The following is a 64,433-nucleotide window of genomic DNA, read 5'->3' on the forward strand; positions in this document are numbered from 1 at the left end:
GAGAAAGTAGTCCCCCAAAAAGTAGTTCCTTAGAATGTGTTTAAAACTCAATATTATTTACATAAAATACAGAATTATTAAAGATACATAATATTTATACTGTGAATAATAAAAACACAAAGAAAATCATCATTAGAATGCTTGAATACTTGATAAAATGATGAAAATATTCAGCCCTTATTTAGCTAAACAAGAGTGATCTCCCTTCCCTAGTTGTCAAGGGAACCTGTTTGACTTAATCATGATTATCTCCCTTGATCATAATTAGATATCTACTGGTATTGATTAAAAATAAATGAACAATGATGTAACTTTAAATTACAAAATATTACATAATATTTACATAATGCAGCATAATCAAATGAATAGATTCCTAACTTTACCACAAACCCAACAGTGTTACATATTCAACTCAAAATTGACATATGGATATGTCAAAGGAATGCGCAGGTCAAGTTGGAATTTGGTCATGGTTCAATGATTTTTGGCAGAGTAATGACCCTTTCACTTTGAAATTAATATGAAATTTACAGTTTCTGTTTATTATCAACCCAACAGTGTTACATATTCAACTCAAAATTGACATATGGATATGTCAAAGGAATGCGCAGGTCAAGTTGGAATTTGGTCATGGTTCGATGATTTTTTTGGCAGAGTTATGTCCCTTTCACTTTGAAAATAATATAGATACATCTTAGGAATAAGCAGTTTAAGTTTGAATTTGGTCGTGGTTCAATGATTTTAGACAAACTTATCTTTCCTGAATGTTGGAAAAATTTTGAACTTTCAGTTTCAGCACTCATACTTTTGTGGAAATGTATATAGCCATTATGTTGGCTACAAATATGCAATATGCTATTTTTAAAAGGTTAAGACTGAATTATAATTTCAGTGCCTTGAACATTGTATAAAAATGGTTTGTGTTAACATTGAAAAGTTTTAAGGGCTTTGAACTTAGAATGAAAAAAATAATTTGTGCAAACAAATTTGGAACTAAATATTATAACATTTGAAATTTTGGCTGCATGCGGGGGCATCCGTGGCATGATGACACATTTCTAGTAATTTTTGAGTTATTGCCCTTTGTTCTTTTTCATACTTAATTTTTCAATTCAATTTTTTTCTCAAAAAGTATTTGAGGTATCAACTTGAAACTTCATAGGTGGATAGATTTTACTGAGGAGGGATGCAGCACACAAGTATGATAACCTACCCTGCATTATTTTTCAGTAATTGCCCTTTGTTATTTTCAGCCATCAGTATTCACATAGGTTTCAAATCTGTAATCACTATAGCCATCAGTTTTCATTACCAAAAGACCTCTTAAAATGGAATTATTCCGCTCTACTACATATACATTCTTCCAATGAGCAAACACATTCGGCGGGGGATGGCCATGTTGACATGGCTCTTGTTCTAAATATATGTCAAAACTTTAAGCATATCTTTTCTTTAGGATGCATGCTCACCAACCCCCTTAGAAGTTAGCCTACACATAAATTTAGACCAAGCTTCATCCCTGGTTGTGATTTTGACCATACTGTTTCTTTTTCATTGGTACAAATTTAATTGAATCCATAAAAGTATTTTCTGTGACTTGTAAATGCATGATTTATTGGAAAAAAAATCACAAAATTACATTTTTGTGAACTGATAAAGTTTTATATTCTTGAAATGTTAGAATTTTTGAGTGGGAAATTTTGTGTTTCCTATTGTATTATTATGATCTTCCAGAAATATATTTTACCTTTTATTTCATTTTGTACAAAGTAAATAATTTTGTTTTATATTTTTCAGTCGGAAGTGATTAAACTAAGTGAACAATATATCCGAGCATTAGCACGTGACAATGAAGGTGTTGTGGACGGTCCTTATGCAGGGAGATTTACAGCTTACGGTAGGTTTCCATGGAAATAATTTATACAATGCCCTTGTTTCAAACATCTTAAGAAAAACAAATCTGAGGAGGTGCCTTTTACACAGTTAAAAAGTTGGCATTTTTACTGTTTGGAAAATGACATATTATTTCATTTTGCGGTGACACGTTCATAAGATTTTTTTTTTCATATTATATATTGCGGAAATTTTCAATTAAATTGCGGTTTTAAGATTATTTCAAACGGTCATAACTTTTTTATTTTTCAAGGTATTTTAAAAAGTGAAACAGTTATGAGAACCTCTAATGACTGTTGTATAAAATAACATTTTAAAATTGGAGAAAAAAAATTAGCTGGGTTGCTACATTTAGTAGCACTCTGAGTCGTTTTTGTAGCATGTGGGGTAGGAGGAGGGAAGGGGAGAGTTAGTGTACAGGTTTCACTGTACTTTTTGTGCATCTCAAAAAATCAAATGGATAAACTGAATTAATATAATTTTAACAGGAGGTACTGACTTTTTTATATGATTTTTTTTTAAAGAATCTGACTTGCTAAATATTTTTCAGGGATGACATTGACTTTTGTTGTTTTCGTTGTTTTCCTGTTTAATATGGAATTTTAATAGTTTCAAGTGTAACCTCAAGCTTTTACCAGTATTATAAATACTTATGTAAGGAAATTGCATTGCCATACACTTGCGTACACTTAAGAAAAATGTAGGCTACATGTTTGTTTGATCTGATAGTGTATATTTAATTATTCATGTCTTTCGGAGAAGTTAACCTTTTAAATTATTTAAAAGAATTGTATCACCAATTAGGGAAGATTGATCCATTTTCATAAAAAATTCATGTCTCTGAATTGATTGATAGATGGAAGGAACTCTTAACCTGCATGGATTTGGTCTGCTTTTATTTTGGAACAGACCATTCAAAGTTAAAGGGGTTTCAATATCTAAATATAGAAAAGTTGTACACAAATATTTGTCAAGACTGACATCAAATGGAACACAAATTTTGGGGAAAATATTTCCAGTCCTGTCATGTCAAAAATTTGCAGTGGAATCCCTTTAAAATACAAAAATTGAGCTACCTGAACAAATATAAGGCCCAGTTAGACTGAACATAAGTCTAGACTAGCCTGACCGGTGACAAAGGGGAATAACTTTTGGTTCCAGCAGTTTGGTATACCGTATGTTCTGGATTTTTTAAATCGTGGTTGAGGGGTTAGAGTCAATGACTTCTAATCCAATTACCTCTTTGGCGTGGGTTTGATCCCCGGAGATGCTTTGGTAGTTTAGCATGGAGGAAGGTAGTACTGGTGTAACTCTCCAGGAACGATGGTTAGGAAACTACCCGCCTATATGACTGAAATACTGTTGGGAAAAGGCGTAAAATGAAACAAACAAACAAACAAACTTTCAAATCTAAATGAGTATGCGCCTTTAATTACTTTTACCTTTCATTTCCTTGATTAGCTATTGATTCTCTGAAATATTCTGCTACATTTGTACTGTACAATACAATAAAAATACATCTATCAGATGATTATATATTCTGATAAACCACTAGTGAAATTTATGAAAGATAATTTTCACTGTAGCCAGACTTATAATATCTAAATGCGGATGAAAAGAATATTCATAACTAAATGGAATAATAATGCAATAATAAATGCCATCATACGTAAATTTTGCTTCTTTAGGAAAAGACAGCCGATGTCATCGTACATCATATTAAGAATGTAACAAAATTAGAGAAATTTAACAGAACTATATTTCAAAATTGGTGATGTGACTTCATTATGTGATAACGTCATATGCAGAAAATCAGTGAAAAATTTGTACTTAAAATAACATATAAAGCATGAAATAAAAAGAAAATTTATTTGTTTTACATAATAAGATTGAAATATATTTCATTCCTGAACACCAGCTATTCTAGTTTCCATATTATAAAATATTGCATCTGGTGTTCACTCATTGAAATATATGTCAGTCTTGCATGCAAAACAAACAAATTTCCTCTATGTAGTTCTCTTTAAAAACAAAAAACAAAAACAGCTTGAAGGACAGACTGGCGAGATATAACAAAAATGTGTTAAAATCGGTGTTAAACCAGACAAAACAATATGTGTGTCAAAGATTTTTTTATTAATTTATTTATTTATTCTTTTAAAAGACTAAACAGAAAAAAGTTATTGGGAATGGCTTTGGAAGAATGAAATCAATTCCAGTTTGAATGTTTTTTTCAGATCTCAAGAAGACAATGGCAGTTTTATTGGAAAACATTTTACAAAGGTTGGACAAAGTAGAACATGAATTAAACATTACTGCCAATATTAGCTCCATTCTAGCGAAGCCAGGTGAAACCGATAAACAACACTCATTACTAGCTGAAGGTATGACAACACTAAATTTATACTATAGTTGGTGATATGACACTAAATCTGAACAAATAGTTGTCAGAAATTTTTTTCAGATTATTTTGGTTGTAGTCATGGTCAGTTAGGATAAATATTAGATTTGTCTACAGTTTTTAGTTTGCCAAAGCACAAAATAAAGGTGTAATTTTGATCACACTCTGTTATAAACATTTTTATTGAACAAAACTCCTAAGTCCGCCTAAACCTCATAGCCAGTAGTGATGAAATTATACCACAATTTGGTTTATACAGAATTGATTTTAGTTTGATTGTGCAGGAAGCTATTAGCTCATAAACGCATTTTCGAACCCGTTCCTGGAACCAACCAGTACTGAGCAATTAGTGTAAAGTTTCTTGCTCAAGGAAACAACAACTTGGCCCTGTTTATACCAATGACATAACTATAGGACTCTTTTACTTTAGGCATATTAAAGTCTATTACAAGCAATAATTGGCGTGATTCATTCATTTTACAATGTCATTATTTGTCATGAAACTGTCAATATTTTACAAAATTCAATGATTTATTTACAGCCATTGACAGATTTTTGACAGCTGTTTAATTGTTTGTTAAGTGTTGTATTGAATTGTATTTTAGGATTGATGTATTATAGTTTCAAAGTTTGAAATTTTTGAAAACTTGATTTTTTAGATTTACTACAGGGAGAACCTGAAAAGTGTAGATTATCTGACAAAGAAAAACAGCTTTATCCAAAATGTCAAGGAAAAATAGAGGTAGATCCCTCTTCTCTTTTTACTTGATTTATTTTCACCCTTACCACCACCAATATCTAAAAATGGACTTATCCATCTTTCAGTCGGGACTGAACCATTCATCATCTGTCTTTTTATTGGATTGTTTGTCATAAAACCTTAACTTTGGCCATCACACTGAAGTCCTACAGTCTGCAGTCTCAACACTTCATTAAGTGCATGTACCTTGGTAAACTCTACTAAGTTCCATGTAACCAGTTTATATCTTAAACATATAGTGTTTCATAGTGAAAATTTACTCAACAGTCAACATAGAAACCAAAGCAATTAAATCCAATTATTCAGTACAAAAACTAAGTAAAATTAATTAACCCAATTGTAAAGTATAGAAACAAAGTGGAATTTAAAGCAACTTTGAACAAAGAAAACACAACAACTAAACCTTCTTATAATTAATAATTAAAGAAATGGTGAATGATTTTATTTTATTTTTTTTAATTTTAGTGGATGAAACAGATGTGGAAGTCAGATCCGTGCTATGCTTCATACGGCGTGGACGGCTCAGCGTGCTCGTTTATAATGTACCTTAGTGAGGTGAGTGGTTTAAAACTTTTCCAAATTCTTTATTTTTGACAAATTTATCATTATTTGGTTGTAGTTATTGTGCATAGAACTTAACTCATTTTTTGCTTTTTTATGTTCAATAGAGTTAACATATTTTGGAATATGCAGCTAAAATCTTACTGTCACAACTTCATGGTGTTGCTTTAATGTATGTTAAATACCAGTATGTAGGTGTATGAAATATAAATGTGGACATGTTGAATGGTAGTGTCCCTTGAAGTTATAAATTGTGAAACTCACAGATTAGGTAGGAAAACCCCATTTTTGAACAGTTTTTGATTTACATACATTGAAATTGATAAAAATATAACTTCTCATTGTTCATAACATTTATTTCTATTTATATATCATCACATATGTTTATAGATCATGCCTTTTTATTTAAAGATCTTTTTTTTATTTATAGATTTTAACATTTATATATTATGAAATCTATGTATTATGACATCTATTTATAGATTATGACATTTATTTATAGATTGAAGGCTGGTGCCCTAGGTCAGCATGGCATGGTTCCAGTCTTGTACCAACACATGATATATTTGACATGAGATCTGTAAGTATAGATTTAGGTTATGTGACCAGGATAAGAGTTTATCCTTTATTATACCCTCGCCAAACATTTTGCGGGGTAGGGGCTATATAAGAATCACTCTGTCTCGTCCCGTCCCATCTGAGGAACCGGTATTAATTGAAATTTGGCACTTCAAAACAATATCACATTGCAACTGTATAATTATGTTTCATAACTGATACTAAGTTTAACATAATTACATGTATGCACATTTTTAACCAAAAATGTACCAAAGTGGCATAATTGTTGATTAATGAATTGTCTTTATACTTGGATACAACAACACTTTGGAATGTTCTATGAGTTGATCAGACTGACATCATAAATTATTGAATTTTGCCTTTGTTGTGCTGTAACTGGCTAGAAAAATTTGTTATTTATGATTGAATTGTCTTCATATTTAGACACAACATTCTTTAGGACCTTTATGGAGATCAAGATCAAACTAACTTTGACCTTTAAATGACCTTGACCTTGAAGGGGTAACTATTGAAATTTCACTGTCTTTACTATGATTGGTGGAAAAACTTTGTTATAAGTATACAAAAATTATAAATACTTGGACCAACTTGACCATACCAATGCAATGAAATTTCACTGTTTTTACTATAACTTTGTTATTAGTATACAGAAATTATTAATACTTGGACCATCTTGACCATACCAATGCAAAATTACAATGCATCTGTTAGTGTATGTGACATATTTGTGTGTTTTTTTCTAACTTTGAAAATATCCCAAAACTGTATCAAAGTGGCTTTATAGCTTAGTTAATTATGAATGCAATGAAAAACCCTTTTAAAAGAGTCATTGTTATGTAAATATTACTCAGCAATATTAAACAATTCAATAGGGTTTATTAAAAACCTTTAAATCTAATAAAGATAAATGAATTATGATAATTTTTTTGTTACAACAGGCTAATATAACAACGGACCTGGATGGGTTGATGCAGCTATTGAAGGACCCTAATGAGCGGCAAGGCTACGCATGGATACGTATGAGGATCAAACGCATCTGGCCCAGGTGGGAGGAGGCAATAAAAAATTTAGCTCGTAAACAAGATTTATCAAAAAGAAAACCAAAAAAGGTTTGTTGTTTTTTTTCTCTCAATGTTTTTTAGATATATATAGGTTGATTGACCTTTTTTGTCATCAAATATAAACCATAAATACTAATTGTTTATGCTTATTTGAAATATTTGTAAATTTGAAAACTGTACTTAATATAGAGTAGTACAGTTGATCAAGAAATGGTGATATATCAAGGTTAAAATATGTCTGTGTAAGTGTTATTAAATTTTGTTCACAACAGTTACTGTCAAACAGAAATTTTAAAAGGCATGTATTAATTAATAACATGACAAGATGCTGGGAGTGGGGTGGGGGTGTATATACAAAAACGAAAAGAGTCGTGATGCAAAACAAATAATAGCATGCAAGACAAATAATAGCACATTAAGTGACATTGTGGCCAAATGGTTAATGGGTCAGATTAGTAACCTAAAGATATCTAGCCGTGTGGGTTCAAACCCTGTCAATGGCAAGCTGTTGTTCACGTGACACATATTGCTCAGTACTCCGGTTGGTTCCAGAAATGGATTTGAGAGTGTCTATAAGAGTTAAGCTTCATAAACAGTTGAACAAAAAATGAAATCTATATAACCTAAGGTTATTGCAACATGTTTTTGTAGCAAATGAGTTAGTTCTTACAGTTGCATACATGCGTGCTCTTCTATAGTTTTTGCATATAGGTTATCATAATTTTAGGACATATTTTATCATTTAGGTCCATTTTTTCAGATTTTGGTTCATTTAGGATTACTCTCAAAGCAGTCTGGATGGAAATTTGCTGAAATGCAGTTCAAAGGTAATCAGCATTGTATTTTTGTTTTTATAACTTATACCGGAAAATGGTAAAAAAAATTGAAAATTAAAAGGTAAACAGAAACAATAATGGATGCTTGCTTCCATATTGATAAATGATATGCGATAAAACAAAGTAAATTATACATAACTCTCATTTCTCCTTGGATTAAAAAAAAATTTCACATGAATACCTGGCCTATTACGTAAAATTCCTATTTTGAGTCAAAACGATGCATTTTTCTCAATTTGTTTGTTAACAACACCATTCTTAAAGTATGGGGGGAAAAAACTGGCAATATAATGTAGTAAAAAATGTTTATAAGAAGTTTTATAAGGATGAAACGTTGTTACAAACTTGTAGTTTTATAGTATTTCATGAATAATATTCTTAAATGAGCAGTTTCATTGTACTCATAGTCGGGTATTCACGGCTGATTAATGTGTTATCAAGACATGTATAAAATGAATCAATTATCGTCGGTATACAGCAACAGGTGCATAATATATTGACCAATGAAATCGCATTAACAAAATTTATATTCTTCATATACATTTTTGATATTGAACATTTCTTAGCTGAATTTAATTGGTTGCTGCAATTTTGTCTGAAATACCAAACATTGTATAGAACGAACGGTTTGATTGGTTATAATCGCCATATGAAATCATGAGGCAACCAATAAAAATAGTTGTCTTTGACACACCTCTTATCCGCTTGATAATGGCCGTGGGTATTTAAAGTTGCATGGCACTATGATCTTTGTTGTTTACTTACAGGTGGACCGTTAGGTGAACTAGTGCAGTGGTCAGATTTAATTACAGCCCTGTATGTACTTGGCCATCAACTGACCATTACAAGTGAAACTGACCAGCTTAGCAGGTATTTTAGCATTTTCTTTTGTTATGTATATAGGTGGCTAAGACTTTGAAAAGCAACTTCCCTGATGATTTCGGAAAAGAAATTTTGTCCTAACCTGTTGTTCTATGATTAAAAAAAAAAAAAAACAACGGATGAAGTGTGATCCTTGGAAGCATTTATGACTACAAAATTACTCGAAAATTGCAAACTGAGTGAAGATATGTTGAGTTTTAAGTGCACATATATATGATAAGATAATTATTAAGATTTTTTGACAGGTTATAATTATGACCTCTGTTTTAACAGTTTCAGGTTTATATTACCTGATCTTATATAGCAAATAACCTTTTAGACACGGCCAAACATATATAACCTGTCAACAATATTTTATATATATAACAGTTTGATAAACCTGTCCAAAATTGAAAAAGCATAAAATATAAATTTACAGAAATTATGTACATGTTTACAATCATGTACAAATAATAAAATTGTAAGAATTTTCTAATCTGTAAAATCAGTGCTACAAATATATAATTGTAATGTGTTAAAGTAAAATTGTAGGTCCTGATGGAATTATATTTTTGTACATTTTTTTTTATTTCATTTCTTTTGCCTATTACCATTTATTTACAGTTTTTTTTGTTTGTTGTTTTTCTTTTCGAGGAAGAATGTCAAATGTTCCCCTTGTATTAAATGTTCTTACCTGTTCGTTTGTCAGAGTATTTTTATTATAATTGAGCCGTGCCATGACATAACCAACATGGTGGGTTTGCGACCAGCATGAATCCAGACCAGCCAATTACAAGAAGAGAAACTGAAAGCGAACAGCATGGATCCTGATCAGACTGCGCGGATGCGCAGGCTGGTCTGGATCCATGCTGGTGGCAAACACACTAAGTTGGTTTTGTCGTGACGTGGCTCAATTACCATAGAAGCCAATGTCAGCTTATCCTAATTAATATAGGAAAAATAAAAACCAAAACAGTAACCGTCATTCATGACATTAGACTATGAGTAATAAATAAAGTGGTTATTTAGCAAGTCAAGATTATTGTAATCTGGTACGCTTTTTGGTGCTTGACAATAATTGTGGACACATTATTTGGTCTTGAGATCTTAAAAGATCAAGAGCGACAAAGAGCTATTCATGAGCTTAAAAATATCTTTGTCTGTAAGAGCATTAAAAGCTCAGTCTGTCTAAGAGCTTAAAATGCTCAGTCTGTCTAAACACTTTAAAAAGCTCAGTCTGTCTTAGAGGTTAAAAAGCTCAGTCTGTCTTAGAGGTTGAAACACTCAGTCTGTCTTAGAGCATAAAAAGCTCAGTCTGCCTTAGAGGTTAAAATGCTCAGTCTGTCTAAATTTTTAAAAAAGCTCAGTCTGTCTTAGAGGTTAAAAAGCTCAGTCTGTCTTAGAGGTTAAAACCCTCTGTCTGTCTAAACTTTTAAAAAAGCTCAGTCTGTCTTAGAGGTTGAAAACACTCAGTCTGTCTCTTAGAGCATAAAAAGCTCAGTCTGCCTTAGAGGTTAAAATGCTCAGTCTGTCTAAACACTTAAAAAGCTCAGTCTGTCTTAGAGGTTAAAAAGCTCAGTCTGTCTTAGAGGTTAAAACCCTCTGTCTGTCTAAACACTTAAAATGCTCAGTCTGTCTTAGAGGTTGAAACACTCAGTCTGTCTTAGAGCATAAAAAGCTCAGTTTGTCTGAGAGGTTGAAACACTCAGTCTGTCTTAGAGCATAAAAAGCTCAGTCTGTCTTAACACTTTAAAAAGCTTAGTCTGTCTTAGAGGTTAAAAAGCTCAGTCTGTCTTAGAGGTTGAAACACTCAGTCTGTCTTAGAGCATAAAAAACTCAGTTTGTCTGAGAGGTTAAAAAGCTCAGTCTGTCTTAGAGGTTAAAATGCTCAGTCTGTCTAAACACTTTAAAAAGCTTAGTCTGTCTTAGAGGTTAAAAAGCTCAGTCTGTCTTAGAGGTTGAAACACTCAGTCTGTCTTAGAGCATAAAAAGCTCAGTTTGTCTGAGAGGTTAAAAAGCTCAGTCTGTCTTAGAGGTTGAAACACTCAGTCTGTCTTAGAGGTTGAAACACTCAGTCTGTCTTAGAGCATAAAAAGCTCAGTCTGTCTTAGAGGTTAAAATGCTCAGTCTGTCTTAACACTTTAAAAAGCTTAGTCTGTCTTAGAGGTTAAAAAGCTCAGTCTGTCTTAGAGGTTAAAATGCTCAGTCTGTCTAAACACTTTAAAAAGCTTAGTCTGTCTTAGAGGTTAAAAAGCTCAGTCTGTCTTAGAGGTTGAAACACGCAGTCTGTATTAGAGCATAAAAAGCTCAGTTTGTCTGAGAGGTTAAAAAGCTCAGTCTGTCTTAGAGCATAAAAAGCTCAGTCTGTCTTAGAGGTTAAAACACTCTTAGAGGTTAAAAAGCTCCGTCTGTCTTAGAGGTTAAAACACTCTTAGAGGTTAAAACCCTCAGTCTGTCTTAGAGGTTAAAAAGCTCAGTCTGTCTTAGAGTATAAAAAGCTCAGTCTGTCTTAGAGGTTAAAAAGCTCAGTCTGTCTTAGAGGTTAAAAAGCTCTGTCTGTCTTAGAGCATAAAAAGCTCAGTCTGTCTTAGCGGTTAAAAGCTCAGTCTGTCTTAGAGTATAAAAAGCTCAGTCTATCTTAGAGGTTGAAACACTCAGTCTGTCTTAGAGGTTAAAAAGCTCTGTCTGTCTTAGAGCATAAAAAGCTCAGTCTGTCTTAGCGGTTAAAAGCTCAGTCTGTCTTAGAGTATAAAAAGCTCAGTCTATCTTAGAGGTTGAAACACTCAGTCTGTCTTAGAGGTTAAAAAGCTCAGACTTACTAAGAGCATAAAAGCTAAGTTTTTATCTAAGAGCTTAAAAACCTCAGTCTAAGAGCATAAAAAGCTCTGTCTATATAAGGGCTTAAAAAGCTCAGTTTGTGTAAGAGCATAGAAAGCTCAGTCTATCGAAGAAGCTGTAAAAGATCAGTCTGTCTTAGAGCTTAAAAAGCTTAATCTTTATTGGAGCATAAAAGCTCAAAAAGCTCAGTCTGTCTAAGAGCATAAAAAGCTCAGTCTAAAAGATTGGAGAAGCTCATTAGAAAGAACATAGTCCACTTTTGAGCTTTATAAAGCTTAAATCTACTGAAGTGATTAAATCAGCCAAGTTTGAATGACCTCATTCTGCCTGTAAGATAATAAAAAGGAGATCAAAGGACCTTAGTCCCATACTGTAAAATTGAAAGAGCTAACTTCACCTAAAACATCAAAGGAACTTTGTCCTTTTTGAGAGATTTAAAAGATCAGATTGTTAAGAACATGAAAATAAGCTTATAAGAGGTTTGCCTTACTATTCTGATTAAAGACATACAAAATGTGATATAAATGTTTTCTTTTGGAAAAAAAATTACTCATGATAATTTAGTATACGCTTATTTTTTACAGAATAATTTCAAGGTGATGTAAGAATGTGGTCTTGCAAGGGACCTTTTTTTTTGCTATATTTCACGATATTGTAGGGTTTTCATGGCAATGCTGTCGTAACAAGTTTGTTTTGTTTTTTAGATTAATTGAAATTTCAAAGATTACCTCAAACCCCACTAAATTTGTAAAATGAACTTGCCCTGTTTTGGAATATGGATCTTCTAATTTTGAGGTTGAGGGAGATCAGTATAAAAAAAGGCACTGAATAATCAGAAATTCTCACAAGGGATTTGTTTTGCTAATTTTTGCAAATTTAAGATTTTTTTGCTGATACAGATATTTCCAAAGTACTATATAGAGTTGAAAGTATACCCAGTTAAACTAGGAATGTCCCTGTTTTATAGCCTGTGAAACTTTGTCTGTGTAGATGCTACATTATATATGTATTTTAAACCGTGGCGATGTTCAGAATACTATTCAGTATTGTGTACTCAGTTTACCCGATACGCACTGTTTTTCATATCGGCCAGTAACCCGTACGGTCATTTGCACGTTTTGCGAATTGCAAATATTGGAATGTGCAGTGCAAAGAGCCAGATAAGATCATTCTAGGGGGCTATTTACTTAAGTTTCAAAGTTAGAAATAACAACATGCAATTCAAATGTACATTGGGAAATTATCAAAAGAAGTGAAAAGAAACATGATGAGGAAGCAGCCTAACGGATTAACTACTTATCAGATTTTAATAGGAGTTAACCTGTTCCTGCACTAAAGTGACAAATTAATGTGTAAAAAAACTGGGTACATTTTAACCCTAAGCCTGCTGGCGCGAACAGATTCTATCCATGCAACCAGTGCAGACCAAGATCAGCCCGCACTGTTTGCAATTCATTCAGAACATATTTTGAAAAGAAAAAAAATATCCATAAAATTGATAAATGGTTTAGTCAAGATTGAAAAATGGACAAGTCCATCTCTTATATTTAGTGGGGTTAGTTTAAAGTAACAAGTTACGGCAGTTTTGCTTTTGGAAACCCTGGATATGATCCTCTTATTAATGTGTGTGAAATCTTGTTACATGTATACTATACTGTTACAACTGCTTTTGTTGATATGTTTTTTGGAATGCCAAAAGATATGTCCCACCCTTTTCAAATCTTTAAGTTTTAAATTTTCCGTGATTTTTTCCTATCATATGTAAATATTTATCACGTTCTACTTCAGTCAGGTTTATCTGACCTTTATCCTGCTGGACTTGAGTGATGTATTGTCTCAGTTCTGAATTTTAAAAAAAGTATCGTTCAAAGTTTGAAGGGATTCCACTACGGAATTTAATTTACGGCCTTTAACATGACGCACCAGGAAAAATTATTTTGAGATAAGTGTTCAATTTGAATGTAGGTCTAGACCAATAACCCAAGTGCAAAATTTCAAATCAATCACTCAGTCGGTTTTTACAGAATAATTATTTTGTGAAAAAATTACCAAAAATTGAAAAGCGTTTACTCAAATCGGGCTAAGAATTACACAAAAATACATCAGAGTATATTTCTTAATTACATTATCTTTGGCATATCTCTTTGATTAAAGTAAGATCAAATTGTAAGAAGTTCAAATTTTTTTTTTTTTTTTAGGCTTTTGAACATTTGTGGAGTTAGAATTAAAGAATTCATTTAGGTTTAAATTTGGAACAGGCCATTCAAAGTTTAAGGGATTTCAATATTATAATACAAAAATTGAGCTGCCAACAGTATAGAGCCTGGTTACACTGCATTGATGGTCAGGCTGGTCTGGTTTTATGCTGGGTGGCAAAGACTAAACAATATTGTGTCCAGCAGGATAAAGGTTTCTTTAAAAAACTTAAATTTTTGTTATGTTGTTGTGTTTAATATTTTGTGTTATTTTGTTGTCTTTTTGGTTCTATTTTTCATTTTTAATGTCCACAATTTTGTTTCAAGTTTTGAAGAAAGTTAAAATAATATTGTAGCTGATGATTGTTTTAGTTTTTAAAACATTCATTTTGGCACTAAATTTTACACTGTACTGGATTAATAATAACTGCCTATGAAAAATCATTTTTAAGACCACCTTTCTACTAAAACCATTTTCCCCGCTGGCCTGGTCTCTAGAGACGGGTTAGAACTGATTGAACATGTGTGTGTCTGACTTTGTCCAAACTATCGGTGTGATGCTAAATGTTGCAATGTTGTCAAGGTAACGATCTAACTCACGTACCATGTATTTATTACTCCATGTATGAATTTTTACTTCCTAAATAGACTATTAACATATTATGTATTACTTTCGCAGTGTATGAATTTTTACTTCCAAAATAGACTATTAACAGCATGTGAATTTTTAATTCAGTTCGGACTCCCTATCCCTGATCAGATACAGTTTTTAAGTATAGGCAAAAGTTTATTATTACGTATTTACAAAATTTAATTGTCCAGGCGCAGGACAGCCGCACAGCCGATTTAAATTTTTAAATACATACATTTGTACTAATAAATTTTAACCAGCTTAATGTTTTAAATTTTAGTAAACAGTCGATATACTAGATTGATTAACAGTTAGCAGATTTACCAAAGTAAATGTGTTACTATTCATTTGAAATACATGTACAGCAATCCTATTGGACAAAAAATAATTTCAAACACTAAGGGTTCTTTATATATGGTCCTCTGAAAAATATTTTGGGCAATTTGATTTAGTGGCTGAGTTCAATATTTGAACAGAATTTATTTTAGTTTGATTGTGAAGCAAGATGTAATACATACAGTTACCATACGAGGAATATGTCTGCATAGTATTTTCAGATGTGGGTGGGTGATTTGAAAACTGACGAAGCATAGCGATCAAGGTTTTTAAATGGCCACCAGTGTATGAAAATACTATACACACCTATTTACAAATGTATAGTGCGGTAACTATTTTACCTACATGCTAGTTTGTTTTTAGCTCACCTGTCACAAAGTGACAGGGTGAGCTTTTGTGATCGCTTTTCGTCCGGCGTCCGTCCGTCCGTCCGTCCGTCGTCCGTCCGTAAACTTTTGCTTTAAATGACATCTCCTCATAAACCACTGAGCCAATTTCATCCAAACTTCACAGGAATGTTCCTTTGGTGATCACCTTTAAAAATTGTTCAAAGAATTTAATTCCATGCAGAACTCTGGTTGCCATGGCAACCGAAAGAAAAATCTTTAAATATCTTCTTTTAAACAACCCTAAGAGCTAGAGCTAAGATATTTGGCATGAAACATCTTCTAGAGAGTGTCTACCTAGTTTGTTCAAATAAAAGCCCTGGGGTCAAAATTGGCCCCGCCCCGGGGGGTCATTGATTTTCCCTATATGCATATAGTAAAAACTTGAAAAATCTTCTTTTAAAGAACCCAAAGAGCTAGAGCTAAGATATTTGGCATGAAACATCTTCTAGTGAGTGTCTACCAAGTTTGTTCAAATAAAAGCCCTGGGGTCAAAATTGGCCCCGCCCCGGGGGGTCATTGATTTTCCCTATATGCTTATAGTAAAAACTTAAAAAATCTTCTTTTAAAGAACCGTAAGAGCTAGAGCTTAGATATTTAGCATGAAACATCTTCTAGTGAATGTCTACCAAGTTTGTTCAAATAAAAGCCCTGGGGTCAAAATTGGCCCCGCCCCAGGGGGTCATTGATTTTCCCTATATGCATATAGTAAAAACTTAAAAAATCTTCTTTTAAAGAACCCAAAGAGCTAGAGCTAAGATATTAAGCATGAAACATGTTCTAGTGAGTGTCCACCAAGTTTGTTCAAATAAAAGCCCTGTGGTCAAAATTGGCCCCACCCCGGGGGGTCATTGATTTTCCCTATATGCATATAGTAAAAACTTAAAAAATCTTCTGTTAAAGAACCATAAGAGCTAGAGCTTAGATATTTGGCATGAAACATCTTCTAGTGAATGTCTACCAAGTTTGTTCAAATAAAAGCCCTGGGGTCAAAATTGACCCCGCCCCAGGGGGTCATAGATTTTCCCTATATGCATATAGTAAAAACTTAAAAAGTCTTCTTTTAAAGAACCTAAAGAGCTAGAGCTAAGATATTTAGCATGAAACATCTTCTAATGAGTGTCTACCAAGTTTGTTCAAATAAAAGCCCTTGGGTCAAAATTGGCACCGCCCCAGGGGGTCATTGATTTTCCCTATATGCATATAGTAAAAACTTAAAAAATCTTCTTTTAAAGAACTCAAAGAGCTAGAGTTTAGATATTAAGCATGAAACATCTTTAAGTAAATATCTACAAAGTTTGTTCAAATAAAAGCCCGGGGGTCAAAACTGGCCCTGCCCCAGGGGTGTCATTGTTTTTAACTATATGTGTATAGTAAAAACTTTAAAAATCTTCTTTTAAAAAACCCAATGAGCTAGAACTTAGATGTTTAGCATGAAACATCTTCTTATGGGTGTCTACCAAGTCTGTTCAAATAAACAAATAAAAGCCCTTGGGTAAAAATTGGCCCGGGGGTGGGGGGGCCTATATACAGGTGAGCGACCTCAGGGCCATCATGGCCCTCTTGTTCTTTTCAAACATCAGTTCACAGGAAGCCTAAATATGAATTATACAGTTTATTATTTTTGATGTGGAAAATATTCCCACGTTGACCTTATTATTGTAATTGATGATAAGAAAGTATGTCTTAATTATAGGTATTAATTACAAAAAAGGATGTCTTAATTATAGGTATTGATTACAAGAAAGTATGTCTGAATTATAGGTATTGATGATAAGAAAGTCTGTCCTAATTATAGGTATTGATGATAAGACAGTCAGTCCTAATTATAGGTATTGATGATAAGAAAGTATGTCCTAATTATAGGTATTGATGATAAGAAAGTATGTCCTAATTATAGGTATTGATGATAAGAAAGTATGTCCTAATTATAGGTATTGATGATAAGAAAGTATGTCCTAATTATAGGTATTGATGATAAGAAAGTCAGTCCTAATTATAGGTATTGATGATAAGACAGTCAGTCCTAATTATAGGTATTGATGATAAGACAGTCAGTCCTAATTATAGGTATTGATGATAAGAAAGTATGTCCTAATTATAGGTATTGATGATAAGAAAGTATGTCCTAATTATAGGTATTGATGATAAGAAAGTATGTCTTAATTATAGGTATTGATGATAAGAAAGTATGTCTTAATTATAGGTATTAATTACAAAAAAGTATGTCTTAATTATAGGTATTGATGATAAGAAAGTATGTCCTAATTATAGGTAGTGATTATTATAAAGACAGTCCATCTAAATCAAAGGTATCATTTATAATACAGCCTGTGTTAGAATTGTACAACTTTCATGACAGGAAAAGAATGTTTCCGTATACAAAACATATGAATATTAAATATATGTATTTAGAGAGGCTTATTTTGTATGATAAATTATTTTCAGAATTATGGATGAATGAACTGGTAAATTTGTGCATAATATTAATTTAGTTTTCCTAATTGTTTACTAACACTTTATAACAATGTGTGCTTTTTGAATTTTAATAGTTACAGGGTTACTCTGAACACCTCTTTCTCTACACTTCCTGTGTTTCTATTTTTAGTTCAGTAATTGAGAGACAATGACCTGGTTTTTTATTAAATACTAAAAAACACCCTTTTGACATGCAAAGCTTGTGGGTTTTACACTCACTTTCCTCCGGAAAAACATGGTTGACTCTATTCCTCGTGGGAGTGATTCACCATTTAAATAGGGGATATAACTCTGGAACCATTTAACAGATAAGGGAGATTATCAGGTTGCACCATTTTATTTCAGGGAACATTTTATTGTTTTATACAATAGAGATAAGTCTCTTAATCACTATTTTACCCTTTAAAGTTAATGTTGGATTGGGTTAGTTGACCCTTACTTTTAAGTTAATGTTGGATTGGGTTAGTTGTCCCTTACTTTTAAGTTAATGTTGGATTGGGTTAGTTGTCCCTTACTTTTAAGTTAATGTGGGATTGGGTTAGTTGTCCCTTACTTTTAAGTTAATGTTGGATTGGGTTAGTTGTCCCTTACTTTTAAGTTAATGTTGGATTGGGTTAGTTGTCCCTTACTTTTAAGTTAATGTGGGATTGGGTTAGTTGACCCTTACTTTTAAGTTAATGTCTCTTACTTTTAAGTTAATGTGGGGTTGGGTAAGTTGTCCCTTACTTTTAAGTTAATGTTGGATTGGGTTAGCTGACCATTACTTTTAATTTTATGTTGGATTGGGTTAGTTGACCCTTACTTTTAAGTTAATGTTGAATTGGGGGATATGAGCCTTACTTTTAAGTTAATGTTGGATTGGATTAGTTGTCCCTTACTTTTAAGTTAATGTTGGATTGGGTTAGTTGTCCCTTACTTTTAAGTTAATGTTGGATTGGGTTAGTTGACCCTTACTTTTAAGTTAATGTTGGATTGGGTTAGTTGTCCCTTACTTTTAAGTTAATGTTGGATTGGGTTAGTTGACCCTTACTTTTAAGTTAATGTTGGATTGGGTTAGTTGTCCCTTACTTTTAAGTTAATGTTCTTACTTTTAAGTTAATGTTGGTTTGGGCTAGTTGTCCCTTACTTTTAAGTTAATGTTGGATTGGGTTAGTTGTCCCTTACTTTTAAGTTAATGTGGGATTGGGTTAGTTGTCCCTTACTTTTAAGTTAATGTGGGATTGGTTTAGTTGTCCCTTACTTCTAAGTTAATGTTGGATTGGGTTAGTTGTCCCTTACTTTTAAGTTAATGTTGGATTGGGTTAGTTGTCCCTTACTTTTAAGTTAATGTGGGTTTGGTTTAGTTGACCCTTACTTTTAAGTTAATATCCATTACTTTAAATTTAATGTGGGATTGGTTTAGTTGACCCTTACTTTTAAGTTAATGTCCCTTACTTTAAAGTTAATGTTCGATTGGGTTAGTTGACCCTTACTTTTAAGTAAATGTCCCTTACTTTCAGTTAATGCTGGATTGGGTAAGTTGTCCCTTACTTTTAAGTTAATGTTGGATTGGGTTAGTAGACCCTTACTTTTAAGTTAATGTTCTTACTTTTAGGTTAATGTGGGATTGGGTTAGTTGTCCCTTACTTTTAAGTTAATGTGGGTTTGGTTTAGTTGACCCTTACTTTTAAGTTAATGTCCCTTACTTTTAAGTTAATGTGGGATTGGGTTAGTTGTCCCTTACTTTTAAGTTAATGTGGGATTGGTTTAGTTGACCCTTACTTTTAAGTTAATGTTGGATTGGGTTAGTTGACCCTTACTTTTAAGTTAATGTGGGATTGGGTTAGTTGACCCTTACTTTTAAGTTAATGTCCCTTACTTTTAAGTTAATGTGGGATTGGGTTAGTTGTCCCTTACTTTTAAGTTAATGTGGGATTGGTTTAGTTGACCCTTACTTTTAAGTTAATGTCTCTTACTTTTAAGTTAATGTGGGATTGGGTAAGTTGTCCCTTACTTTAAAGTTAATGTTGGGATTGGGTTAGTTGTCCCTTACTTTTAAGTTTATATTGAATTGGGGGATTTGACCCTTACTTTTTAAGTTAATTTCAAATAGAGTGACATGACTCTTCATTTTATAATAAGTAAATGATGAATGAGAGGGTTCATGTTACATCAGGGGATGGTGATGTATATAAGAAAAGTTAAGTGGGAGTATAAAGTGAGTGGGGGTGCTTATTAAAAATAATAACACTTGTGTGACAAACACTTCATTTTTCTTCTAGTGCACTTATTGTATATTCTCTAATAAAAGCACCTCATCTAATAAAAACCTCTGTTATTCTTGACAAAAAAAAAAGGAACTATAGGTACCAATACAATAGGTTATTGTAAATCTAAGAAAATTAGCTGAATTTAAGCATAGCTTGTGCATGCAGTATATAATTCAGCGGACATTATTTTAATATAATCTTTCTTTTTATTTGGATGAGTTTTAAGATGTTTTTGTACTTTGATTAACATCCCCCTTTTTAGAACAACACAATGCCCTTTTATTAGAGAATATGTGGTACACTAATTGACACTGTGTCATTTTAAAATTAAATTCTCATTCAATTTGTTGTATACAGTAGTTAAACATATAATGTAACCTGTTTTTCTTCTAATATTGTTACATTTACAGCTTTTATAACAATAAATATGAGTGTAGAAAACAATATTTTCTGTTTTATATTTGAGTGAAGTCATACATGCCATACTTTTTTGGGGACTCCTCCGGGACAGATATTTTATTTTCGGGACAATCCTGGACGTCCAGGACATTATGGCATTGTGGTGAAATTATTGAATTATCTTGCAGATGTATGATCTTTTATAAAGCTAAGATATGAGAACAAAATTTTATTAAAGGGTCTTTATGAAACACCTTGATATACTAGGACTAATGTGTTTATTGATTTTCACTCAAAATGGGCTGTGTGTGACTGAAAAATAGGATTTTCAATGTACATTTATGTGTATTTATGAGTATATTTCTTATCCTTTGCATATTTTTTAGTTTTAAATTCCCCAGGCTGATCTATGTTGGAACTTAAAAATTTATCTTTTAGGCTTTTGGACCTCAGTGGAGTTCCTTTAAGATTTAACCTGTTAAAATTATATGTATAATTGATTTATGATCCCTGTTTTGAATTTTGGATACACTCTTTGAATTGAGTGATCCAACAGTAATAGCCTGGCTAGATACTTTGGACATTTAAAGCATACATATTCAAGAAATATGCTTGAAACTGTTTAAAAAAGAATAAAATTTATTTATTTTAAATTGGGGCATATTATGTTATACCCCCTGGGGTCCGTCCGTTAGCAATATGGTTTCCGAAGCATAACTTAAGTTCCATTTGGCCCTCAATATTCAAACTTCATAGGATGATTGTCCATATTGGATAGAAGACCCCTAGTGATTTTGGGGTCACAAGGTCAAGGTCACTATTACCTTAAAACTGAAAACAGTTTCCGGAAGATAACTTAAGTTCAATTTGGCCCACAGTGTTCAAACTTCATAGGATGATTGTCCATATTTGGTAGAACCCCCCTATTGATTTTGGGGTCACAAGGTCAAAGGTCAAGGTCACTATTACCTTAAAACTGAAAACAGTTTTCGGACCATAACTTACGTTCCACAGTGTTTAAACTTCATAGGATGATTGTCCATTTTGGGTAGAACACCCCTATTGATTTTGGGGTCACAAGGTCAAAGATCAAGGTCACTTTTACCTTAAAACTGAAAACAGTTTCTGGAGCATAACTTAAGTTCCATTTGGCCCTTAATATTCAAACTTCATAGGAGGATTGCTATTTGAAGGAGGTAATACTTTATTTTATTCCCATGTCTTACAAACGCTTCATCCTTACTTAAAAAAAAATCACTTTCTGGCATATAACGCTCCGCTAAGCAGTGCTCTTGTTTTAGCTTTCTGAGTTTTTATATTGACGTGAGCGATTTCAGGGCTATTTTTGCCCTCTTGTTCATTGAATTTTTGTATATTTACAGCATTGTATCACAGCTGCCCGCAGCCAATTCCCCTTGCCAGAGTAGAAGAGAGCTTCCTGTAGACATTATATATATTGATATTGTTGGCCTGAAACAGTTCAAGAAATACGTGAAAAATGGATATGGCAAATTCAGGTATTTTATGGAGGTGTACATGTATTACGTTTTACCAAGCTTAATCTTAAAGCAGCATGCACGCCTCCAGATGAACCAAAATATTTCAAGAAAATCAAACTTGAGAGGAAAAAAAGGACTGAGATTTTTAGAAATGTAAAATTAAAAGATTCAAGATAAAAGTTATAATTTCCATGTTATGTGCGATTTATGACCGATTTTGCAGTATTTTTCACCATATTTTTTTTCTACTGTGTTACTATAGCAGAAAGGGCTATCTTTGCATATTTTGACATCTTTTTGGTAAATTACATGCCTTAATTGTACATGTGCCATTTGCAATGGGAAAAATACTTTCTTTGTTCACTTCACAATATTTTACTTTTTAATACATTGTCAAAATTGGCATGAAAATTAGCATGAATATGGAGGCATGCTGCTTTAAAAAGACTTGTCAGTTTAAGACAATTTAAGACATTTTGCTTGAGGATATTAGCGAATCTTGCAAGTGTAGAATTTAATGACAAGTTGCTTGATATTTACGCTAGAGGAAATTTAAGCGATTTTCGTCAATTCATGAAAAAATCACCAATATTTCCACATCGCTAACTTAACCACTTCTATAGTAACACAGAAAAAGCGGGATATAGGAGGTGCAAAACGACCAACACCAGGGTAGGTTTAACTGCTTTTAATGATGGTCAACCGGTTTCGGTCTCACTATAGACCTTCTTCAGGACACATTTACATTGAAAATTAATAGCTAAAGTACACAAACTTCTATAGTAGTTTGATGATGTTTTATTGATGTATTTTCAGTTGCCTTCTAAGAATATTGGACTCATTCGGTACAGAGCCGGCATTTAACTTAAGATCATTTGCCAAACAACGTAAGAAATTGACGTCTTGGGGTGGGCAGGATTTAATGCCACAGCAGTTTTTTAACATGTTCCGTAAGTTTTGTATTTTCTTCTTTTTTTAGGTCCCAAAAATTAAAAAAAAAAAACATGTTTATCTGAAAGAATGATTGGTTTAAACTTCATGTAAATTTTTTTTAGTGGACTTGTCCATTTATCAAACTGGTAAAAAGCACTATTTTTAAGAAAATTATTTAAAATATAAAATGACTAAATAGCGGAAACAGTTCAGACTATGATCAGACTATGATCTTTCCGAGTCAGCAGATAGTGGGTCTGCAATGGTAGTATGTTTAGAAACTGTTGCCGCCAAAGGCTAAGGGTAAGGCAATCAAAGATAAGATGTGTCTTAGCCACACTATCAGGGGCGTTATGTCCATAGTCAATTGGTTAAGGTTGTCAACTTTGAACCACTTGCCCTTACAACTTTAGGTTTGTGTCCCACAAGGAACTATAGATTCTTTCATGTGAGGAACCTATCCAGCTAGCTTATGGACTGGTAATGTTTCTACTCAGGTTCCCTTCATTCCTGAAATGATGAAAAGAGGAACACTTAAGGTCTTTCTCCACCATTAAAGCTGGAAAGTCGCCATATGACCTTTTAAGTGTTGGTGCAACATAAAACCTAACCAAAAAAAAGCTGTTTTTATTTTACGAAAGTTGTGATGGAATTTTTAATTTTGCTTTTTTTTCATCGATAACTATTTATCATTATTTAAGAATGTAAAATTTGTTACAATTTGTCTTGATATTTGCTCTGCCTTGCCAAACAATGTTCATTTTGGTTTTAAATTTTATTTCTTTACAGCACACAGTCCAGATAATTCATTCATGGGTTTTGTAGTGGAAAGACATTTAAACGAGTCAGATGTCCGTGACATTGAGAGAAGTAACATGGCCGTAGTTTACGGTAAAAATGACTATATGTGGCAGGTAAGATATTGTGTTGCATTATGGTTGTTTGTTCTTGATATAATGTAACATATCTTCCCAGATGTGTTGATATGGTTCTGTCCATCTGTCTGTTTGTCTGCAAGTTTATATCTAAAGAATTCATTACAGGAATATAAACTTTCAGAAAAAGAATTCATCATTGTGGATTTATATTTGATAAATGAGAGTGTGTTTAAGCTCAATTTAGGTCATTTATATGTAATATTTTGAAGTTACCTTCTCTTTACAAACAAAATATGCTTATAGTATAATTTATATGTAATATTTTGAAGTTACCTTCTCTTTACAAACAAAATATGCTTATAGTATAATTATGGCAAAAAATCGGGACCCGAAAAAAGTGGCCGTAATATTGATTTGCACACAATTTAGGGTTGGTCGTAAAGCAAGACTTTACTGTAGCCCATCTTTGTGGCATTTTATGTTAATTTATGAAAATTTAAGGACATATACTTAACCAAAGAGTATTTGAACATGGAAAACAAGACATGGTACAGTTTACTAAGAGAATAAATCAGCTAAATCAATGAATTAATCAATTGAATCAATTAATAAATCGATTAATCAATTAATAATTCAATTAAAAACCATTATTGCAGGATAAAAAAGAATATTTGAACATGGTAAACAAGTCTGGTATAGTTATACATGGGACAGTTTACAAGGAGAATAAATCTGCCAAGTTAGAGCACATTCCAAATTATGTTATAAACCATGGGATCTTGAATGGCGAAGATCTTCATACGTTGTTGAGAAAATCTAAAGTAAGTGACAGTGAATATCTGTTATATATTATATAGTTTGCTTAATTAACTCTGTCATTGAATGGCGAAGATCTTCATACGTTGTTGAGAAAATCTAAAGTAAGTGACAGTGAATATCTGTTATATATTATATAGTTTGCTTAATTAACTCTGTCATTGAATGGCGAAGATCTTCACACGTTGTTGAGAAAATCTAAAGTAAGTGACAGTGAATATCTGTTATATATTATATAGTTTGCTTAATTAACTCTGTCATTGAATGGTAAAGGACCCAGAAACGGATACAAGAGTGTTTCAATAAGCTTAGAGCTTCCAACATCAATGAAACTATGATATATTAGTATAAACTAAAGTAATATATTAATTCAACAGAACTCAAATTAGAAATTTGCTTACATTTAATCCCACCTGTTATTCTGTAATGCTGATTTTGCCAAATTTTAGCCTTGCGAAAGTATCTGACTTTACAGTTAGTAAAAAAGAAAATCACACCTGTATCCTCTAACATTGATTATTTCAGATATTTTTGGGACTTGGATTTCCCTATGAAGGGCCGGCCCCTTTAGAAGCTATAGCGAATGGTGCAGTTTACATTAATCCAAAGTTTGCCAAACCTCACAATAGAAATACAGTGCCATTTTTTAAAGGAAAACCAACAGAGAGAGAGGTAATCAATGTTTATTGACATCTTAAATCTATTTATTTGATGTGGCACAATGGCTATGGTCCTGTAACGATTTACGACCCTGCTGGTTTGAATCTCGTAAAGGGCTCTGGATTATTTTATGTCTGAAAGTTATCTGTGCATGTTACAGATGAGTGGTTCTACTCTGGTGCCTACTTATACCGCACATATAATGCACCAGTGGTCCTCTTGAGGTATTTCTCAAACAGTAAGTCTGAAAAGTTACCATATGACCTTATAACAGTGTTACTAATTTTAATTCTATCTTAAATAAAGATATATCCATGTTTTAATAACTTCAGCTGCTTGTTATTTTACCAGTTATGGTGTCAAGTCTTCATAATGGCCAAAATGTTTTGGTTTTTTTTTATAGCCAACATTTAACATTTTGTCTCTTAGAGCTGTTGATTTAAAGCTTGTCAAGATAATTGAACTTCTTCATGCAAGGAAACTATCCAGCTTTCATACAGTGTATATAGTGAAAAGGTTGATGGTTTTACTCCATTGCCTGTTTGTGCTTTATAATCATAATGATGGCTTAAACAAATGCAGTTCCTCTTGATTAGAGTAATTACTGCAGAAAATCAGTGTGCAGGTGACACATGCTTCTTTAGACAAGTGCCCATAGGCATATAGAGGATCAGAATTTAGGTCAAAGGTTAAGGTCAAACTGTAAGGTCAAACTGTAAGTTAAAGATAATATTGACACTATTACTGTAATTTTGCCTAAAAAATATGGATGAGTTATTTGTCAACAGTTTACAGTTGTTGAAAAGGTCTGAGATCCTACATTACAATGTATGCCCCATATAGTGTGGATAACATCAACATCAACATCAACATTTTATTTTGTAAATAAAGGCCTCCGGCCCAAAATACACAATATAATCAAAACAGAAATACATATTTAGCTGTGTCTACAATATACATTGTTATATATGACATGCTTTCCTATTGATATTAATTATCAACAATTTTCATAATTTCATGAACAAAAAAAGCAATATTCTTTATGTTTTCTTCATTTTTAGTTTTAATCAAATTACAAAAAATTATGGAATGTATAATCATGACTGTACCATGGAGATATATAACGTTGTCTGTGTTGGGAAAATCTATTACAAATAAAAAATACATGAAATTCATCTTCGATGAACGAATTGTTATAATTTTGCAAACAGTGTTGGCAAATTCGCTCATATCTAGGTATACCCAAATGTCGTCCAGTTTCTATATATAATTTATGACTAGAACATCTAAATCTCGATAATGATCTTTTTACATAAAATGGCATATCAATAGATAAATACTTTTCAGGATTTAACATAGATTTGAAAAATTTATAGGTGTCACATCGGGGTGAATTTTGAATTTCTTCCATCCAATTTTGTGTCTTACAATCAATAATTCTTTGTTTAAATTGACAAATAAATAGATTGATATCCCCAATTTCTTGACTTAGCCATACAAAGCCAAACCCATAAGTATAAAATAAGTTTTTTACTGAAGTAGCCCAATTTTTCTTTCCAACATTATCTTGTCGAGTTAACATCAAATAACAATTTCTAGGATATCTGTGTTCTGGCATACAAAGAAGTTTACACCAATATTTGATAATTTTTACATGATGATCAATACATAAAGGCATCCTTCCACATTCTCCCAATGAAACATTATCATTAACAGAATAATTTACACCTAGAAAATCTTTACAATATTGTATTTGAACTTGTTCAAGAATTTCGGAGATTTCACTTCCATAAATTTCGGCACCATAGGTAAGTATAGGTTTTACCATAGAGTCAAATAATTTAAAATAATCAGAGTGTAAAAACTTTCCAAAATTTCTTTGATATGATTTAATAGCATAAATAGATTTCCTAGCTTGTGCAGCAAGTTTAGTTTTTGCTTTTGTCCAAGATAATTTAGGTGTAAATAAAAGACCCATATATTTGTACATTGGTGTGACATTTACTGAACTGCCGTTGTAAAACCATTTTTCATATGATCTGAGCGGTCCACCATTTCTAAATACAATAATTTCAGTTTTATTCTCATTTATAGACATACCGGTATTATTACAAAAATCTGAAATTGAATTTAATTGAGACTGAAGTTCGATCGCAGTATCGGCGCAATTTGCAACATCATCAGCGAAAAGAATGCATATAATATCGGGAATTTGATCCGTAATGAATATACCGCGATGTCCCTTATTACGCAGAAAGGGAGATAACTCATTTATATACAGGTTAAACATAATCGTACTTGTTACGTCCCCTTGTCTTGTACCTATGTTACATTTAAAATAGTCTGTAGTTTTGGTTGTACTAACTTGTACACATCCACGCAGTTTTGAGTACATTGATAAAAGAACACGAAATAAATTCCCCCTAACGCCACATCTGTTTATAGTATTGAATAAATTAAAATGTTTAAGTCCATCAAATGCTTTTTTAAAATCTACATAAAGAACATAAAATCGTCCGCCCGGTTTACTAATATATTTCTGTACCATACTTTGTAATATAAAAATATTATCAATTGTAGAGTAACCGGCTCGAAATCCGGCTTGGTATTCATCTATTTTATCAAATTTCTCAGCCCAATTATATAACCTATCATATATAATATTAGAAAATATTTTATACATAACATTGATTAAGGAAATTCCTCTATAATTAGAAGGGTCATCCTGAGGCCCCGACTTGTACACAGGTACTATAATACTATCCCTCCAAATGTCTGGGAAAACCCCAGTACTAAATATCTTATTAAACAATTTACAAAGGACAGGTGCGATTAATGACGAAGTATTTTTATAGAATTCTGCTCCGATGCCATCACTTCCCTGTGATTTTCCACATTTCAATTTGTTTATACTTTTGATGACTTCATCGGAGGAAATTTCAGAATTTAAATACAGATTTTCCTCATCAGTATTAACTCTAAAGTCCCAATTACTTTCATATATATTAGCTGGTTACTTTTAAATAGTAACTCATGAAAATAATCAAACCAAGCTCCCGTATCTATCAATGAAGATTGTTTTTCTAGATTTTAACAGTTTCCAAAAGGCTTTGGGATTTGATCGTAACGTAATTAGTTGATCGCGCTTAGACTTTTGGTAAAGATACTTTTTTATATAACAAGTTTTTTGAAAACGTTTTCGGAGCGCTACAAATTGTTGAAAGTCTAATGTGTTATTAGTCCAGCGAAAACGTCGTAGAGCTGCGTATTTAAGCTGCTTAGTTGTTTCACATTCTCGGTCCCACCAGGGTTGATTATTATTCACACTATTTCGCGCTAAATATCTAACGCGCATATTTGCTGATGATTTTTTATAAATATTAATGATATGATTAACTGCATTGTTAACACTTAGATCTATTTCATTAAGTAAATTATCTCGTATAGAATTATACTCCGCGGTAAATAATTGTAAGAAATCCGCCATATACCTATCATTCCATCTATATTTGTCGACATGTACTTCATTAAAGGTTTCATTTTTCTTATTATATCTAACAAATGGTTGCCCTCGCTCTAAAGTCAATCTTGCACAAATTGGTAAATGATCTGATTCGTGACGCTCTTCAACGTTAAAATAACTTATATGAGAAAAAAATATCAGACGAGACAATGTGATAGTCAACAACACTTGCTCCATTGTAAGTTAAACAAGTAAAATTACCTGCAACATCATTGTACAAACGACCATTTAAAATATGGATACTATGAATACAACATAATTCTACAAGAGACTTCCCAAATAAATTATATCTCTCAATATCTTTGTTATTTCTAGAAATTTCGAAATAGTCTGAATCATAATCAACTTCTGTATTAAATATAACATCTAAATTATCATGTGGAATATAATCTAACAAATCCTTCGTACGTGCATTGAAATCGCCACCTAAGTATAGATATACATTTGGATACATATTATTTAATATTTCAATATTACTTTGATGGTTTTAATTCCATTTTTCTTCCGACCTTTTGTCATAAATATTTGACCCTTCAGGAGAAACATAAACAATGTATAAAATAATATCTTGCATGGATCTATACAAAGCACTTTTAATATAAAAAAACTAAACAATCTTTAAAGTCAGTGCATATACGTGAAAATAAAATTGTTTTTTATCAGGTGCGATTTAATATACACGGAAACACCACCACTGTTACGTAAAGAGCCAGAAGATTTTAAACGTATGTTATCAAAACACGTATAACCATTCAAAATATTTGCAAATTCATTTTCAACATCATTCCAAGTTTCTATCAAACCAATAATGTCAAACCTTTGTAAATAATTTAAGAAATTGTAGTCATGTACATGTTTCTTTAAACCGCAAATGTTCCACGTGACAATGTTTATATTTACACTTGGGCCTTGACCTGTTTCCTAGTCTCCGCCTAAAACCTCACTTTCGATTCCTCCTTCGTTTCCTGATTGGTCGCCATCGCTAACAAATGTATCATGTGACACTGTTTCCCGCCTAAAATTTCGATCACGTGGTCCTGTAACACGTTCGCCTCTCACTCGTGTAGATCCGATTCTGGTAATCTGATTGGTTAGATCGTCATATTTGTAAACACTATCGTCAACAATAAGTTTATCATAGCGTAGTGACGCGTATTGTCCACTATTTCTAGCCTGTACTAGTTTTTGACCTAATTCACGCCTTTGTAACTGAACACGTTCTGTGAAATCTTCCCTTACTGAAAAAGGAGACCCTCTATTCAAAACTTGTCTCGCTTTTTGGATAATATTTTCGCGATCCTTAAAGTTGGCGAATTTAGCTACAATCGGGCATGTTTCTGTTAACCTACTGCCAACACGATGGGCTCTTTCGATATGCACAGTTTCCATTTCTGGTAGACCCAAGTCATTTTTGATAAATTCCCGAACCTTTACCTCGGTGTCCTCCCATTTTTCACCTAGTTTGCCATGTATTCCATGGAATCTAAGATTATTTCGACGGGATTGTCCTTCTAAATTGTCAACTTTTATAAATAGTTTCTGCATTTGTTTTTTCAAATCTTGATTTTCTTGTCTAAGTGCCTGATTTTCTGATTTTAAAGCATTTACAGCAGAAGTTATATCGTCAATTTTTGAATTAATGGCCGCTAAATCAGTCCGCATTTCATTTTTCATATCTCGAAGAAAAGATAATACCTCACTATCCTGCCCTGCGGTTGCTCTTGTTGTTCGCTTTGCATTTTCCTGGGATGTTGTCGGAATTGTTACCGATCCTGAGGGAGAGCTCGTCACTTCAGCGAAAGAAAGTGTACGCTGTTTCTGTGACCTTGGCGGCCCGGGGTTAGTTTCCACATCTCCACCCAGTAAAGTTAACACAGCGAGAAAAGCTACTAGTCGTAAACAAACACTTACACTACGTTTGCTAATACACACTGTACATAATCTAGTTCGGCACTTGCGTGGCATCATAAATAATCCAATCCTTATTCTATAAGCAACAACGTCTATTCCCATACTTAGTATTTATTGACAATTATTATTCAGCGAGAAAAAACACGTGCAGCCATTACAAGGGACACAACTCTTATATATAGTACACAAAAGGGGGCATTTGTGGTCACTGTTCACCAATACAGTATATAAAGTGACTACATGACAATAACAGCATTGGTTTGACTAAAGAACTAAGCAAAAGTGGGAAAAAATGTTTAAAAAATTTAAGAAAAATATGATTTAATTGCAGTTAACCAGTCAACATCCGTACGCGGAGCAGTTTATAGGTGAACCTTATGTGTACACTATAAACATAAATGATCCAGAGGAGGTTAGAACAACTATACAGAAAATTCTAGATACTGATCATGTAAGTATGATAATATAAATGATCCAGAGGAGGTTAGAACAACTATACAGAAAATTCTAGATACTGATCATGTAAGTATGATAATATAAATGATCCAGAGGAGGTTAGAACAACAATACAGAAAATTCTAGATACTGATCATGTAAGTATGATAATATAAATGATCCGGAGGAGGTTAGAACAACTATACAGAAAATTCTAGATACTGATCATGTAAGTATGATAATATAAATGATTTGGAGGAGGTTAGAACTACTATACAGAAAATTCTAGATACTGATCATGTAAGTATGATAATATAAATGATCCGGAGGAGGTTAGAACAACTATACAGAAAATTCTAGATACTGATCACGTAAGTATGATAATATAAATGATCCGGAGGAGGTTAGAACAACTATACAGAAAATTCTAGATACTGATCACGTAAGTATGATAATATAAATGATCCGGAGGAGGTTAGAACAACTATACAGAAAATTCTAGATACTGATCACGTAAGTATGATAATATAAATGATCCGGAGGAGGTTAGAACAACTATACAGAAAATTCTAGATACTGATCACGTTAGTATGATTATATAAATGATCCGGAGGAGGTTAGAACAACTATACAGAAAATTCTAGATACTGATCACGTAAGTATGATTATATAAATGATCCGGAGGAGGTTAGAACAACAATACAGAAAATTCTAGATACTGATCACGTAAGTATGATTATATAAATGATCCGGAGGAGGTTAGAACAACTATACAGAAAATTCTAGATACTGATCAGGTAAGTATGATAATATAAATGATTTGGAGGAGGTTAGAACAACAATACAAAAAATTCTAGATACTGATCATGTAAGTATGATAATATAAATGATCCAGAGGAGGTTAGAACAACAATACAGAAAATTCTAGATACTGATCATGTAAGTATGATAATATAAATGATCCGGAGGAGGTTAGAACAACTATACAGAAAATTCTAGATACTGATCACGTAAGTATGATAATATAAATGATCCGGAGGAGGTTAGAACAACTATACAGAAAATTCTAGATACTGATCATGTAAGTATGATAATATAAATGATCCGGAGGAGGTTAGAACAACTATACAGAAAATTCTAGATACTGATCATGTAAGTATGATAATATAAATGATTTGGAGGAGGTTAGAACTACTATACAGAAAATTCTAGATACTGATCATGTAAGTATGATAATATAAATGATCCGGAGGAGGTTAGAACAACTATACAGAAAATTCTAGATACTGATCACGTAAGTATGATAATATAAATGATCCGGAGGAGGTTAGAACAACTATACAGAAAATTCTAGATACTGATCACGTAAGTATGATAATATAAATGATCCGGAGGAGGTTAGAACAACAATACAGAAAATTCTAGATACTGATCATGTAAGTATGATAATATAAATGATCCGGAGGAGGTTAGAACAACAATACAGAAAATTCTAGATACTGATCATGTAAGTGATGATTATATAAATGATCCGGAGGAGGTTAGAACAACAATACAGAAAATTCTAGATACTGATCACGTAAGTATGATTATATAAATGATCCGGAGGAGGTTAGAACAACTATACAGAAAATTCTAGATACTGATCAGGTAAGTATGATAATATAAATGATTTGGAGGAGGTTAGAACAACAATACAAAAAATTCTAGATACTGATCACGTAAGTATGATAATATAAATAGATCCGGAGGAGGTTAGAACAACTATACAGAAAATTCTAGATACTGATCACGTAATAATGATTATATAAATGATCCGGAGGAGGTTAGAACAACAATACAGAAAATTCTAGATACTGATCACGTAAGTATGATAATATAAATGATCCGGAGGAGGTTAGAACAACTATACAGAAAATTCTAGATACTGATCACGTAAGTATGATAATATAAATGATCCGGAGGAGGTTAGAACAACAATACAGAAAATTCTAGATACTGATCACGTAAGTATGATAATATAAATGATCCGGAGGAGGTTAGAACAACTATACAGAAAATTCTAGATACTGATCACGTAAGTATGATAATATAAATGATCCGGAGGAGGTTAGAACAACTATACAGAAAATTCTAGATACTGATCATGTAAGTATGATAATATAAATGATCCGGAGGAGGTTAGAACAACTATACAGAAAATTCTAGATACTGATCATGTAAGTATGATAATATAAATGATCCAGAGGAGGTTAGAACAACTATACAGAAAATTCTAGATACTGATCATGTAAGTATGGTAATATAAATGATCCGGAGGAGGTTAGAACAATTCTAGATACTGATCACGTAAGTATGATAATATTAATGATCCGGAGGAGGTTAGAACAACTATACAGAAAATTCTAGATACTGATCATGTAAGTATGATAATATTTTATCATATAAACCAAGGTACAGTAGTGTGATATAGCCATTTTATAAAAACGATATTACACTTGTGAAATAACACTTTCACTTGATGTCATTTGCATTATTTATAAACATAGCATTCAAGCGCGCTAATGTTAGAGTCACACTATAGGCACGTCAATGAAAATTACTCATTTTAACAGTTTACCATTCTTATTTCATATATGTGATAAATAGAATATGATATTTGTGTAGATTCAATACTAATACTTTATTGAACTCATTGAATAAAAGAATATTATGCAAGCCTCTGGTAAGCATAATATGATTTTATTCAACTCGTTTAATAAAAGTATTAAATCTACACTCATTTAATATCCTCTATGTAAAACCGCTTGATTTTTTTGGTCAAGAAATTTTGATTTTTTGTCACCAAGGACATTTTTTGTTGGTTTTTAGATTTGTGGATTGCATATTTTTTGCAAAAAGTAAAATGTAAATAATTTAATGTAATTTATATAATCTTGACAAATTTTGTGAATTCTCTTGATACATAAATAATATAAAGTAAATGCTTGCAAGTTGACAGATTGTGTGAATTCGCTAGATGTATAAATAATGATTACAATCATTTTATACTGAACCAGATAATCTGTTCGAAATCTTTATATCTAAAGCTACCGGTAACTAAACTTAGTATACTCTGCTTTACTTTGTCCACCCACTTAGTTCAGTAAGCGAGAGCATCTGATTTGTAACGTAGGGATGGCTGGTACAATCCTAGGACTTTGTGTAATTTCTCTGTGACCATGGAGCTCTTTTTACTTTCAGTTTAAAGGTTACTTACCATACGAGTATACATATGGATCTCTTTTTACTTTCAGTTTAAAGGTTACTTACCATACGAGTATACATATGGATCTCTTTTTACTTTCAGTTTAAAGGTTACTTACCATACGAGTATACATATGGATCTCTTTTTACTTTCAGTTTAAAGGTTACTTACCATACGAGTATACAGAGGAGGGTTTTATACAGAGAATGAACGCCTACATTGAACACCAGAATTTTTGCCAGTTTCAAAAACAGCTTACAAAATGGCCGCCAGAAAGTGCAGTTCAGATTTTATTTGGCGAGGCGGGAAAATCTTGTAAGGATGTTTGTTGGGAGAAAAGTAAGTGATGTTTTTAAAAATTAACATTTAGGTTGCTGGTAGCAACAGATTTTACCCGTGTGAGTCAGTGTAGCTAACTGTACTAATTACAACAACGCAAAAGAAACACAAGATGGTTCAGCTTTACGGTCATTGAGTAACAAAAATAAAAAGCTTCTGAAAAAAATTAACAATGATTGCATTACTGAGGCTTAACTGGCCTTTAAGCACATTTGTGTGTCTTAAAACCTACATGAAGATGTTGTAATGTTAAAGGCACATAGAGGCACATTATGTCTCTGAAATCCATATTGTTAAAGCGGCCTTCAGTTTTTAGTTTTTTGTTGGAAATACAATTCTGTGTTGTTTCAAACTAGATATTTCAGTAATTTTATCTTGGAAAAAGTGCATCATATCACTGTATATCCTTCTTTAATACAGCTTCTGGGAGCTATTTATAGATGCCAATGATTTTTGTTTCTAAAAAAAAAAGAAGATTGGAAAACGAATCATCTGCTTTACTAATTTACATATAGAGAGCAGACTGATAGATTAGAAGTATTGAGGGGTTTCCTTATTATTTATGTATTCTATCAATGGCAATTTTCATTTTCCTCCATAATTCTTTTGATTTGACAATAATATACCATGCCATGACAATTTTAACCAACATTGTACATTTGCGACCAGCATGGATTCAGACCAGCCTGGGCATCCACTCAATCTGATCGGAATCCATGCTGTTCGCTTATATAGAGAAACTGATAGCGAACAGCATGTATTCTGATCAGACTGAGCAGATGCAAATGCTGGTCTGGATCCATGCTGGGCGCAAACGCACTATGTTGCTTTTGTCATGGTGCGGCTCAAATATTTTAACCTTTTGAAAAACTGAAGCTTTAAAGTATGATTCATTATTTATAACTTTTTATCTTTATTTTACAGATTTAATTTGTGAACCAAGTCATTTCTTAGAAACAAATTCTCATGGTGCTCTTATATCACATGGCGCGTCGTGTGCTGCAAATAAAACTCTTATTGACATTTTCTATCCTGCTTTGGACACTAAGACAAATGACTGCATACTTCAGCAAGAGGAACTACTTTTTAGCTGTGTAGGAAAACAAGTAAATCTCCGAAGACTGTGCCCGTGCCGGAACTACATTAAAGGGCAGACGGCACTTTGTCTCACCTGTGAATCGTAACATAGTTAAAAAAATTGTTGTGAATGTTGTGAAATGTGTTATATGTTAATTTAAAATCAAAATTGTTATTTCAATAGATATATGTTATATACATGTATATTTGTAATGTAAGAGTTTTGTAATTTAATGTGTTTGAAAAATATGTATGTTTTACTTTGCATCCTCCGGAATTAATTTGATGACTTTGAAAATGTGTTTTCTTAAAAAAAGCAGAGCAATGTCAGGGCATATTGAAACATTGGGTTACTTTCTTTCTATGATGTTCTAAATGTGCCAATTCTGATAAATACTTGCCCATGTCCCCAGTATAAAGCCAGGCCAGCCTGAATATATGTACTGTTAACTTGCCCATGTCCCCAGTATAAAGCCAGGCCAGCCTGAATATATGTTCTGTTAACTTGCCCATGTCCCCAGTATAAAGCCAGGCCAGCCTGAATATATGTACTGTTAACTTGCCTATGCCCCCAGTATAAAGTCAGGCCAGCCTGAATATATGTACTGTTAACTTGCCCATGTCCCCAGTATAAAGCCAGGCCAGCCTGAATATATGTACTGTTAACTTGCCCATTCCCCCAGTATAAAGCCTGGTCAGCATTTGTAGTTTTACTCAGTTGGATGCTTTGGTTAATATTTTCTTACCTAAAAATACCAATGAAATGTTCCAAATTTAAAGCAGGTCACATTCATTATCAAAATTTTATGGGTATTTGTTTATCTTGTTTTACAATTGTGCAGCAGAATTTCCTTTTATTATGTTTTCATGCCAGATAAATGTTACAGCATTATTTATTGTAATATCTAATTATACCCCCACCACAAAATGTGGGGGGGGCTATAATGGATTCGCTTTGTCGCGTCGGTCGGTCGGTCAGTCGGTCGGTCGGTCCGTCCGTCTCCATTTTCGTGTCCGCTCTATAACTCCTATACCACTTGAAGGATTTTCTTCAAACTTGGCTCAAATGTTCACCTCAGCAAGGGGATGTGCAGAACCCATGTTGCCCATGTGTCAGCTCAAGGTCAAGGTCACAATTGAAGGTCAAATATCAAACACAATCATATATTAGACAGTATGTCGTGTCCGCTCTGTAGGTCCTACAATAATTGAAAGATTTTCTTCAAACTTGGCTAAAATGTTCACCTCAACAAGGGGATGTGCAGAACTCATGTTGCCCATGTGTCATTTTAAGGTCAAGGTCACAATTGAAGGTCAAATATCAAACAATCAAATTTAACACAATATGTCGTGTCCGCTCTGTAAGTCCTACACTTATTGAAAGATTTTCTTCAAACTTGGCTCAAATGTTCATTTCAACGATGGGATGTGCAGAACCCATGTTGCCCATGTGTCAGCTCAAGGTCAAGGTCACAATTGAAGGTCAAATATCAAACAATCAAATATTACACAGTATGTTGTGTCCGCTCTGTAAGTCCTACACTTATTGAAAGATTTTCTTCAAACTTGGCTCAAATGTTCACCTCAACAAGGTTATGTGCAGAACCCATGTCACTCTTTTGCCGGCTTAAGGTCAAGGTCACACTTGAAGGTCAAAAATTGACTTAGAAAATGTTCTTTAATTTTAAACATATATCTGAATATTTCTGAATCTAGGAAAGGTATTTGCTTGAAACTTAAAATATAAACGAAGTGTCACAATTAAGATATGCTGGTCAAGTTTCATAACTCTGTATTGCATTTTAACAAAGTTATGCCCCTTTTTAATCTTCAAATATACATACAATCACATATTAGACAATATGTTGTGTCCGCTCTATAAATCCTATAGTAATGGAAGAATTTTCTTCAACCTTTTCTCAAATGTTCACTTAAACAAGTTATGTGCAGAATCCATGTCACCTTTGTGCAGGCTAAAGGTCAAGGTCAGACTTGAAGGTCAAAAATTGACTTAGAAAATGTTCTTAGATTAAAACATGTTCTTGAATATTTTCGGAAACTAGCATAGGTATTTGCTTGAAACTTAAAAGATATATGAGGGTCACAATTACGATATGCAGGTCAAGTTTCATAACTCTGTATTGGATTTTGACAAAGTTATGCCCCTTTTTAAGTCTTTAAATTTACATACAATCAATACTAGACAATATGTTGTGTCCGCTCTATAAATTCTATACTAATGGAAGGATTTTCTTCAAACTTTACTCAAATGTTCACTCCAATTGGGCGATGTGCAGAACCCATCTTACCCTAGTGCCAGCTGAAGGTCAAGGCCACACTTGAAGGTCAAAAATTGACTTATAAAAAGTTTAGTATATTGGGAAAATGAAAGGTTATTTGTAACTGTTTCAAACATGATTTGATAATAGATATTTTTACTATTACCTGTACAATTATGTCTTTTTTTCACCAGAGATAATTTCTTTTTATGTATTTGTGTCACTTAAGTTATTCCCTTAACCACCTTTCCAAGTTGTCTTCTGTCAAGGACATTGGTGGGGGTATGAATCGCATTCAGCGATAGTTCTAGTTATGTTTTAACATGATTCTGTATTTAATATATATTTATAATGTCAAAGATTTATAACACGCTGGGCTTTTTTTTTTGATTGCCAGAAGCTTGTTGATGTTATACCTGCTTTTGTCTTTTCAATAGGAATAGTATCAAATTTGTAATCCAGGGGTCACTGAGAGCATCGAATTTGTAATCCATTTAGGGCCGCGGGTTCAATCAACAAGCAAGATGTAGCTTTCCTTGACAATCGATCACTGACATTTAGTCTTATAGTCATTTGTCTCTCATCAATCATATGGGATTAGTATTTGGTCACTTGCGTAGAAATTGGTTATTACTGGTTAGTTGTCCACAAAAGCCAATAAGGTCGATTGACCGCTAAAGTATGACCGAAAACACGAGTTAAAATTGTTGTAAAAATCCAGAAAAACAAACATGAAGTCATTTAAGGCAGTGGCTTGGAATACTTCTGGTGCAAATCTTTGAAGTGCCCTTGATCACATGTTTTGCTATGTTTGGTTGCAGAAAATTGGGTCTTCAGTTACTATCAGGTATTTCAATCTAAATATTTCCCTGAACTTTTTGGACAACCTTTTTGCAGCAGGATAGTGAGTTTGTGTGAGAATAGGTGATTTGTGTTTAAGTAGTCATTTTTCTCAAACTTTTAATTATAAAAGCCAAAATCTTGTCCAGAAATCCATTTCCATCCTCTTCAGTACAAAAATATCATTATATCACTATTTTTTTTAAACTTTTCTGTACTTAAAGAATGTAGTTTGGATAAAAGTTGTATGTTTTTCCCTATTTGGGAAAAAGTAATTGTTTTTCCCACTCACCTGTCTGTCCCAATTAGTTTCTTGTTTGATGTATACCAAAATTAAGATATGATGTATACCAAATCATGGCTGTATATGATATACCAAATAAGATCCTTGTTAGATATGAGTTAAATTAGTTGCCATTTGGTATACCAAATTAGGCCCTTGTTAGATATGAGTTAAATTAGTTGCCATCTGGTATACCAAATAAGATCCTTGTTAGATATGAGTTAAATTAGTTGCCATTTGGTATACCAAATTAGGCCCTTGTATCATATACAAACTAAGATCTTTAAATGATATACCAAATTAGGTTTTTAGGTTTCTGAATGATATACCAAATTAGGTTTTTGAATGATATACCAACTAAGATCTTTAAATGATATACTAAATTAGGTTTTTGCATGATTTGAATGATATACCAAAATTTTTGTGTTAGATCTTTGTATAGTATGCCAAATCAGGACTCTGTCTGGTAAATTTGATTATGAATATAATTAGGACTTTGTATGGCATACCAAATTAGGTCTTTGTATGGTACACTGAATTAGGACTTTGTATGGTATACTAAATACAACTTTAATCAGGACTTTATATCGTATACTAAATTAGGACTTTGTATGGCATACCAAATTAGGACTTTGTATGGTATACTAAATACAACTTTAATTAGGACTTTAAATGGCATAACAAATTAGGTCTTAATAAGATATATTGAATACGGCAATTGTAAATATGAATAACTAACTTTTGTTTAAATTTGTTAATTAGTGTATTTTATGATATATCAAAATTTTGTTATTGTATGGTATACAAAGGATATAACTTAACTAAAAGTTATTATTTGTTTTGTTAAGCTCAATTCATTTTATTTTTTTTGAAATAAACCTATTTCTTGGGGAAAAAAGCTATCACGTAAAAAAGGAAATAGCTATTGTAGAATTTATATTATAGAATTTATATTTATATTGCAGTTTTATAAAAGATTTTATAATTATTATTATTATTATAATTATTTTACACTGTTTTTAAGAAGGATTTTTTATAGAAATAAATGTACATGTATAGTTTAAGTTATGATGTCAATGAACTTGTGAGTTAACTAATTTATATATTCAAATTAATTATCTAATGCCATATTCTTTTTAAGTTTCTTTTTTTTTTATAAAAGGTGATAATGTCGAGATTTAAACCATGAAAATCTGAGATGTAATTGTTTCATGAATGACATAATTATTGTTACCACTTTTATTTATATGTTGCCACATTTTACACTTTTTGGAAACTTTGATAGGAATCAAAAAAAAATGAAAGCTTTTGAAAAATAAAAACAGTTAATGGGGGGAATAATGGGCCTTTAAAGAAAAAAAAAACAGCATAACTTGTCAAATGTCATGCCATGTTAAAAACTTACCTTATTTTCACATATCATACTTCTACAAGATTTAGTTTTGTTTCATGCCATGTGAAAATTGATTAAGGCTCATGTATCAGTTTTAAAGATAACATTTCACATTTCATGCCATGTGAAAATTGATTGAGGCTCTTGTATAACATTTCACATTTCATGCCATGTGAAAATTTAGATTAAAATTTATGAAAGGTAACATTTTACTTTTTGTGCCATATGAGCATTGTTTAAAGAACCTGTAACTCATTTTTTATGGTTTTATATCATACGTATAATGCTCCAATAAAGATTATCAATATTGTAAGTTCCTAAGTTCTTATATAGCAAGATATTACTGAATTTACGTTTCATTTTAATATAGGGAGGTAATTAGAAATTTATTTTTAGTCTAAGTTTTCAATAGAAAATGAATGCATATATTTTAATGATTACATATAATGTGGACAAATATTTGCAGTACACATTTTACATATCCTTCGATGTTTGAAAATTGTTTTAGAAGCATAATTATATACATATATAAAATTTCACATAAGTGTGGTAACAACCTTAATTACAACATACAGGAATCTTTAAGGTTCATATATCAAATTTAAAAGATAAAGTTTCATATTTCTTGCCATGTGAAAATTGATTTAGGTTCATGTATCAGGTTTAAAGATACCGTATTGGATATCATGCCATATGAACATTGTATCAAGTTTAAAGATAACATTTCCCATTCTTGCTATCGGAAAATTGATTAAATTTCAGATATGATATCAGGTTTATGAAGAGTGGTTTAAATTTCATGCCATGTGAACTTTAATCTAGGTTCAAATATCAAATTCAAAGATAAAACTTGACATTTCATGTCATGTGTTAAAAAATGAAATATCACACCAGGTTTAAAGATAATTTTGGTAGGTTTCAAGTACCACATAATGTGTTTAATAGAAAATACCATGTGTTCATTGAAAAAAGACTGTTATACTCTTAACCGTTCTTATTTTAGATATGTGATAAACAGAATTTCATATTTGTGTAGATTTAATACTAAATTTATTGAACTTGTTAAATAAAACAATATTATGCTCCCTAGAGGCTCTCATATGATTTTATCCAACTCGTTCAATAAATTCAGTATTAAACCTACACTCATTCAATATCCTCTATTTTCATTATTATCAACAGTTAATTTGAAGCAAAATTTCTGCATTTATTATTTCATTCAACATTATTTCACCCATTTACTCTCTTACACTCAGGTGGGGAAAAAAAGTCATAAAAATTTCAGGTAATGAAAGGACTGTCTGCAATATATGTAGATTTATGTTAATTTATTAACATGTTGAGTGCTAGAGTTTTTATTTAGTTACCTTGACTAACAGTATAGAGCCTTTGCCAACAGTATAAAGTGTTTACCACAAGTAATATTATAGTGTTTAATACTGGTATTGAGTGTTTTACACTGGTATTGAGTGTTTTACACTGATATAAAGTCTTTTACACTATTGTAAAGTGTTTTACAATGGTATAGTTTACACCATTTGTTTAAACGCTGGTAAAGAGTTTTAAACACTAGTATAGAGCGTTTAAACACTGCTATATAGTTTTTAACACTATTGTAAAGTGCATGCATCAGTGCTTTATACTATGAATGAAAACAAACAGGGGTTGCCTCTAGAATGGGGCAGTTGGCTGTATCAATTCATAACCCTGTAAATTACAACTAATTCTGACAGTAAATAAACCTTAAGAAAAATATAATTTGTCAGTTTCTTTTGTCAGTATGTTCTGTTAATGTTACACAAATTTGCCGGGATTTGCAAATTTCTGTGTGACAATTGTTCTTTAAGTTTAATTGTCATGTCTCAGCCCTGACTAAGAAATCACGTTGGATTGGTAAAGAAGTTGTAATTAACTGGTTATGTGCCCAGCTAGCCTGGGCTAGTGAGTGGCCTGTCCTCCATGCTATGACCAAAAATGTGTTAAAATTGGTAAAAATCAAAACATACCAACCAAACAATAAAAGATACAGGTTCAGATTACTAGCTAGTCATGTCTGGTATTATTTGTGAACTACTGTCATTATTTTTCTACTGAATCTTTTAAAGGGACTCCACTGAGGTGAATCTTTTAAAGGGACTCCATAGAGGTGAATCTTTTAAAGGGAGTCCACCAAGGTGAATCTTTTAAAGGGACTCCACAGAGGTGAATCTTTTAAAGGGACTCCACAGAGGTGAATCTTTTAAAGGGACTCCACAGAGGTGAATCTTTTAAAGGGACTCCACTGAGGTGAATCTTTTAAAGGGACTCCATCAAGGTGAATCTTCTAAAGGGACTCCACTGAAGTTTTTATAACGTGAAGGCAATGGAAATATTTTTTTAAGCTTTGTATATCAATTTTATGTAGATCTGGACTCATAACTTTTGTGCAAACTTTCGGGTCATTCCCTTATTCCAAAATTTTAATGTAAATAAAATAATCATTTTAACTGTGCAAAATGACCCTAAAACATTAAGACACTTTTCCACTCAAATCAGACTTGGAGTTGCACAAACCGGTACACTTTTAATTTTATTCCGAGTATAATTTAGCACCTTTTTTAATGGTTTGAAGTATTTCCTTATATGAATTACAATTGTAAGAGTTATGAATCAAAAGACATGTGTTTTTTTCTTGATATTTTTTACTTTTATCATTTTAGTCATATCATTTTGTATGTATTATTGCCACTTTGCTCACTGTTATATTTTTGTTTGTAAATGTTAACCGTATATCATCTAATGAATGCCCAAGGGTCTTACATCTTCCTAAAGGGATTTAATTAAAGATATACTATGCTCATCATTGAGTAAAATATTTTAATCACAGATATTTATTGAAATCTTTGAAATTCTTACTGAGTATGTCTGATTTGAATAAAAGAATGAATAAAGTTTGTATGGGAAGCTGCGTTCCCTTTTACATGCCAAGTAAAGTTGGTATTTTCTTAAAAATCTGCCAGTTTTTTTTAATTACACTATATATTATATTGTGACCATCTATAGTGTAGAATTTTAAACATGATATATCAACTTTGTGTGGAGTCAAAACATATTTATTAAATATTTTTAAAGAGACTGTATCAATTATCAGTATTTTCTATTATCAAATTTGGCCATTGTATACATGTATCTTTAACAACAAAACAAAAAGAAATAATTACATTTTGTATCATAATAAATTATTAATAAAAAGAATGTTTAAGGACATTGCATTGTTTTTTTACTGGATTTCTATTGGAAGAACCAATTTACTGAGTTTTTCTTTTTCTATGTCAAGAAAAGGGGGTGTTTATTAAAAAATATGGTATATTTATAAGCCCCTATTGTATTGTATAACCCTAGTTACTAGTGTATATTTATTGTAATTGGAAAAATATTATTAATTAAATTCAAGATACATGTTATTAGTTTTGGCAAGTTGCCAATGATATTTTTTCCTTCAGCAGACAAATATTTGTTTGTTTTTTTTGTTGTTTTTTTTTTTTCGAATTTAAAAAATTTTGATACGCTCTTTGATTAAAAAATAAAATAAACACAAAAGTCGTGCCATGATGTCAAACAATTTGTTCTTGATTGATAAGGGGTGCAATGTACATGTATATTTCTCAGTAAATTTATTTTTTAATGGGTTTTAATATTCTGTAATGTTTAGTTTTTTAAGGGTAAAATACCCACATTTTCTACATATAAGGGTATATAAAAGTGTATAAAGCTATATATTTGCTGTCTGTGGATATGTGTAAGCATATTTTATCAAAGAAAGTGGGAATGTGTGAAACCATTGCCAAACTTAATCTAGAAATAGCAGCAGAATATTATGTTCGGGAACATTTCTTTTCTGTGTATCAAATTACATTGACATTCTTTGTCACAAATTTTTCAAGAATCAACCATAAGGTTATGGAAGAAACATAATTTTTAATCTGTAACATTATTGTATTTATATAACATATTTCATTAGATATAGCTGTGTGCACTAAGTCTTAAAGTAGTAAATAAAAATATAATTACTAAATAAATATATACCATGATAATTGTGAGGAAAATTAAAACATCAGTATTATAAATGATAAGACCACCCAAGTTTCAGCACCCTCTTTGTGGAGTCTGTGGCCAAGTGGTTAAGGTCATTGACTTAAAACCAATTGCCTCTCAACACTGTAGGTTCGAGCTGCACAAGGGTTGATAAATTCTACATATGAGTAAGCTATCCAGAACGTCGGTGGTTCTACACAGGTGCCCATTTGTGCCTGAAATGATGTACAGAGGAGTACCTAAGGTCTTCTCCACCAGTAAAATAAGCTGGGAAGTTGCTATATACTTATGATCTATACTGTGCTTGTGTGTGAAGTAAAAAATAACAACAACAAAAAAGCATCCTTTGGTTAATTTACACATGTAATTGCTAATTGTTTGTTTGTTTATTTGTTTGTTTGTTTGATATAAACATTGTTGTTACATGTTGTTTTTAATATGTAAATTTATAATTTTTTCCCCTGAAGTTTTAATTTACCAAAGATAATAACATTTTATCTTATGTTTATGAAATAAAAACAATCTTAAATATGATTTGTTATTATTCTTTGTATTTATCATGATTGAAAATTTTCAATGATTTGAAATCAAAGACCTCTAAAAGCTTTAGAATTGCATCCCACAAAGATCTTAAGCTCTGAACTCAGGTGAGCAAAACTAAATTGTGTGCACAGGTGTGCTGCTCACCTGTGCACACAATTTAGTTTCGATCACCTTAATGTGCACACAGTTCAGTTTTAGCTCACCTGTGCACATAATTTAGTTTAAGCTTACATGTGCACATAGTTTAGTTTAGCTCACATGTGCTCAGCTCACCTGTGCACACATATTAGTTTCATCTCACCTGTGCACATAGTTATGTATTAGCAGAATTTAGAAGAAGGAAGTCTAACAAGGCAGCAGTGAAAATACAGAAAATATGTTTCACTGCAGTAAAAAAAAAAAATTTTTACAGTGAAAATAGGAACAATGAAGGGGCGTCCGTGGCCTAGTAGTTAAGACCGTTGACTTTAAACCACTTGCCCCTGGCCACTGTGTGTTTGAACACTGGACTTTTGATTTTTTTCATGTGAGAAAGCTTTTCAGCTAGGTTACTAAACATCGATGGTTCACTCAATCACCAATTCGTGCCTGAAATAATATGCGGAAGCTACATCTGAGGTTTTTCTCCACCAGTTAAACTATACTGTGTTGAAGCGACAAAAAACAAACAAACAAATAAACAACACGGACTATGAAAATATGCATTTTATTAAATCAATATTCTAAATATTTTATTATGCTCCCTGAAAAAATTTCGGGGGAGCATATAGTCGCCGCCTTGTTCGTCCGTCCGTCCGGCTTTCCGTCCGTCCGTCCCCTTTTCTTGTCCGGTACATAACTTTGAAATTACATTAACATTCTTTGTTACAGGTCTTTCAAGAATCAACCATAAGGTTATGGAAGAAACATAATTTTAATCTGTAAAGTTATTGTTTTTATATAACATATTTCATCAGAAATAGCTGTGTGCACTTTAAGTAGTAATTTAAAATATAATTACTAAATATATATGTCATGATAATTGTGAGGAATATCAAAAGTACAAACATCAGTATTATAAATAATAAGACCACCCAAGTTAGAGCACCCTCTTTGTGGAGTCTGTGGCCGAATGCTTTAGGCCATTGACTTCAAACCACTTGCCTCTCACCACTGTAGGTTCGAGCTGCACAAATGTTGATAAATTCTACATGTGAGTTAGCTACCCAGCTAGTTCATGGAATGTTGGTGGTTCTACACAGGTGCCCATTTGTGCCTGAAATGATGTACAGAAGAGCACCTAAGGTCTTCCTCTCCACCAGTAAAATAAGCTGGGAAGTTGCCATATACTTATGATCTATACTGTGCTTGTGTGTGAAGTAAAAAAAAAAAACAACAACAAAAAAGCATCCTTTGGTTAATTTATACATGTAATTGCTAATTGTTTGTTTGTTTGTTTGTTTGTTTGATATAAACATTGTTGTTACATGTTGTTTTTAATATGTAAATTTATAATTTTTTCCCCTGAAGTTTTAATTTACCAAAGATAATAACATTTTATCTTATGTTTATGAAATAAAAACAATCTTAAATATGATTTGTTATTATTCTTTGTATTTAGTTTACAATCATGATTGAAAATTTTCAATGATTTGAAATCAAAGACCTCTAAAAGCCCACAAAGATCTTAAGCTCTGAATTCAGGTCAGCAAAATTACATTGTGTGCACAGGTGTGCTGCTCACAGCACACCTGTGCACACAATTTAGTTTCGATCACCTTAATGTGCACACAGTTCAGTTTTAGCTCACCTGTGCACATAATTTAGTTTAAGCTTACATGTGCACATAGTTTAGTTTAGCTCACATGTGCTCAGCTCGCCTGTGCACATATATTAGTTTCATCTCACCTGTGCACATAGTTATGTATTAGCAGAATTTAGAAGAAGGAAGTGTAACAAGGCAGCAGTGAAAATACAGAAAATATGTTTCACTGCAGTAAAAAAAGATATTATTTTTACAGTGACAATAGGAAAAATGAAGGGGCGTCCGTGGCCTAGTGAGAAAGCTTTTCAGCTAGGTTACTAAACGTCGATGGTTCTACTCAATCACCAATTCGTGCCTGAAATCATGTACGGAAGCGGCATCTGATGTTTTTCTCCACCAATTAAACTATACTGTGTTGAAGCGACAAAAAAAACAACAAATAAACAACACGGAAAATGAAAATATGCGTTTTATTAAATCAATATTGTGTGTGTGCGTGCGTGTATGCGTGTGTTTTGTGTGTGTGTGCGTGCATGTGTGTGTTGTGTGTGTGTGCGTGCATGCGTGCATCTGTGTCTGGTGGTTTTAATAATTGATTTGAAACATGTTAGATGCTTTTTACATGAACAAAGAGGCTTTGAGTGCCAAAAAAAAAAATCATAAAAGTAGCAAAATGTAAACAATGTAGAATTTTGTCTTAAAAGAAAAACTAAATATTAATAACTTTTATAATGGCAAAACAGAAAAATAGAATCAATAGCTGACCCTGCTTTATACCAGTGAATGGAAATTTGATACATGTCAATAGATAAAAGTGTCGGATAAACAAAAATTATAGCATTTTGGTGGTCGAATTTAAGAAAACATGGGAAAACACGCACAACATTCCAATTTTTTTGCACAGGAACGCATTGCCTTACAAATATTTACGCATTGCCTTACACAATATTTACGCATTGCCTTACAAAATATTTACAATACAATAGAACGCATTGCCTTACAAAATATTTACAAAAGAATATAACGTATTGCCTTACAAAATATTTACAAAAGAATATAACGCATTGCCTTAGAAAATATTTACAATACAACGCACTGCCTTACAAAATATATACAATACAACGCACTGCCTTACAAAATATATACAATACAACGCATTGCCTTACAAAATATTTACAATACAACGCACTGCCTTACAAAATAGTTACAATACAACGCACTGCCTTACAAAATATTTACAATATAAAAGAACGTATTGCCTTACAAAATATTTACAATACAACGCACTGCCTTACAAAATATTTACAATATAAAAGAACGTATTGCCTTACAAAATATTTACAATACAACGCACTGCCTTAAGATATTTGCAATCTGAATGCATTGCCTTACAAAATATTTGCAATGACTGCACTACCTAACAAAATATTCACAACAAAACGCACTTCGTGACAAAATATTCAACAACTATTTTAGGTATATTTAGCCACTCATTTTAATATCAGAAATTTACAAACACATCCTTTAACTTATTTAGTCTACTTCTTCTTTCGTATGATTATAATCAAAATGTAACCATCAAACATATCACCAGTTTTGGACAGTCAAATACAAATGTTCAACCTTTAATAGTAAGTTTTCTCAACAAATTCAATACAGTGACATATTTATCAAACATCTACTTTTTGTACACAGAATAAAGACCAAATTAAGGCATTTCCCAATTGACAAAACTGTTCAAGATACCCAAAATTGTGAGGGTCCCCCTAACTAACAAAACATTTTCTGAATTTATGTTGTTGTTTTTTTAATTAATTTATTTATTGAAAAAAATACCATTCAAGTATTTACGCATTCTGACCGTTTAATAGGTTTGTTAAAAGTTTCTCATTTTTCTGGTACCATGCCAATATTTCCAAGCTGAGAAAGATAAATATGCATTAATCATTGTAAAAAAAATGAATAAAAATACCACTGCGTAGAATAAACTGTATTCCTGTTTTTCATTGATAAACATCAAGTAATTCAATAAAAACAATGCTATAACAAACTAGCTGAATTAAAAAAGCAAAAAAACTTTGCTAATATTTGGACACTTAATGAAGAAAAGCAGTTACACAAGTTTGTACCATTTAATGTTTGCTGTCTTTTTTGTTTTTAGCCACAATTTGCTTGATTTCTTCAGGAAGCAGTTTAAATTCTTCCTTCAACTCTTCTGGTAAATCTTTCATTTGTCTCAAGTTTTCCATTATCCTCAGTCGTATATTATTTTCTGTGATATTGAATCTTTTAGCAAGACGTAGGGCTCTTAAAGAATCTTTAGGTTTATTATAATGCTCTTTTACATTTCCTGTCAATGTTATTTGTATATTATTTTGACAGGAAGATGTGACCCGGAGAGCTTTAAAGTTAAGGACGTTCTTTCTGTTGATACTGAGTGTTAAAAATTCTTCGTCTTCAGAATTAAGCTCTCGTTTTCTCAGCGCTAACTTGATGACCTTGAGATGACTGTCGTCTGATATATGATACTTCCCGCGACCTTTTTCAAACTCTTCTAGCTTATGATCAGACACCATGTACATGCATGTTTCCTTTAAATCGCCAAGACTGAAGGTTTCAGACATTTGAATATGCCTGTAAAGTTCTATAACATCATCTGCATGGTTTTTACGCACAATTTGACCAATAACTTTTTCACATCTATTTTGTATTTTCTGAACTTGATATTCATGAGCCAATGGAAGTAACTGGTATGCATTTTTTACTGCAAGACAAACAATTATTTTCTATGTTAGACAATAAAGATAACCTGTGTAAAGTTTATGCCAAAAATAAATTGTATGTGAAGTCATTGGCAATCGCTTAATTTGTCTTTACTGTTTTCAATAATGATAAAAATATCGTTAAGTTATATCCCAATGATTTAGAACAAAATTACTGCTTACCACCCTTTTACTTACTTGCTTGCTTCATTGCTTGCTTGCTTCCTTCCTTCCTTCCCTCCCTCACTCCCTCTCTTCATTCATTCAATCATTCTTTCATTCAGGTGCAACATGAAAACAGCGACCATGATACAAATCGGTTTTACCATGCAAATATTTGAGATATCCCGTTGACCAAGAACAAAATTACTGACTACCACCCGGTTCCTTCCTTCTTTCCTACCTTCCTTCCTTCCTACCTTCCTTCTTTCCTTCCTTCCTTCCTTCATTCATTCATTAAGGTCTAACAAGGAAAAAGTGATAATGAGATACAAATCAATTTTATGTTACTATCCAAATATTTGAGAAAATGGTCAACAAACGACGGAAGATTAAGAAGATGTAAGTACATAACTTTACAGATTTGACATTTAAAGGACAACTGTACAGTAGGCTACTATAAAAAGAAAAAGACCGTTCAAAAATAGCATTTAAGTTACATAAGAAGACATGTTTGTAATGACTATCATTTTGAACATGAAATTGTAACGTTTATTAACAGAACAATAAAGTCTTTGCCACCAGTATAAAGCCAGGCCAGCTATGCACTCATACAGTTTGACAAGGCTCTATACTGTTTGAAGCTCAATTTTTTGTATTTTGATATTATAATGCCTAAAACTTTTAATGGACTGTTCCAAGTTTAAAGCAGGACAAATCCATATGTTAAGGGGTAAACTCGCAGATCTCACGACGAGTGCGGTCCACAAGCGAACAGTAGTGAAACAGTCCACCAATGCGCATGCGCAGGAGAGTATCAAGACAGAGCAGAGCAGAAAAGGTTTGTCTTCTTGTCACAAGTGCTCGTCCAGTCTTGGTGCCCAAATAAAAAAAAAAATGAAGTAAATTCCTATATACCATTACTATTACTATATACTATTTCGTACTAATGGTAGGGAAAAAAAATCAATTATTTTTCTTACACTCAACCCAAAATAGTACTGTTATTTTGATGTTTTTTTTCTTGTTTTTTTTGTTGTTGTTTTTTAACTTCCATTTTACTTATATGGGCACCAAGACTGGACGAGCACCTGTGATTCGTGTTGGCTGGGGATGATCTAGAAAGGAAATCCCATCAAACAAAACTAACACCTTTCAAAAAGTATGTTGAAATCTACCTGTAACCAGTCTGTCCGGGTAAATGCATCTCAGGAACTCGACAAAATCTTCGAAATTTTTTCCGGGTAATGTTATCTCTGTTTTTGATTTCTCCTGGAAGTCACCTTCTAACATGGCACGGAATACTGGGGAGGCGATACACAACACTGCTTTTGACACGGGTATTTTATGATCTTCAATGATCAAAGTCAAATCAGTTTGCTTGATTTCGCCACCAAATTCATCATGGACCTCAGCCGATGTTGCCATACTAGATATAAAATTAAACACATAAGTCAGAAGTCTCCTGATATAAGTTAACAATCGTAACAACTCGGCAATCTCCGTCAAGTTCGGAATTCTTGAAGTCGCCCGAGGTGTTCCGATTGATAAGTTATATCCAACCGCAACTTTTCGGGCCTTTCCAATGAATATATATATAATATTTTTCAGTTTCGGGCGCCCTGTTAAGGGGTAACCCCATTTATTTTCCCCGTCATTGGTATAATAGGGGTCGAGGAGCATCCTCCTATCAGCCTTTCAATAATACAAATATATATTCGATTTCTTACAAAATAAGAAGCAGTACAGATAATGTGAAAAATATACAATTTGCAAAGGTATCATTTACTTGTCCGAAAAACGAAAAATGACAAGGTTGAAAAGCGAGTTAATTCTTTATGAATTAAATCTATAATTTCAATTGAGTTGCGTCCAATACATTAAAGGTAATATTCATACAAATTACAAATATTTTAAAAATTCTGTCACTGATTCGTCTTTAATTCAAATTGGTATTTTATATCATTGAACAAATTTCTTAACAAAATAGGTAGATCTAATGGTTGATATGAATAATTATGCTTACAATTGTTACGATATTTCCAAATTGCCCATTTGGTTTCGAATATAACAGTATTGATCAATTTATCATTAATTGCATGTTCAAAAGATCCAAAAAGTACAGTTGATTGGAAATTTGAAAAATCATTTTCCAAAATTTTAGCGGACTTAAGTTTTTGAATTACATATGTCCAAACATTCTTAGAAAAATCACATTCCCAGAAGAGAGGAAACAAAGTTTCTCTGTGAGATTTACATATACAACATTTACCGTCAGATACATTCATAAGAGACAGCTTGTGTTCTGTATAAATAACATTGTGTAAAAATTTCCACTGAAATTGTACAGCTTTGCATTAAGAAAAAGAATCATAAACGGACACCATTTTTCGAGAGCGGATTTGTAAAACTTACTTATGTTCAATTTGAAAGGTAAATTTTCTAATGAAGAACATTTGCATAGAAAATAATCAATTTTATCTTCTCCATTATTATCATATTTTTGTAAAAAATATTTTCCTATTGCTATGAATGAATATTGACCTTCAACGTCACAAACAAATAAATGAAATGAATAAACAAGAGGGCCATGATGGCCCTATATCGCTCCCCTGGCCCTTCAACAGCCTTAGACAAGCATCCTGGCCAAGTTTGATGAAAATTGAGTCAAAAACGTGACCTCTAGTGTGTTAAAAAGGTTTTTCCATATTTGGGCAGTGTGACCTAGTTTTTGACCGAAGACAACCCATCATCTAATTTGACCTAGAAATCATCAAAACAACCTTCTTGACAAATTTCCAGAATTTTTGGATCAAAACTGCAGCAACTACAGTGTTAACAAGCTTTTCTATATTTTAAGCTCATGTGACCTAGTTTTTGACAGGAGATGACTCATATTCAAACTTCACCAAGAAATCATCAAAATAACGTTCTTGACAAATTTCCAGAATATTTGGATCACAACTGCAGCCATTAGAGTGGTAACAAGATTTTTCTATTTTTAGCTCCTGTGACCTAGTTTTTGACCGGAGATGACCCATCTTCGAATGTGACCTAGAAATCATCAAAACAATTTTAACCTTCCTGACAAATTTCCAGAATATTTGGATCAAAACTGCAGCCACTAAAGTGTTAACAAGCTTTTTTATATTTTTAGCTCCTGTGACCTAGCTTTTGACCGGAGATGACCCATCTGGGACGTGACCTAGAAATCATCAAAAAAAACATTCCTGACAAATTTCCAGAATATTTGGATCAAAACTGCAGCCACTAGAGTGTTATCAAGCTTTTTCTATTTATAGCTCCTGTGACCTAGTTTTTGACCCGAGAAAACCCATCTTCCAAGTCGATCTGTATTTCATTGAGACAAAATTTCTGACTAAGTTTGATGATGATCCAATTAAAACTGTGTCTGCTAGACTGTTTACAACCCAATTGTTGACGACTCACGATGCATGACGACGGACGCCGGACATAGTTCCAACACTATTACTCACCTTGACCACTTCGTGGTCAGGTGAGCTAAAAACGATCACATCAATATATAGCACATAAAATCATTCTCATGTAATAGGAATAACAACAGTAATAATAACAAGCTGTAAAACTGAGCCTGCAATTTCACAATGCACATGCTTTTTACATAAAGTTATTAAATACAAATATAACAACATATTTGTTTAATCAAAATTAAACTAATAAATACAACATGACATTAACAGCTCCTACCATGGGCCCCAAAATAAATTTCATAAGAGACGACACCGCTCACCAATAATATTAATTGACAATATCTTGGCATGTGCATAAAAATTGATCAATCTAACAAATTAAAAAAATAACATAATGAAATAACATAGTTTCGTTTTATATATCAATTTCATCCGTAGCAAATGAATTATTTTATTAATATTGAGTACTATCTCAGTAATAAAATATTGGACTACATGTATATACATGCTGAGAACTAACAGGAGAGACAGGTCAATTCCCAGTTTACAGGTAGATTCCTTAGAAGAAACAGTGTTAAATAGCGGTGGTTTATAAGATCAATTAATCAAGGATTTGTGATATCATGTACAATGTAGTGGTTATATATTTGGAATATTGTGTTTTAAGAATAAAAGTGTGCAAATATTTAATAGAATAATGATTTTTTAAATAACATTTTTGGATTTTATGACTTTCATGAGAAAGATATACGGATTTTATAAGAAATTGTGAGAAATTTGTGACAAAATATTTTGATTTAAAAATGGAAAGTGCTAATTCTCAAAATGAATCATCTTGTCAGTCAAATATTGCTGAGCTTGCGGGACAAAGTATTCCCACCGAACAGGGGCAAAGTATCCCCATCGAACAGGGGCAAAGTATCCCCACTATATCGGGCCAAAGTATGCCTGATGGTATATTGCAAGCTATGCTTCACCAGCAAACATTGCTTTTAAAGACAGTCCAGGCATTGCAGCTAAAAACAATAAATGACAAAAATGACTGTGTGAGTGATGGTGAAAGTGGCAATGAATCCACACAAGTAAGGAGTAATACATGTATATCTTCCTCAATTGCTCCTGCGTCATATGAACTAGATGACGTTTCTTCAGAGGAGAGAAATCTGACACAAGTGACTGTGAAGATTTACGCTCAATGAACAAACTTTACAATGAAAGCGACAATGTCACTGACGAAATCCACGAAAAACTTGCCAGTAATATCAATTTGTCTCTTAGAAAAAGACTTTCCAAGAAAGATCAAAAAGAGGTACTCGAAAACTTTCACAGACCTGCAAATGCTGTTAATATGAGTGTCCCTAAGGTTAACATTGAACTATGGGAAGATGCCCATCAAAATTTTGAGAAATAAAGACATGAATTTATCAAAAACACAGGGCTTAATTTTAACAGCGTGCTCATCTGTTGTTGAAATAGCACAGAAATGCCTAACAAAACAGAAAAAAGAAATAAGAACAAAAGAATGCACAAATGCATTAGTCTGTCTATCGGCAGCATTCACAGAGATAACTCAAATAAGACGAGAGAACTTCAAGTCTGGAATGCATCAGGAGTTTAAATCCCGACTGTGCAGCACAGATAACGAACCGTCAACTAAGTGGATATTTGGGGACGAACTGGGCAAGAAAACAAAAGAGATAAATGACACAAAGGCTGTGTCATCAAAACTAACAATAAGGTCAGACAGAGGAAGTTTCAATAAGCATCGCAGTCACCCTTACCCAAACTCCAAAAAAGGGAAACAACCCATTTACAAGAAGCCTTTTTTAGGCAAACGTCGTTTCCAGAAATCAAAGTACAAGACGGAGGAAAACGGGTGGAAATAAATAATCCAGATACATTAATTTGTGAGGAACCAGAGGTTAGCATTTTACATAGTTTTAACAATAAGAATACACCTTATAACTTTATAGCTGGTAAAATAAGCAAGTTTGTTTCATCTTGGGAAAATATTTCGTCTGATCCTTGGATTATCAATACCGTAAAAGGAATAGAAATACCTTTTCTTGAATTACCGTGTCAAACCGTTATTCCTAATCGTATATCATTTAATTCCGAAGAATGTTTGCTAATTCAAACAGAATTAAATGTACTTTTGGGTAAACAGGTGATTGAAAAGGTCTCTGATACACAACTAAGCAAAGATGTTGTTTTTATTTCAAACTTGTTTATAAGATATAAAAAAGATGGAACTATTCGATTGATTTTAAATTTAAAACGATTGAATGACATTATAGATTCAAAGCATTTTAAAATGGAAACATTGCAGTCAGCTATAACATTAATGGAACCGGGATCTTTCTTTGCTAGTTGTGATTTAAAGGATGCATATTACAGTGTCAATGTGTAAAAACCATATAGCAAAATATCTGAGATTATTTTTCAATGGGGTATGTTACCAGTACACTTGCCTCCCAAATGGTCTGAATTTAGGACCTCGGTACTTTACGAAACTATTAAAATGTGTTTCCTCTCAACTTAGAAAAAGATCATTTTTAAATGTATTTTACATTGACGATACTCTGCTAAATGGGGATACATATGAAGAATGTAAAGATAATGTTTATCAGACAGTTTCCTTGTTTGATAGTTTAGGATTGACTATTCACCCAAGCAAAAGTTGTTTCATTCCTACACAAATAATTGAATTTCTTGGATTTGTGCTAAATAGCATCACAATGACAGTTAATGTATCCCACGAAAAATGTGCCAAAATTATAGCCCGCTGTGCTTTGATATTATCAATGACCACTTGTACTATCAGAGAATTATCTCAAGTAATTGGGAAATTAGTGGCATGCTCTCCTGCGGTGCCACATGCTGCTATATATTACAAACGATTAGAGATTAGGAAAAATGAGGCTTTGAGGGTCAATAAAGGGAACTTTGAAGTAAATGTTCTATTGGATGAAGAGTGTAAAAGTGATATTCAATTGTGGATATCTAATCTACCCACATGTGAAAAAACAGTGAATAGCATAAAGCCCTGATACTGTGATCTCCTTACAGATTCAAGCAATGAGGGGTGGGGTAGTGTTATGAATGACCTAGCAACAGGTGGTCAATGGGATGAAAGAGAGCGTACAAATCATATCAATTATCTTGAACTTAAGGCTGTTTTGTTAGCACTTCAATCATTCTGCAAAGAAATGCGCAATAAGCATATACGAATTAAGATGTGATAATACAGTTACAGTCATATGCATCAATAAACAAGGGTCTATGAAATACAATCTCAATGATATAACTCGTCAAATTTGGTTGTTTGCTATAGAAAGAGAGATATGGCTTTCCTGTGAACATATTAAAGGTTCAAATAATGTATCTGCAGATTCAGAGTCACGGGTTTTTAATTTAGATACCGAATGGATGCTGAACAAAAATGTATATTCAAATGATTTGTAAGCTTTATGGGAATCCGGACATTGATCTGTTTGCAAACAGGATAAATTGCCAAGTGTCTCGGTACTATTCTTGGAGGGAAGACCCTAATACAATAGCTGTAGATGCATTTTTACAATCATGGTTTTCTAATTTGAACTATTTATTTCCTCCTTTTAGTTGTATCAGTCAAGCTCTACAGAAAATACAACAAGAAGAAGCAGAAGCTGTTTTAGTTGCACCGGTATGGCCAACGCAAGTGTGGTTCCCGCAGCTACTGAAAATGACAATAACATGTCCTTATCTTCTTCCAGTACAGGAAGATCTACTAACATTACCCGGCAATCAGTACCCACACCCTCTACTGAAAAAACTTCATCTAGCTGTGTTCCGTATCTCTGGCAACAACTTTAAGACCAGGGACTATCAGATGATGTTACAGACATCGTGCTGCATTCATGGAGAAATACAACAATCAAGCAATATATGAGTTATTTTCAGAAATTGATGAGTTTTGTGTTGAAATGGACATTAATCCCATTTCACCAAATGTAAACAATATTTTAGAATTTTTGGCAATGGTTTATAAGAAAGGACTTGGTTACAGTGCTTTCTGTACAGCTCATTCAGCCATAAATTCATTTATTTTGTCAGGAGAAAATGTTGGTAAACATTTCCTTGTGAAAAGATTTATGAGAGGTGTGTTTATTTTACGGCCAGCCCTGCCTAGGTGTAAAATTACTTGGGATGCTTCAAAGGTACTTGATTATCATGCTACAGCTAGTGTAAATAATTTGAAACAGCTGACATTAACTGTTGTTATGTTGTTGTCCCTTTTATCTGGACAAAAATACAATCTTTGCATTGCGTAGATATAAGGCTAGAGTTTTCTACACATCATGTAAAAATTGGATTCGGTGATCTTTTGAAGCAATCCAGACCTAACTACCATTTAAAAGAGTTAATTTTTAAAGAATACACGGACAAAAGATTATGCATAGTAAGCCTACTGAAACGTTATCTCAATGATACAAAGAATCTAAGAAATACAGAAACTGCTCTTTTCATTAGCATTTGTAGGCCATATAAAAAGGTAACAAAAGATACAATAGGTAGGTGGGTAAAAATGGTTGTGAAAGATGCAGGTATAGATACCAATATTTTCCGACCTCATAGCTGTAGGTCATCAGCTGTATCCATTGTAAACAAATTAAGGTTGCCCCTAGCAACCATTTTACGTACCGCTGGTTGGTCAAGTGAGTGTAATTTCAGAAAGTATTATAATAAGCCTATAACTAATGATACATCATTTGCAGATGCTATTTTATCTACCAATACAGCTGTTGTTTCACAATAAAAATGTGTACATTTGTAAATACTAGAGTAGTAGATAATATCATTTGTTTAATTAGATAGACATTTTGTATAATGTATACTTTATAGTATTGTGACATGCATTTCATGTATTTTAATTATAGTTGGGTGTTATAAACAATTATAGACACAAACTGACTTGGCGGTCTCTAAATTTCTCCTGTTAGTTCTCAGCATGTATATACATGTAGTCCAATAGAAAATTTATATGAAATTTATTGAAATATGAATACTATTGGACTAGTGTATATAATGCTGAGGACTGACAGGCCCAACCCTGCCCATCCCGTATATGTATGGTACTACGCCAAGTCAGGAAATAAGTCGCTGAAGTCTGGGAATTGACCTGTCCCTCCTGTCAGTCCTCAGCATTATATACACTTGTCCAATATTATTCATATTTCAATAAATTTCATATAAATTTTCTATTATTCTTACCTTATATTAGATTGATCTTAACAGCTTTCTAGAATAATAATAATAATAATAAAGATTTTGGAAAATGTAGTTTCGATTTTGCCAACAAAAACAGAACGTACTTTCGTTCCGTAAATGCATCATTTAGTTTCTTAAAAAAATGTTTTTGATGTCTTGTTACAGATTTCAACAATACATATTTGCCATGCACATGCAATGTATTTTACTGTTGTTGTTGGTGGTTTTTTTTTTTTGCTATGTTGGCAATCAGTAAAGTATTTTGTATGGAAGTCAAACTACTTACTTGTTTACATTTTGCTACCTTTACGACACATTACTGATTTGCCAATAAACTTTGAAACTTTTAAAAACTGCCATGGAAATATAGGAGCTACATTCGTCAGATATTTAACATGCAACATGCGCTCAATCCATAAATAGAACACTTTTTAAACGCATGTTTTATCAATAAAAAAATTGGATTTTTGAAACATAATGTGCTTTTCATGCAACATGCACTCAATCCATAAATAGAACACTTTTTAAACACATGTTTAACAATTCTCAAGAATGGAAAAAAATGGATTTTTGAAACAACTATGTGCCTTTAACATTTTTATGTCGTTTATTTTAAGATACGAGTTTATCAAGTTTATACATGTGTTTATCGGCTATCTAGCAACGGTTTGAAGTTTTGATGCGTTATAAAATCGCACCAAGTCCCTAACCAGCGTTTATTAACATTAACGTCAGTTTTTAGTGCAAAATTATGAGGAGTGTTAGAATGTTAAATAAGCTATTTTCTCAAGTTCAAAACTTGGCGAAAACGATGTTTGTCAGAATAAACATTTTTATATATTTCTGTAATCCATATAGTTGGATACTTCCTTTTAACATTTACTTTCGCGAGATTATCAAAATTTGATTCCTTATCTAATTTCCTACTTTACAGATGTTATTTAAGTGACACAAAGAGATGCACCTGCAATTCAAACAGTAAACAGGAATTCGTTAATATAATTTTTTATACACATGTGTAACTTGCGTTTTGGGAAGTAAATTAAACAACAAAGTGTTTGGGGGGGATGGGGAACAACAACATAAACTCCAATGCCAAATCTTTATCTGAAATTTTCTTTTGAAAACGTAGATAAGTGGATAACAGTCAAGGTTACATTGACTGATTTAATATGCACAACAAGTGGTCTGATAAAAACTGTAGATTTTATTGTCTGCAGTTTTCCCACGATTTTCCCACGATATGCATGGAAATAATGATACATGTAAAAAACAAAATAAGAAAAAAAAGAATAAAAAAAAGGAAAAAAAGTGCAAGTCTGAAGGTATTTTCACCGTGATCAACGTTATGCACGACGCGTTAAACAACATTTGCAATGCCATACGAGATTTGAATGTAACAATGCCACCATAGGTGTGTTTTGTTGTTATTATTGTTGTTGTTGTTGTTGTTGTTTCGAAAAGCTCACCTTAAAGGGTCTATGGTAATAGTCCTGTTGATTTCCGATATCGCGCGACATTCAAAACTTTCAAATGTCCATTCACAGTAACGTAAACCCTGCTACAATGGCATTTATCTAGACTAGAGCACCAAACCTGATTTTTAGCATTGTACAATTAAAATTTGCATAAATGAAATATAATGCTAGTTTGTAAAACTGTACAATCGAGTGCGCAATTTTCATATAATCTTGTTGTTTTGAATGCTTCCGAGGGATCAACCTTTTTCCAGATTTTTAATATTTCACAACAGCAGATGTCAAAGCCATAAAAGCTGCCCCATTTCATTTCAGTGTTGTTATATTTTTCTGGTCTTTTAGGATTTTTTATGCTCCCCGAAAAATTTCGGGGGAGCATATAGTCGGCGCCTTGTCCGTCTGTCCGTCCTTCCGTCTGTCTGTCCGTCCGTTTGTCTGTCCGTCTTGCATAACTTGAAAACCCTTGTAGATAATTTGTTGAAACTTCATACAGTGGTAGAGGGCATTGAGGGGGAGTGCAGTGTCAAAGAACCATAACTCTATTTTGCCCTGTTTTTGAATTATCTCCCCTTATAGAAAAATCTTGTCCGGGGCATAACTCTAAAACTATAAGAGATATCAACATGCAACTTTGTAGGTGAATAGATCTCAATGGGTAGATGTGCAGTGCATAAGGACAATAACTCTTTTTGTCTTAATTTTGGAGTTATTGCCCTTTGTTTATTTTAACACTTTGAACTTTGTCCGGAACATAACTCTCGAACTATAAGAGATATCAAGATGAAACATTGTAGGTAGATAGATCTCATTGAGTAGAGGTGCTGTGCAAAAGAACCATAACTCTGTTAAGCCTCATTTTTGAATTATCTCCCCTTTTAGAAAAATCTCGTCCAGGACATAGCTGTAAAACTATAAGAGATATCAACATGAAACTTTGTAGGTAGATATATCTCAATGGGTAGATGTGCAGTGCACAAGAATTGTAATTCTGCCTTGCCTCATTCTGGAGTTATTGCCCTTTGTTTATTTTTACTTTTTGAAATTGTCCCGGACATAACTCGGAAATCATAAGAGATATCATCAAGAAACTTTGTAGGTTGATAGATCACATTGATTAGCAGTGCTGTGCAAAGAACAGTAACTCTGCCTTGCCTAATTTTGGAATTATTGCACTTTGAACTTTTTCCAGGGACATAACTCTGAAACTACAAGAGTTGTACTTTCTGTGTCCAAAACCTATTCGGGGAGCATCACCCGGCTCAAACCGGGCTCTTGTTTATTGCAGCATGTAAAGTGTTGAAAATTGAAAACCGCTCAAGGGCATGAGGGATGTTGTCCTTATTCATTACCCCTCATGTAAAGACTCAATCAAAAAGAGCGTGTAAATTTCCATGAAGTTTTGTCGTTTTGCTTAGGAGGGATTACCCTTTTGAGATTATTGTACAATTGTAACTTGTATGATTAAATTAGATATGTAATGCCAGTTTGTAGCTTAATACAATTACAACTTTGTCAAAATTATCGGACCTTTTATAACGTACAATCATCTTATCGCACCAAAATCCCGTCGTACACATAAATATTTTGACAACAATACGTAAATATATCTTAGCGCAGAAGTGTTTGCTATGCGGCTCAATAATGTTATAAGTAGAAATAGCAACTAATATTCACGATATTGGCTCTAATCTTATTACTTTGTCATGGATCAGTTACTGTCAATTTACCTTCAATAACATTTTTACTATTGTACCCAAACTTCTATGATTTCGAGGAAACACATGTAGGTCAGAGCCCCATATCATCCACACAAAATTTGCAATGCAATTTTTATTGTCAGTGACTGTTACATATTTATAAAATATACTCACACTGAAGTGTGTTTACAGTATAAAATCCGCCATTGTTCCGTTTCGCACCATTTCACCTCGTTTAGAAATGTATCGCACCGCTATACATTGTACATTCGACACCCTGACAATGATAGTTTGTAATAGAAAGAGCATCGAAACACGAGGCCATCTGATCTGTACGAGGGGGGTGGGGGTTGAACAGGATATTTATGTGTATTGATTCGTTACAGACGTTATTACAAGCTAAAAGATTGATGTAGTTTTGTTTTATAAACTTCCAAAATTACAGATTTTAATAAATGAGTAGAAAACCGACCAAAATAGTCACTTGTCAAATCTAAATATATGCACCTATTTCTATATATTCAATAACTTCGTCAAATCAGAAAGTAGGGAGCTGAAACCGCATAAACGCTGATATAATAAATTGGGATATTCAGATTATTTAAAATAACATACAAACCCACTTACCTGGGCAAAATATGAACGATCGTTATATTATTATACATTTCGTTCGCTTTAACCAAGTGTGCAACCACTTCGTTCGCTTTAATAAAGTGTGCAACTATTTCGTTTGCTTTAAACAAGTGTGCAACCATTTCAAGTCCTGTCGTCCTGTTGAAAGTAGTAATAATAAAATAAAGCTATCAAATATAAAATTGATGCTACGTAATCTTAGTTTGAATGATGATTACAGATATTTACCGAGGAACCTCGTTTTGGGAGACGAGGATTTTTGTTGTTGCTTAGAGGTATTGCTAAAGATGTTAAATTTATTGTGCAGTGATTCTGTTGTTATAAATAGGTTATTTCTCTGTAGAATCAACAGTATATTTGCTGACGTAAAATATTTGTAAAACAGTAATGGACACTTTCTTTTAAAATTTAAAATTTGGCATGATGACAGAGAAAACACAATATATGTATAAAAAGGAACATATAAAAAAAGACCTAGCATCATAGCATGTTTACATTGCTATACTTATCAAAGGCCTTTTAAAATATATAATTTATTGCTAGCACCTGCATGCAGCATCTCGTCTAATCTCGGTGAATTATTATTTGGCAAGCTTTTAGCAAAACATCCTGCTGTTTTGCAGTCAACATGTATGGGAAGCCATGGCTGTCTTATATTGTTCTTTTTCAATTAATTTAACCATGTGGATTATATATAAGTTCACTTCCACTATACATGAATTGAAAAGACCTTCTTATAAACCGGAAGTGCTACAGTCACAATATATGAAACCATACCGTCAGTGCATAAAACCCAAGTAGCTATATATAGGTTGATTTTCTCAATATATGATACCATTTCTTCAATAGATGGTACCAAAGTAGCTATAATATATGGAACCAGATATCCTTATATGAATCCGTAATATCTATATATTAATTCAATATATAATATATGAAACCTTGTTTTCAAGGTGAGGGAACTGAAGTAGCAATAAATAAGTTGATTATCACATTATATGATTCCAGTTCTTCAATATATGGTACAAAAGTAGCAATGTAGTAAACCAGATGTCTTAATATGGAACCGAAATATCAGTATATAAATTTATATTTACAATGTATAAAAGCATTAACTCAATGTATTGAACCGAAGAAACAGTATATTATATTAGTTGATTTTCACATTGCACTTATAGCAAAATTTCATTTCATTGTACGTGTAATCAAAGAAGCAATGTATGGAACCAGATGTACTTATATGAAACTGAATTATCATTATAATTATTTTATTATATACTTATAAATGAAATATTGAGAAATATTGATGAAATAAAATGCGTATTTTTATTTTTCTTATTTTCACTGTAAAAATTTATTTTTCACTGCAGTGAAATATATTTTCTGTATTTTCACTTGTATCTTGGTGGATTACTTTCTTGTTAAATCAGCCAATGCACAAAATAAAAAGGGAATTCTTCCTATTCATAAGGTTAAAAAAAGGAAAAGAGTATATATATAATGAACAGGAAATTCAAGTTTTTTTTTCTATTAAAACATGATTTTTTTTTCATCTTGCGGTATGAAAATTATCATATTTCACTTGTGGCCATTGCCACTAGTGAAATATTAATTTTTTTATATCACTCGATGAAAATAAAGTTAATTAACCCTGTATTTATAGAAGAAACTTGAATATCATCTATATATTAATTTAATTACAATTTACGAAAGCATTAAATCAATGTAATGAACCAAAGTAGCAGAATATTTAAGAAATAGCATCGGCCTGAGAGGTGTATATCGGCTATTTAACACCGTTTTGGAGTTTTGATGCGTACGAATTGACCACGAAGGCCGTAGACCGGTGTTAAATAGCCGATATACACCTCTCAGACCGATGTTATTTCGATTCTATCACGATAAAATAAGAAAGATCACTAATGTTATTTTTTCAAGCGGAAATAACTTCCGGTGAAGATTTTCGTATAACGCTGTTCGATTTTCGCACCCTACTGTTGCAAAGATATAGAAATAATTAAACAAAATAAATAATAAGAAAATAAACGTTATTTTATCAAATTT

At 32.5% G+C, this 64,433-nt stretch overlaps 1 protein-coding gene and 1 long non-coding RNA gene across 2 annotated transcripts; both read left to right on the forward strand.

The window, feature by feature from the left end:
• Positions 1 to 1,797: 1,797 nt before the first annotated feature.
• LOC132752966 (alpha-1,6-mannosylglycoprotein 6-beta-N-acetylglucosaminyltransferase A-like) lies at positions 1,798 to 36,031 on the forward strand (the record flags this gene model as incomplete). The annotated part of the gene is given in 16 exon segments (XM_060743381.1): positions 1,798 to 1,897; positions 4,131 to 4,277; positions 4,954 to 5,036; positions 5,520 to 5,609; positions 6,118 to 6,195; positions 7,133 to 7,303; positions 8,016 to 8,082; positions 8,859 to 8,961; positions 21,847 to 21,981; positions 22,780 to 22,913; positions 23,686 to 23,810; positions 24,431 to 24,595; positions 25,116 to 25,262; positions 31,016 to 31,135; positions 34,522 to 34,705; positions 35,630 to 36,031. Coding segments are annotated over 16 exon segments (2,109 nt in total), but the record flags the coding sequence as incomplete, so codon positions are not given.
• A 653-nt stretch (positions 36,032 to 36,684) lies between these two features.
• On the forward strand, positions 36,685 to 43,736 carry LOC132752967 (uncharacterized). Its single transcript, XR_009628884.1, has 2 exons — positions 36,685 to 39,488; positions 39,522 to 43,736. It is a non-coding gene; the product is annotated as an uncharacterized LOC132752967 (long non-coding RNA).
• The last annotated feature ends 20,697 nt before the right edge of the window (positions 43,737 to 64,433 follow it).

This window comes from Ruditapes philippinarum, unplaced genomic scaffold (genome assembly GCF_026571515.1).
Source record: "Ruditapes philippinarum isolate M1 unplaced genomic scaffold, ASM2657151v2 ctg4904_1_1_1_1, whole genome shotgun sequence".
Taxonomy (NCBI): domain Eukaryota; kingdom Metazoa; phylum Mollusca; class Bivalvia; order Venerida; family Veneridae; genus Ruditapes; species Ruditapes philippinarum.